The sequence below is a fragment of the Gobius niger genome (assembly GCF_951799975.1).
Source record: "Gobius niger genome assembly, chromosome: 1".
In the NCBI taxonomy this organism is placed as follows: Eukaryota; Metazoa; Chordata; class Actinopteri; order Gobiiformes; family Gobiidae; genus Gobius; species Gobius niger.
The window spans coordinates 18,110-90,000 of NC_136852.1; the positions used below are offsets into that span (position 1 = coordinate 18,110).

At 46.3% G+C, this 71,891-nt stretch overlaps 2 protein-coding genes across 4 annotated transcripts in view; both read right to left on the bottom strand.

The window, feature by feature from the left end:
• Window positions 1–13,467: 13,467 nt before the first annotated feature.
• Window positions 13,468–60,528, bottom strand: rffl (ring finger and FYVE-like domain containing E3 ubiquitin protein ligase). 2 transcript variants are annotated; one of them, XM_079574926.1, is made up of 5 exons: window positions 60,292–60,528; window positions 51,350–51,725; window positions 35,399–35,701; window positions 34,382–34,577; window positions 13,468–13,793 (listed from the first exon to the last, which is right to left on the bottom strand). In XM_079574926.1, the coding sequence occupies exons 2-5, from the start codon at window positions 51,722–51,724 to the stop codon at window positions 13,621–13,623; spliced, it is 1,047 nt and encodes a 348-aa protein (XP_079431052.1). In that variant the 5' UTR covers window position 51,725; window positions 60,292–60,528; the 3' UTR covers window positions 13,468–13,620. The 2 variants fall into 2 exon arrangements, with proteins under 2 accessions (XP_079431052.1, XP_079431051.1); XM_079574925.1 differs by having other exon boundaries at window positions 13,468–13,796.
• A 6,241-nt stretch (window positions 60,529–66,769) lies between these two features.
• eif4h (eukaryotic translation initiation factor 4h) overlaps window positions 66,770–71,891 on the bottom strand; it is a 22,671-nt gene continuing 17,549 nt past the window's right edge. The window contains exons 5-7 of one of the 2 annotated variants that reach the window (XM_079579631.1): window positions 69,741–69,818; window positions 69,488–69,649; window positions 66,770–67,307 (exon numbers count right to left, since the gene is read on the bottom strand). In XM_079579631.1, the coding sequence (XP_079435757.1) occupies window positions 67,168–67,307; window positions 69,488–69,649; window positions 69,741–69,818 (380 nt within the window). In that variant the 3' untranslated portion in view covers window positions 66,770–67,167. The remainder of the gene's footprint in view (window positions 67,308–69,487; window positions 69,650–69,740; window positions 69,819–71,891) is intronic. The other variant, XM_079579632.1, reaches the window with a different exon arrangement.

The window sequence follows — 71,891 nt, forward strand, 5'->3', positions numbered from 1 at the left end:
AAACTGAAGAAACAAATGGCAATAAACTAAAGAAACACTGGTAATAAACTAAAGAAACACTGGTAATAAACTAAAGAAACACTGGTAATAAACTGAAGAAACAATGGCAATAAACTGAAGAAACAAATGGCAATAAACTAAAGAAACACTGGTAATAAACTAAAGAAACACTGGTAATAAACTAAAGAAACAGTGGTAATAAACTAAAGAAACACTGGTAATAAACTAAAGAAACACTGGTAATAAACTATAGAAACACTGGTAATAAACTAAAGAAACACTGGTAATAAACTGAAGAAACAATGGCAATAAACTGAAGAAACAAATGGCAATAAACTAAAGAAACACTGGTAATAAACTAAAGAAACACTGGTAATAAACTAAAGAAACACTGGTAATAAACTAAAGAAACACTGGTAATAAACTAAAGAAACACTGGTAATAAACTAAAGAAACACTGGTAATAAACTAAAGAAACACTGGTAATAAACTAAAGAAACACTGGTAATAAACTAAAGAAACACTGGTAATAAACTAAAGAAAAACTGGTAATAAACTAAGATAAGATAAACCTTTATTGATCTCACAAAGGAGAAATTCACTTGTTACAGTCGGCGTTCCTTCACAGTCTTATTGCACAGTCTGACAGCAGTGGGGATGAAGGACCTGCTCCGTCCTGCACTGAGAGAGCTGCTCAGCTCTTCTACAGTCCCGTGCAGTGGGTGGGAGGTGTTGTCCATGATGGAGGTGAGCTTGGCTAACACCCTCCTGTCCTCCAGGGGGCAGCCCAGGACGGAGCTGGCCCTCCTGACCAGCTTGTTCAGACTGTTCTTGTCCCGCTCTGTGCGGCCCGGGGCCCAGCACACGGCAGCGTAGTGGAGAGCAGAGGCCACCACAGAGTCATGAAAAGTCCTGAGCAGAGGCCTGCTCACTCTGAAGGACCTCAGTCTCCTCAGAAGGACCTCAGTCTCCTCAGAAGGACCTCAGTCTCCTCTGAAGGACCTCAGTCTCCTCAGAACGACCTCAGTCTCCTCAGAAGGTGGAGGCGACTTTGGCCCTTCTTGTACAGTGTAAGGATTATAACAAAATCTGAACAAACCTCTGACTCATGCTTTGCTCACACGCTACACAACAAGAAGACCATGTCACTGAGATGAGCTGATAGACAAATGGTCCACACCATAATCATTCTGAACATAACGCAAAGTAACAGATAATATACAAACACATAGACACAAACAACTGACTCACTGATAGGCCTCACCCTCTCTGCGTAGAGAAGTGCAAGACTAGGATAAAAGGGGACGGTCAACGGAGTTCTGGACTTCACTTCTTCTCTTTCTCTGAAGTCACCAGCTGGTTTTACAACTTTGTAACTAGGAACAACGGCAATAAAAGCCTTATCTTTGAGACGACTTCTATCTCCAGTGTCTGCTTTGGCTATATCCAAAACTGTTCTCTCGTGATACAAAAGAACCAGATCCTAACAATTGGTGCCGTGACCCGGATATCTTCGCGAGTATTTTATTTTTTAAATATTTATTGTACTTGTTGGGAGCCGCAGCCTGAGCACGTGACCACTCAAAGGGGAAAGGCGCCATAGAACAAGGTAAGCATAAAACCTTTTCTAAATTTCTGCCACGCTCTAGCGTGTTATTTCCCTATATTTGAGTGGCCTCGCTCTTAAGGTTTGGTACTTCCCTATTTAAATTTTGACATACACTGATGAAAGGCAAAAGAAAAATGACTTTTTTTCTCGCGTGATACAAAAGAACCAGATCCTAACAACAGGGAGTTGGTGTTGTGGGACCAGTCCAGTTTATTGTTGAGGTGAACACCCAGGTACTTGAAACTGTCCACCTCCTCCATGTCCTCCCCCTGGATGTTCAGCGGTGTGTGCGGTAGTGGCTTCCTCGTGAAGTCCATCACCATCTCCTTCGTCTTCCTGATGTTCAAGCACAGGTGGTTGCGCTCACACCAGTCCACAAAGTCTAGGATGACTGACCGGTTCTCCAGGTCGTTCCCCTTAGACACACAGCCCACGATGGCGGAGTCGTGGGAGAACTTCTGGAGATACAACTGTCCGTGTTGTATGTGAAGTCCGATGTGTAGATGGTGAAGAGAAACGGTGAGAGGACGGTGCCCTGAGGGGCCCCGGTGCTGCAGACGACCACCTCAGACTCACAGCTGCGCAGCCGCACATACTGTTTATTACCAGTAGAAACACTGGTAATAAACTAAAGAAACACTGGTAATAAACTAAAGAAACACTGGTAATAAACTAAAGAAACACTGGTAATAAACTAAAGAAACACTGGTAATAAACTAAAGAAACACTGGTAATAAACTAAAGAAACACTGGTAATAAACTAAAGAAACATTGGTAATAAACTATAGAAACAGTGGTAATAATGACAGAGTCTCACTCAGGGCCTTCAGTACTAACCCTAACCCTGGTTCATTCGCTCACACGTTTATAAACTGATCTCCAAAGATGCATCAACAAAGCAAACCAACACAACAGTGCCTCCGCCCCCAAACAAAAGCAGAAACCTTTGGGAACACTCGTACACGCCACACGTGACACGCCACACATGACACGTGACAAATGACACGTGACACGTGACCGAGCGAGAGATCATGGGATCAAAAGGACTTACAGACTTAAAGTCTGGCCTTTTGGGTGCTCGTACCTGTTCCCTTCCCAAATCCCAGGCAGCTGGCACGGGGACCCTTCTCCTGTCAAGACCCTTCAGTCCAGACCCTTCTGTCCAGACCCTTCAGTTCAAACCCTTCTGTCCAGACCCTTCTGTCCAGACCCTTCTGTCCAGACCCTTCTGTCCAGACCCTTCTGTCCAGACCCTTCTGTCCAGACCCTTCAGTCCAGACCCTTCTGTCCAGACCCTTCAGTTCAAACCCTTCTGTCCAGACCCTTCTGTCCAGACCCTTCAGTTCAAACCCTTCTGTCCAGACCCTTCAGTCCAGACCCTTCAGTTCAGACCCTTCAGTCCAGACCCTTCAGTTCAGACCCTTTAGTCCAGACCCTTTAGTCCAGACCCTTCAGTTCAGACCCTTCTGTTCAAACCCTTCTGTTCAAACCCTTCTGTCCAGACCCTTCTGTCCAGACCCTTCAGTTCAAACCCTTCTGTTCAAACCCTTCTGTTCAAACCCTTCTGTCCAGACCCTTCTGTCCAGACCCTTCAGTTCAGACCCTTCTGTCCAGACCCTTCTGTTCAAACCCTTCAGTCCAGACCCTTCAGTTCAGACCCTTCAGTCCAGACCCTTTAGTCCAGACCCTTCTGTCCAGACCCTTCAGTTCAGACCCTTCAGTCCAGACCCTTCTTTCCAGACCCTTCAGTTCAGACCTTTCTGTTCAAACCCTTCTCTCCAGACCCTTCAGTTCAGACCCTTCAGTCCAGACCCTTCTGTCCAGACCCTTCAGTTCAGACCCTTCAGTCCAGACCCTTCTTTCCAGACCCTTCAGTTCAGACCCTTCAGTCCAGACCCTTCTGTCCAGACCTTTCTGTTCAAACCCTTCTGTCCAGACCCTTCAGTTCAAACCCTTCAGTTCAAACCCTTCAGTTCAGACCCTTTAGTCCAGACCTTTCTGTTCAAACCCTTCTGTCCAGACCCTTCAGTTCAAACCCTTCTGTCAAGACCTTTCAGTCCAGACCCTTTAGTCCAGACCCTTCTGTCCAGACCCTTCAGTTCAAACCCTTCTGTCCAGACCCTTCTGTCCAGACCCTTCTGTCCAGACCTTTCTGTTCAAAGCCTTCTGTCCAGACCCTTCTGTCCAGACCCTTCTGTCCAGACCCTTCTGTCCAGACCCTTCTGTCCAGACCCTTCTGTCCAGACCTTTCAGTCCAGACCCTTCTGTTCAAACCCTTCTGTCCAGACCCTTCTGTCCAGACCTTTCAGTCCAGACCCTTCTGTTCAAACCCTTCTGTCCAGACCCTTCTGTCCAGACCTTTCAGTCCAGACCCTTCAGTTCAGACCCTTCTGTCCAGACCCTTCAGTTCAAACCCTTCTGTTCAAACCCTTCTGTTCAAACCCTTCTGTTCAAACCCTTCAGTTCAAACCCTTCTGTCCAGACCCTTCTTTCCAGACCCTTCAGTTCAAACCCTTCAGTTCAGACCCTTCTGTCCAGACCCTTCTGTCCAGACCTTTCAGTCCAGACCCTTCAGTTCAGACCCTTCTGTTCAGACCCTTCAGTTCAAACCCTTCTGTTCAAACCCTTCTGTTCAAACCCTTCAGTTCAAACCCTTCTGTCCAGACCCTTCTTTCCAGACCCTTCTGTTCAAACCCTTCTGTTCAAACCCTTCTGTTCAAACCCTTCTGTTCAAACCCTTCTGTCCAGACCCTTCTGTTCAAACCCTTCTGTCCAGACCCTTCTTTCCAGACCCTTCTGTCCAGACCCTTCTGTCCAGACCCTTCTGTCCAGACCCTTCAGTTCAGACCTTTCTGTTCAAACCCTTCAGTTCAAACCCTTCCCTACCATTGTTGACGCAGAGAAGCGCCGGGAAACAGAGGACGATTAAATTAACGACGGTTATACTTAGACGAGCAGCGTGACCCTGAGTCCTGCAGCTGCTGCTTGGGGCCCGAGGCGGGTCTCAGGAGCCCGAGCTGCTGCTTGGGGCCCGAGGCGGGTCTCAGGAGCCCGAGCCGCTGCTTGGGGCCCGAGGCGGGTCTCAGGAGCCCGAGCTGCTGCTTGGGGCCCGAGGCGGGTCTCAGGAGCCCGAGCCGTGAACAGGAGACAAACTTAGAAACGCGGCTCGTTATTGAGTCCGACGCAGTGTTGTGGTGTGTTGTGTTTGTTTGGAGGACGTGTGTGTGGATTTTTTAGAGGTGGGCATAGATTAATTTTTAATCTAGATTAAAATGTCTCACTTGAATTCTGCCGAAGCCATTCAGAATATGTTGCTGCCCAAATAATGACTAAAAGTAAGTCTTTGAGAACGAGTTTCTCAGGTCAGGTGGTGCGTTAGACCAGGGGCTCATCTCCTGTTTCCAAAATGCATCACAACCAATGAGAACTTTCTACTATGATAATTGGAGATGAAAATAATTCATGTTCAAGAAGATGCACTTGTGTTAATAACTGTTTATTCAGTTAAACATTAATGTGGAACTGTCGGCCGACATTAGAGGTCCTGATGAACTGTTTACAGTCAGTAACTTTGTGACAAACTAAATCTCCTCTTCTGCAACTATGACCTGCTAAAGAACATGGGACAGCTGTGAGTCCCTAAGTATTTATTTACGGGTAATGTGGGCCATTTTTCCAGATCAGAACATACAGGCCTCTGTTTGTGAGCGCGGGAAACATGTGCGCGTCTCCTGATTGGTCAACAGTGTCACGTGATCACTGTCACTATCACAGTTGTCTGTTACTTGTGTGTGAACGTTCAGTAAAAAAATCTAAATAAAATCTTTATGTTTAGGGCTGTAAACATGACAAAATGTGCAAAAGTTCAAGGTGTGTGAATACTTTCGAGAGGCGCTGTATATATATATTTACAGTATTAACAGGTGTTTTTTGTATTCTATATTCAGTTTTTTATTCAATATATAAAATACAGAACCTTTGTGTTCTTTAATGTTTACAAAAGGTCAATAAGAAACAAACCGTCGTATTCATGTTTGCTCAAATCAAATATCCCACATTATTCATGTCCAAGTACTTCATACTTTTTTAACATTGTGGCTTTTATGTGTTTTTTAAACTCCAGGAGAGTTTCTGACTGTTTCACTTCTTTCTGGAGTTTATTCCATAAACTGGTTCCTGTCACTGTAACAGTTCGTTCCATCGCTTTAGAATCGAACCTGGGTTTGTTAAAGACGTTCCTTTCAGATTATACTGACTTTCTCTTTTCTCAAACATTTCAAACATGTTCACTGGCAATATTTTTCTATTTGCTTCAGACAAAACCTGTAGGATATTATAGTCGACAATATCCTCAAATGTTAGTAAATTACATTTAATAAAGAGTGGATTCGATGGATCTCTATATCTAACATTATGTATTGTTTTCAGAGCCTGTTTTTGTAGAATGAACAGCGGCTGTTTATAAGTTTATATATATAGGTTTTACAGGTTGAGCCCCAAATTTCCACACAGTAAGTTAAATATGGTATAATCATTGTGTATAAAGTGAGTAAAGCAGATTGATTTAGAGAGTATTTGACTTTATGTAACACCGCAATGGATTTGGCTATTCTTCCTCTTGTGTAGTTTATATGTGACGTCCACTTGAGGTCTTCATCAATGACGACTCCTAAAAATGTTGTTTCTTAAACCCTTTGAATTTCCACACCTTCAATTTCTATTGATACATCAACTGTCTTTCTTTTGTCATTGAATATTATAAAGTTTGTTTTTTTTAACATTGAGAGACACTTTATTTAGATCAAACCAATATTTTATTTTTTTGAGTTCTTCACTTACTACTTCTGCTATCTCCTGTATATCTTTCCCTGAGTAAAATAATGTATCATCGGCAAATAAAATACTGCAGTTTGTCCGATGCTTTTACAAAGTCATTCATGTATAATATGAACAGTAATGGCCCAAGTATCGAGCCTTGGGGAACCCGCAGGTCTGATGCTGTATCATTTATCTGTACATATTGCTTTCTATTTTCTAAGTAACTTGTGATCCATTTATGAGCGATTCCTCTGATTCCATATTCCTTTTGTAAGTCAAAGAAAATACACAATAGTTTTTGCTGTTTATTTCTCTTGCTATTCTTTCAGTTAATTCCATTATAGCCGTTGCTGTGGAGTGATTTTTCCTGAATCCATACTGACCATTGATTAGAATATTCTCTGTTTTTATGAATTTGTGCATTCTTGCTGCAAACACTTTTTCTAAAATTTTTGAAAATTGTGGCAATAAAGACACTGGTCTGTAGTTTGAAAAGTCACGCTTGTCTCCGCTTTTGTATAGGTACAATTTTTCATTTTCTCAGGAAAAGTTCCTGTGGTTAAAGACAGATATAAGTGAACGGCTCAATAATAGATTCAATCATGTTTTTATGATCATCATGTCTAAACCTTCACAGTCAGTTGATTTCTTGTTTCCACAGTTTTTTACAATTTTTCTTATTTCATCTATTTCCACATGGTCAATAAATATACTGTTTACTTTATCTATGATTGTATTTTCTGTTTTGTGTATTATTTGGGGTATTTTTTCTGCAATTGTAGATCCTACATTTGCAAAATATTTACAGAACTCGTTTGTCATTTTTTTCTCCTCGGATATTAAGTAATTTGTGTATGCTGTTAAATATACCCCATGTAGCCTTGATGTTATTTTTGTTCTCCTTTAGTTTTTCACTGTAGTTTCCCTTTTTCCTTTTCCTGATGATCCACAGTCATTTATTTTTGTACTTCTTGTATCGGTTTTCTGCTTCTTTTGTTCGAGATGGTTCTTCTTTTTACAAGCATTTTTAATCCCTCTTGTGATCCATGGTTTATCTTCCTTTTTTTGTTGTAATATTTGATTTTACATTTTTTGTTACACAACTTTATTACAATTTCTGTGAAAGAATTCTATGCTTCGTTGACATCATTTACATAAACTGTTTCCCACTTCTGCTTTTGAAGGTCATCATTTAGTGCCTGTAGGGCTTTTAATGATCTATTTCTACTGCCTTTGTAGTAATATTTTGCTTTATTTTTTGATTGTATCTAAATACTGAGAAAATGGGTAGATGATCATTAATGTCTGTCATCAATATCCCTCTCATAACAGTTTCAGAGGCACTTTGAGATGTGATTCTGGTTGGTTTTGTTCATTGAGTTTAAGAATTCAGTTGTTTTCTGTTCATTTACAGTTTCTAAATAGACAATAAAATCTCCACATATTATTTGCTTCTCATCATTTGCCTTCTCAAATATTTCGGTTATTGTTTCAGTGAAAAATTCCACACAAGACTCCGGTGGTGTTTTGTTTTGGCCATGGATGCATGTTTTTGTCTCCCTCTTGTGGCTCTTTTGTTTTTAGGCTTGGTCCTGGTGGGGCGTGGACTCCGAGCGGGCACAAAGACCTCAGACTCGCCTCCACTCGTCCTGGGATTGTTCCGTCTATGTTGCGGTTCTTCAGCTCAGTGATGGCTTGAATTTCTATGATCGTTTTTCAGGTTCTATTTTTGATTCTGTTTTTTGATCTCTTTTAGTTCTCGAGCCCAAACCCCCCAGGACCGAGCCAAGCCACTGGGACAATTGTTGTTAATACATTTAGTTCGAACTACGCTTTGGGTTGTTGTGTGTGTTTATGGGTCCAATTTAGCAAAGGTGGTTTATAAAAACAACTAACCAATATATTCTTTGTTGTTGTTGCTATTATTTCCACAGTTATTATTTCAATTTCATTATTTTCTATCACAGTCATGTCATTAACCATTTTACATTTCAGATCTGAATTTATGTACAAGGCGACTCCACCTCCTCTCGTGCTTTCTGTTTAATGAATAGACGTGTCCTTCATTGTTATATTATCACAGGTTTGCTTGAAATTATCATAAATTTTGGGAATATACATTTTAAAACTGTTCAAAAAGGCAGTGCAATTTGGTTCTGAGAATTTTGAGGTGTAAAGATTGTTGTAAAATTTAAATATTTCTTTTGAGATCAAGTTTTCATCTGTAGTCTCTATATTGTCTATTAATAAAGATTTTATGGTGTTTCTTTGTTGTCTCCTTTTGTCTAAATTACAAAAGTCTGCCAGGTTTTTCCCCCCTGTTCAAGAATACGTTAGCTTCAGATGGTCTGGTCTCCAGGGCTATTTCTCCTATAGCAGAAATCTGTTTTGGTTAATAGTGTTGTATCCAAACAAATTAATTAAGATCATTTTAAAGTTGCCTATGTCGATAATCAAGATTAGCCAATGCCAATGATTAACAGCGACCCCTGCTGACCTTGAAGTGCCACGACAAAAATAAGCTCCATCTCCCCATTGTTTAGACCAGGGGTCTCAAACTCATTTGGAGCGAGGGCCAAAAATGCAAACTCAGTGTTGGTCAGATTTAGCCTTTTTTATTATCAGATCAGATCAGACTGTTGGACTTCAGTTGTTTAATCTCCTCGGCCGTCTCTTTATCTTCTCCTTCAGACCAGCCCTAACAAGGTTAGCGATGGCGAGTGTGTTTCGCTTCTGACGCTTTTGAGCTCTTCAAATGAATTCCTCAGACTTTCAACCGCAGCTAGCGTGGCGCACGTCTCGGCGCTAGCGTGGCGCTCGTCTCGGCGCTAGCATGGCGCTCGTCTCGGCGCTAGCATGGCTGACCTTGAAGTGCCATGACAAAAATAAGCTCCATCCCTCCATTGTTCAGACCAAAGAGTCCTGTCCTCAGGCTTGGAGTGAGTTTCCTGTAATAGTTTTATATTTGCATTTGTCCCTTTACAGAACGAGAAACAACTCTTCCTGTTCGTTATGTCTCTCAACCCTCGTGCACTGATCGAGATTACGGATAAATTACAATAACAAATAACAAGGAAGGACAAGCAGAAAACGGGTGTTACCAGAACCCTGAGTGCGATTTAAACTGTGAAACAGGGATCAGTGAAGGAGTCACGTCCTCTGTGGACCACCTTCTGACCACCTTCTGCCCGGCCTTTTGTGCCGCTGTACAATGGAAACAGACGCTTGTCGAGCTGCACGACTTCTCGTTGCTGCGCATGTGCAGAACTATCGAGTCCTTTCACATTCAGCCGTCGAGTTCCGCTTTTTCAGCAAATAACATGATTTCATACATTTTACTGTGGAATTAGGCAGTTTATTCTACATGTAGTTAGTAAATGACGAAGCTGCTAAAACAATTTGCCTTTAAAAATCTGTCTGTTGAAAATACAGGCTTTAAGAACAAAAAAAGTACAAGTTTTGTCAATAATCAGAGGCATGAGCGTTTAAATGTAATAAAAGTGTCTGAGGAAAGAGTCTCTGCTCTTTAGTTACGTAATATTATGAAAGACAAAGTTTAGCAGCTGTGAATAACTGTTTTTTAATGAGAGACAAAGACATGAGCACATGCGCTGATCCTGTCAGTGCAGCTCGACAGAGAAGTGCATCTCCACGTTACAGCGGCTCCACTTTTGGCCACACAGCCAGCCGTGCTTCTCTCTCCTCCTCTGTGAGGTCCTACGCGAATATGATGCCGATGTCTCTGCAGATGGGGTGGCCCTTGGTGCCAGAGTTCCTCCTTGTAGGTTCACAGTGAAAACTGCATAATGATCTGTCGGGGACGGCCAAGGCGGTGCACGGAGTCCAAGATCAGATCCATCTTCTCACACCAGTGTGTCTTCCTCCTTTTCTTCTTTCAGCCCGTTAAGGCGCAGCTTCCATCAGATCAGATCAGACTGTTGGACTTCAGTTGTTTCATCTCCTCGGCCGTCTCTTCATTCTTCTCCTTCAGACCAGCCCTAACAAGGTTAGCGATGGCGAGTGTGTTTTGCTTCAGACGCTTCTGAGCTCTTCAAATGAATTCCTCAGACTTTCAACCGCAGCTAGCATGGCGCTCGTCTCGACGCTCGTCTCGGCGCTAGCATGGCGCTCGTCTCGGCGCTAGCGTGGCGCTCGTCTCGGTGCTAGCATGGCGCTCGTCTCGACGCTCGTCTCGGCGCTAGCGTGGCGCTCGTCTCGGTGCTAGCATGGCGCTCGTCTCGGCGCTAGCATGGCGCTCGTCTCGGTGCTAGCATGGCGCTCGTCTCGGCGCTAGCGTGGCGCTCGTCTCGGCGCTAGCATGGCGCTCGTCTCGGCGCTAACGGCGGGCTCATTTCCTCTTTGCTTTTTGGGAGGCACGGGAACTTTACCTGGCGACACATTCTTGGTCTCCAGAGGTTCTTGACCGGCAGAGTCGTGAACGAGCAGCAGTTTAACTTCGCCGTCAGCCATTCTTCTATTCAGTGGTTTTACTTCCAAGGCTGAGTCGAGTTTTATTGTTCTCTTGGATAGTTCTTGACTTTAGATGTTAGATTCAAGTAGTTTTGCGAGTCATTTATTCTTAAATCAAACTTTTTCAGGGTCGCTCCTCACTGCTCCTCACTGCTCCACCGCCCGCTCCGCCATCTTGCCGCTCGCTCCAACGGAAGGTTCACTTTGGGATTGTGTATTTAGGCCCGAGTCTGCCTCTGCATCAGCCACAACATACTAACCTGCTCATGTAGTTTTGGGTCCTGTGAAACTGGGACAGGTTTACATGATCTTTCATACTAAGTGTGAAACTGTTAAACTGTTACATTAAAGCTGATGTTTTATCAAACCAGTGTTTTTTTATAAATACTTATTATTATCAAAGGTTTATCAAGTATGGGATATTTAACATCTATTTAGATTTACATTATAAGTTAAATGCAAAGATATTATGAATATACTTAAAGTTACATTGAAAAGTATTATTCAATCATAAATTAAATAAGTGGTCAAACCGCCTTTGCTCTGCCCAGTCCCGTCAGACCTGAAGCCTGAAGGGCCTGGGCGGGGCTTGGATGGGAGACCGTTTAGTAACACCAGGAAGCGAATGTAGTGAGTGAGTGAGTGGTGGTCGGAGGGGCCGATGGCGCAGACTGGTTGCCTCGCTTCTGTCAGTCTACCCCCGGGCAGCTGTGGCTACAATAGTAGTTTACCACCACCAAGTATGGAGTGAATGAATAATGCAATGTGAAGCGTCTTTGAGTGTCCAGAAAAGCGCTATATAAAACCAATGCATTATTATTATTATTATTATTATTATATTATTATAAATACAAACAGTAAAATATCATGTAAGTATAATAAGTGTATGTAAAGTTTTAGCTCACAAAAGTATATCAAGTACACGTTCAATATACTTGTAATTCTATTTAAATTAATCTTAAATTGACTAAGCACAAACTAAGTTGTTTCAAAAGAGCACAGTTTATTTTACCATCATTTCTATAATGTTTTGAATTTTAGCATATTAAGTCCATCCATTTTCTTCCACTTTTCTGTTTCCGGGTCGTGGGGGCGGCTGCTGGAGCTGCACCAGCCCCTATAGCGCCCCCTGCAGGTGGTGGGTCCACAGAAGGACGGCCTCATGGTTCTACCCGGGCCTGTTGTCTCTCATAAGAGGCTTCTGACCCGTCACCTATAGGACCCTAACCCTGGGAGACCCTACAGGGGCACGAAGCCCCGACACCAGAGCTCCAGGACCATCCAGGAGCTCAAACCCTCCACCACGTGAAGGTGGCGGCTCCAGGAGGGTTAGTAAACTAAGTATATTTTAGTTTTCACCTGAGAACGTAAGACAAGGGTTAAGAGTCCAGACGCTGCAGGTGAAGAGAAAAATAATACATGTAAAGATGTCAAATTGAAACTTCATGTTTTCGTATAAAAACAAGTCGTTTTGGATAAAACGGCCAAAACATTTTCAGGGAGAAATCTAAAAACTGTAGAGGTTTAAATGTTTATTTTGTGACATTGGTAACAAAGATTTTGGATATTGTTTAGTTTTGAATAAACTAATCATAAGTGAAAAAACTAATTTATTCTTGTTTTTTTGGTTCAAAGCAGAATAAATTAGGCTGAGAATTACAAAAAAAACATCTTGATTAGTCTTAAGTCCCTTGTAAAGTAGAGGTGATGGGTCTAGAACATGTTTGTCATCTTTTTGTCAAGTCAAGTCACTTTTTTGTTGCTTCTTTATGTCACTTTTTTGTTGATTTTTAGTCGCGTTTTTGTTGCTTCTTTTTGTCACTTTTTTGTTGCTTTTCTGGCACGTTTTTGTTGATTTTTAGTCGCGTTTTCAACAGTATTTTGATGCTTAGTTTCATAAAGCTTTTAGATTTGGGTAAAGCCAAACTTGAGAACATTCGCTCGGTTCAGGTTTAAGAAATTAAGTTGGTTTCAAGTCCATAATAATCTCTCACTTTATCAAAGACAAACTGTGCCATCGTGACCCACCACTAGATGGCAGCGTTACATCACAGACAGGAAATAAAAAGGGCAAGACTCATTTCTGAATCATGTTTATTATAAAAATTATCGATTTGAATCTCAGAAAAACTAGAACTCTTTAGTCGTTGGAAAAATTCTGTTCAGTTTCACCACAAAAACATGTACAACGAGGCATCGACGGCCGGAACATGAGCTAAAGTCTAAACCACAGTAAAAGGCACCGCATTCCCACAAAAACAGATTTACACAAAGTTAGTGCCAAGAACAAGACTCTGACCCACAGAGGGCGCTGTGGCCCCGACGGTCCATTGTTCCGTTTTTTATCATTCACAGATTTATCGCTTCATTTTCTGCTTCAGAGACAGGAACTGGAGTAAAAGCTCTGCACCGGAAAGGTAAAATAAAAATAGAAACATTTACAAAAGATACAACTTTATTAAAAAAAGAAAATTTAATGAAAGAAAAAAGGTAAAGTAAAAATTTAAAATGAAAATAATACAAAAAAAAAAACCTGTGTTTGCAGCGCCCCCTGTTGTCCCGGACCCAGAGGCCTGCTACAGTTTTGTATACTCTTCCACTAACTCCAGTTCCTGTCTCTTCTAAAAGGTTGGACACTAAGGGGGGAATGCAGATGATGTCACAGACACGTGTCGCTGCCCTGTTTATTCCTTTATTGTCCGTGAGGGAGGTGGGAGTGGAACTCAGGACCGGAACACGTGCACGGCGCGGACCACGTACTGACGGCACACGGGGCACTCGCTCATGCGCTTGCCACAGTTGGTGCAGGTGATCATGTGACCGCACTCCAGCAACACGCAGTCGATGGGCGCGTCCATGCAGATCCGACACAGCAGCTCCTCCGCCGCGGCGCCCTCTTCTGGAAGACAAGGGGAGGGACGTTAGTGCAGGTGACGAAAGAGAACGACCAGAGAACGACCCCGGAACAACCAGAGAACGACCAGAGAACGACCCGAAAACGACCCAAGAACGACCAGAGAACGACCAGAGAACGACCCAAGAACGACCCGAGAACGACCCAAGAACGACCAGAGAACGACCCAAGAACGACCAGAGAACAACCCGAAAACGACCCAAGAACGACCAGAGAACGACCAGAGAACAACCCGAAAACGACCCAAGAACGACCAGAGAACGACCAGAGAACGACCAGAGAACGACCAGAGAACGACCCAAGAACGACCAGAGAACGACCCGAAAACGACCCGAGAACGACCCAAGAACGACCCAAGAACGACCAGAGAACGACCAGAGAACGACCAGAGAACGACCCCGGAACAAACCGAGAACAAACCGAGAACGACCAGAGAACGACCAGAGAGCAAACCGAAAAACAACCAGAGAACGACCAGAGAACGACCAGAGAACGACCAGAGAACGACCAGAGAACGACCAGAGAACGACCAGAGAACGACCAGAGAACGACCAGAGAACGACCAGAGAACGACCCGAGAACGACCCGAGAACGACCCGAGAACGACCCGAGAACGACCAGAGAACGACCAGAGAACAACCCGAGAACGACCAGAGAACGACCCGAGAACGACCCGAGAACAAACCGAAAACAACCAGAGAACGACCAAAGAACGACCAGAGAACAAACCGGAAACGACCCGAGAACGACCAGAGAACAAACTGGAGAACGACAAGAGAACGACCAGAGAACGACCCGAGAACGACAAGAGAACGACCAGAGAACAAACCGGAGAACGACAAGAGAACGACCAGAGAACGACCCGAGAACGACAAGAGAACGACCAGAGAAAAACCAGCGAACAAAAAGAAAACGACCAGAGAACGACCCGAGAACGACCAGAGAACGACCAGAGAACGACCCGAGAACGACCCGAGAACGACCCAAGAACAAACCGAGAACAACCAGAGAACAAACCGAAAAAACGACCCGAGAACGACCAGAGAACGACCAGAGAACGACCAGAGAACAAACCGAAAACGACCAGAGAACGACCAAAGAACGACCAGAGAACGACCAGAGAACGACCCGAGAACGACCCGAGAACGACCCAAGAACAACCCGAGAACGACCAGAGAACGACCCGAGAACAAACCGAGAACAACCAGAGAACAAACCGAAAAAACGACCCGAGAACGACCCGAGAACGACCAGAGAACAAACCGAAAACGACCAGAGAACGACCAAAGAACGACCAGAGAACGACCAGAGAACGACCCGAGAACGACCCAAGAACAACCCGAGAACGACCAGAGAACGACCCGAGAACAAACCGAAAACAACCAGAGAACGACCAGAGAAAGACCCGAGAACAACCAGAGAACAAACCGAAAAACGACCAGAGAACAAAAAGAAAACGACCAGAGAACGACCAAAGAACAACCAGAGAACAACCCGAGAACAAACCGAAAACGACCGGAGAGCAAACCGAAAAACAACCCAAGAACGACCAGAGAACGACCAAAGAATGACCAGAGAACGACCCGAGAACAAACCGAGAACGACCGGAGAACGACCAGAGAACGACCAGAGAACAAACCGGAAACGACCGGAGAGCAAACCGAAAAACAACCAGAGAACGACCAGAGAACGACCCGAGAACAAACCGAGAACGACCCGAAAAAGACCCGAGAACAACCAGAGAACGACCCGAGAACGACCCGAGAACGACCCGAGAACAACCCGAGAACGACCAGAGAACGACCAGAGAACGACCAGAGAACGACCCGAGAACAAACCGAAAACGACCCGAGAACGACCAGAGAACGACCAGAGAACAACCCGAGAACAACCAGAGAAAAACCAGAGAACGACCAGAGAACGACCCAAGAAAAACCCGGAAACGACCCGAGAACGACCCGAGAACAACCAGAGAAAAACCCGAGAACGACCAGAGAACGACCCAAGAATGACCAGAGAACGACCCGAGAACAACCCGAGAACGACCAGAGAACGACCAGAGAACAACCAGAGAACGACCCGAGAACGACCAGAGAACAACCAGAGAACGACCCAAGAACGACCAGAGAACGACCCGAGAACGACCCGAGAACGACCCGAGAACGACCAGAGAACAACCCGAGAACGACCAGAGAACGACCCGAGAACGACCAGAGAACGACCCGAGAACGACCAGAGAACAACCAGAGAACGACCAGAGAACAACCAGAGAACGACCAGAGAACAACCAGAGAACGACCAGAGAACGACCAGAGAACGACCAGAGAACAACCCGAGAACGACCAGAGAACGACCAGAGAACGACCCAAGGACAACCAGAGAACGACCAGAGAACGACCAGAGAACGACCAGAGAACGACCAGAGAACGACCAGAGAACGACCCAAGGACAACCAGAGAACGACCAGAGAACGACCCGAGAACAACCCGAGAACGACCAGAGAACGACCAGAGAACGACCCGAGAACGACCAGAGAACGACCCGAGAACGACCCGAGAACGACCCGAGAACGACCAGAGAACGACCAGAGAACGACCCAAGAAACACCAGAGAACGACCCGAGAACGACCAGAGAACGACCCGAGAGCGACCCGAGAACGACCAGAGAACGACCCAAGAACAACCAGAGAACGACCAGAGAACGACCAGAGAACGACCAGAGAACGACCCGAGAACGACCAGAGAACAAACCGAAAACGACCCAAGAACGACCCGAGAACGACCAGAGAACGACCCGAGAACGACCAGAGAACGACCAGAGAACGACCAGAGAACGACCCAAGAACAACCAGAGAACGACCCGAGAACGACCAGAGAACGACCAGAGAACGACCCAAGAACAACCAGAGAACGACCAGAGAACGACCAGAGAACGACCCGAGAACGACCCGAGAACGACCAGAGAACAAACCGAAAACGACCCAAGAACGACCCGAGAACGACCCGAGAACGACCAGAGAACAAACCGAAAACGACCCAAGAACGACCCGAGAACGACCAGAGAACGACCAGAGAACGACCAGAGAACGACCAGAGAACGACCCGAGAACGACCCGAGAACGACCAGAGAACGACCAGAGAACGACCAGAGAACGACCAAAGAACAACCAGAGAACGACCAGAGAACGACCAAAGAACAACCAGAGAACGACCAGAGAACGACCAGAGAACGACCAGAGAACGACCAGAGAACAACCAGAGAACGACCAGAGAACGACCAGAGAACGACCCGAGAACGACCCGAGAACGACCAGAGAACAAACCGAAAACGACCCAAGAACGACCCGAGAACGACCCGAGAACGACCCGAGAACGACCAGAGAACGACCAGAGAACGACCAGAGAACGACCCAAGAACAACCAGAGAACGACCCGAGAACGACCAGAGAACGACCAGAGAACGACCCAAGAACAACCAGAGAACGACCAGAGAACGACCAGAGAACGACCCGAGAACGACCCGAGAACGACCAGAGAACGACCCGAGAACGACCCGAGAACGACCCAAGAACAACCCGAGAACGACCCGAGAACGACCCGAGAACGACCAGAGAACGACCAGAGAACGACCAGAGAACGACCCAAGAACAACCAGAGAACGACCCGAGAACGACCAGAGAACGACCAGAGAACGACCCAAGAACAACCAGAGAACGACCAGAGAACGACCAGAGAACGACCCGAGAACGACCCGAGAACGACCAGAGAACGACCCGAGAACGACCCGAGAACGACCCGAGAACGACCAGAGAACGACCAGAGAACGACCAGAGAACGACCCGAGAACGACCCGAGAACGACCAGAGAACGACCAGAGAACGACCAGAGAACGACCAAAGAACAACCAGAGAACGACCAGAGAACGACCAAAGAACAACCAGAGAACGACCAGAGAACGACCAGAGAACGACCAGAGAACGACCAGAGAACAACCAGAGAACGACCAGAGAACGACCAGAGAACGACCCGAGAACGACCCGAGAACGACCAGAGAATGACCAGAGAACGACCCGAGAACGACCAGACAACGACCAGACAACGACCAGACAACGACCAGAGAACGACCCGAGAACGACCAGAGAACGACCAGAGAACGACCCGAGAACGACCCGAGAACGACCAGAGAACGACCCAAGAACGACCCGAGAACGACCAGAGAACGACCAGAGAACGACCCGAGAACGACCCGAGAACGACCAGAGAACGACCAGAGAACGACCAGAGAACGACCCGAGAACGACCAGAGAACGACCCGAGAACGACCAGAGAACGACCCGAGAACGACCAGACAACGACCAGACAACGACCGGACAACGACCAGAGAACGACCCGAGAACGACCAGAGAACGACCAGAGAACGACCCGAGAACGACCAGAGAACGACCAGAGAACGACCAGAGAACGACCAGAGAACGACCAGAGAACGACCCGAGAACGACCAGAGAACGACCAGAGAACGACCAGAGAACGACCCGAGAACGACCAGAGAACGACCAGAGAACGACCCGAGAACGACCAGAGAACGACCAGAGAACGACCCGAGAACGACCAGAGAACGACCCGAGAACGACCCAAGAACAACCAGAGAACGACCCGAGAACGACCAGAGAACGACCAGAGAACGACCAGAGAACGACCCGAGAACGACCAGAGAACGACCAGAGAACGACCCGAGAACGACCAGAGAACGACCAGAGAACGACCAGAGAACGACCCGAGAACGACCAGAGAACGACCCGAGAACGACCCAAGAACAACCAGAGAACGACCCGAGAACGACCCGAGAACGACCAGAGAACGACCAGAGAACGACCAGAGAACGACCCGAGAACGACCCGAGAACGACCAGAGAACGACCCGAGAACGACCAGAGAACGACCAGAGAACGACCCAAGAACAACCAGAGAACGACCAGAGAACGACCCAAGAACAACCAGAGAACGACCCGAGAACGACCAGAGAACGACCAGAGAACGACCCAAGAACAACCAGAGAACGACCAGAGAACGACCAGAGAACGACCCGAGAACGACCCGAGAACGACCAGAGAACAAACCGAAAACGACCCAAGAACGACCCGAGAACGACCCGAGAACGACCAGAGAACGACCCGAGAACGACCCGAGAACGACCAGAGAACGACCAGAGAACGACCAGAGAACGACCAGAGAACGACCAGAGAACGACCAGAGAACGACCCGAGAACGACCAGAGAACGACCCGAGAACGACCCGAGAACGACCCGAGAACGACCCGAGAACGACCAGATAACGACCAGAGAACGACCAGAGAACGACCCGAGAACGACCAGAGAACGACCCGAGAACGACCAGAGAACGACCAGAGAACGACCAGAGAACGACCAGAGAACGACCAGAGAACGACCAGAGAACGACCAGAGAACGACCAGAGAACGACCCGAGAACGACCAGAGAACGACCAGAGAACGACCAGAGAACGACCAGAGAACGACCCGAGAACGACCCGAGAACGACCCGAGAACGACCCGAGAACGACCCGAGAACGACCCGAGAACGACCCGAGAACGACCCGAGAACGACCCGAGAACGACCCGAGAACGACCCGAGAACGACCAGATAACGACCAGAGAACGACCAGAGAACGACCCGAGAACGACCCGAGAACGACCAGAGAACGACCCGAGAACGACCCGAGAACAAAAGAAACGACCAGAGAACAACCAGAGAACAACCAGAGAACGACCAGAGAACAACCCGAGAACGACCAGAGAACGACCCAAGAACGACCAGAGAACAACCCGAGAACGACCAGAGAACGACCCAAGAACGACCAGAGAACGACCAGAGAACAAAAGAAACGACCAGAGAACAACCAGAGAACAACCAGAGAACGACCAGAGAACAACCAGAGAACGACCAGAGAACAACCCGAGAACGACCAGAGAACGACCCAAGAACGACCAGAGAACGACCAGAGAACGACCAGAGAACAAAAGAAACGACCAGAGAACAACCAGAGAACAACCAGAGAACGACCAGAGAACGACCCAAGAACGACCAGAGAACAACCCGAGAACGACCAGAGAACGACCCAAGAACGACCAGAGAACGACCAGAGAACGACCCGAGAACAAAAGAAACGACCAGAGAACAACCAGAGAACAACCAGAGAACGACCAGAGAACAACCAGAGAACGACCAGAGAACGACCCAAGAACGACCAGAGAACAACCCGAGAACGACCAGAGAACGACCCAAGAACGACCAGAGAACGACCAGAGAACGACCAGAGAACGACCAGAGAACGACCAGAGAACGACCAGAGAACAAAAGAAACGACCAGAGAACAACCAGAGAACAACCAGAGAACGACCAGAGAACAACCCGAGAACGACCAGAGAACGACCCAAGAACGACCAGAGAACAACCCGAGAACGACCAGAGAACGACCCAAGAACGACCTGAGAAAACGACCAGAGAACGACCCGAGAACGACCAGAGAACGACCCAAGAACGACCAGAGAACAACCAGAGAACGACCTGAGAAAACGACCAGAGAACAACCAGAGAACAACCAGAGAACGACCCAAGAACGACCAGAAAAAAATCCCGAGAACAAACCGAGAAAACGACCAGAGAACGACCAGAGAACAACCCGAGAACGACCCGAGAACGACCAGAGAACGACCAGAGAACGACCCAAGAACGACCAGAGAACGACCCGAGAACAACCAGAGAACGACCAGAGAACGACCAGAGAACGACCAGAGAACGACCAGAGAACGACCCGAGAACGACCAGAGAACGACCTGAGAACGACCAGAGAACGACCAGAGAACGACCAGAGAACAAACCGAGAACGACCAGAGAACGACCAGAGAACGACCAGAGAACGACCCGAGAACGACAAGAGAACGACCAGAGAACGACCCGAGAACGACCCGAGAACAACCCGAGAACGACCAGAGAACGACCAGAGAACGACCAGAGAACGACCAGAGAACAAAAAGAAAACGACCAGAGAACAAAAGAAACGACCAGAGAACAAAAGAAACGACCAGAGAACGACCAGAGAACGACCAGAGAACGACCAGAGAACGACCCGAGAACGACCAGAGAACGACCAGAGAAGGACCAGAGAACGACCAGAGAACGACCAGAGAACGACCAGAGAACAAAAAGAAAACGACCAGAGAACAAAAGAAACGACCCGAGAACGACCAGAGAACGACCAGAGAACGACCAGAGAACGACCAGAGAACGACCCGAGAACGACCCGAGAACAAACCGAAAACGACCAGAGAAAAACCCGAGAACAAACCGAAAACGACCCGAGAACAACCCGAGAACGACCCGAGAACGACCCGAGAACGACCCGAGAACGACCCGAGAACGACCCGAGAACGACCCGAGAACAACCCAAGAACAAACCGAAAACGACCAGAGAAAAACCCGAGAACAAACCGAAAACGACCAGAGAACAACCCGAGAACAAACCGAAAACGACCCGAGAACAACCAGAGAAAAACCCGAGAACAAACCGAGAACGACCCGAGAACGACCCAAGAACAACCCAAGAACAAACCGAAAACGACCCGAGAACAACCCGAGAACGACCCGAGAACAACCAGAGAACGACCCGAGAACGACCCGAGAACGACCCGAGAACGACCCGAGAACGACCCGAGAACGACCAGAGAACGACCCGAGAACGACCCGAGAACGACCCGAGAACGACCCGAGAACGACCGAGAACGACCCGAGAACGACCCGAGAACGACCCGAGAACAAACCGAGAACGACCAGAGAACGACCAGAAAACGACCAGAGAACGACCCGAGAACAAACCGAGAAAACGACCAGAGAACGACCAGAGAACGACCCGAGAACAACCCGAGAACGACCCGAGAACAACCAGAGAACGACCAGAGAACAACCCGAGAACGACCAGAGAACGACCCAAGAACGACCCGAGAACGACCCGAGAACGACCAGAGAACGACCCGAGAACGACCAGAGAACGACCCGAGAACGACCCGAGAACGACCAGAGAACGACCCGAGAACGACCAGAGAACGACCCGAGAACGACCAGAGAACGACCAGAGAACGACCAGAGAACGACCAGAGAACGACCCGAGAACGACCCGAGAACGACCCGAGAACAACCAGAGAACGACCAGAGAACGACCAGAGAACGACCAGAGAACGACCCGAGAACAACCCGAGAACGACCAGAGAACGACCCGAGAACGACCAGAGAACGACCAGAGAACGACCAGAGAACGACCAGAGAACGACCCCAGAACAACCCGAGAACGACCAGAGAACGACCAGAGAACGACCAGAGAACGACCAGAGAACGACCAGAGAACGACCAGAGAACGACCCGAGAACGACCAGAGAACGACCCGAGAACGACCAGAGAACGACCAGAGAACGACCAGAGAACGACCAGAGAACGACCAGAGAACGACCAGAGAACGGCCAGAGAACGACCAGAGAACGACCCGAGAACGACCCGAGAACGACCAGAGAACGACCCGAGAACGACCCGAGAACAACCAGATAACGACCAGAGAACGACCCGAGAACAAAAGAAACGACCAGAGAACAACCAGAGAACAACCAGAGAACGACCAGAGAACAACCCGAGAACGACCAGAGAACGACCCAAGAACGACCAGAGAACAACCCGAGAACGACCAGAGAACGACCCAAGAACGACCAGAGAACGACCAGAGAACGACCAGAGAACAAAAGAAACGACCAGAGAACAACCAGAGAACAACCAGAGAACGACCAGAGAACAACCAGAGAACGACCAGAGAACAACCCGAGAACGACCAGAGAACGACCCAAGAACGACCAGAGAACGACCAGAGAACGACCAGAGAACGACCAGAGAACGACCAGAGAACAAAAGAAACGACCAGAGAACAACCAGAGAACAACCAGAGAACGACCAGAGAACGACCCAAGAACGACCAGAGAACAACCCGAGAACGACCAGAGAACGACCCAAGAACGACCAGAGAACGACCAGAGAACGACCCGAGAACAAAAGAAACGACCAGAGAACAACCAGAGAACAACCAGAGAACGACCAGAGAACAACCAGAGAACGACCAGAGAACGACCCAAGAACGACCAGAGAACAACCCGAGAACGACCAGAGAACGACCCAAGAACGACCAGAGAACGACCAGAGAACGACCAGAGAACGACCAGAGAACGACCAGAGAACGACCAGAGAACAAAAGAAACGACCAGAGAACAACCAGAGAATGACCAGAGAACAACCCGAGAACGACCAGAGAACGACCCAAGAACGACCAGAGAACAACCCGAGAACGACCAGAGAACGACCCAAGAACGACCTGAGAAAACGACCAGAGAACGACCCGAGAACGACCAGAGAACGACCCAAGAACGACCAGAGAACAACCAGAGAACGACCTGAGAAAACGACCAGAGAACAACCAGAGAACAACCAGAGAACGACCCAAGAACGACCAGAAAAAAATCCCGAGAACAAACCGAGAAAACGACCAGAGAACGACCAGAGAACAACCCGAGAACGACCCGAGAACGACCAGAGAACGACCAGAGAACGACCCAAGAACGACCAGAGAACGACCCGAGAACGACCCAAGAACAACCAGAGAACGACCCGAGAACGACCAGAGAACGACCAGAGAACGACCAGAGAACGACCCGAGAACGACCAGAGAACGACCAGAGAACGACCCGAGAACGACCAGAGAACGACCCGAGAACGACCAGAGAACGACCAGAGAACGACCAGAGAACGACCCGAGAACGACCAGAGAACGACCAGAGAACGACCCGAGAACGACCAGAGAACGACCAGAGAAGGACCAGAGAACGACCAGAGAACGACCAGAGAACGACCAGAGAACAAAAAGAAAACGACCAGAGAACAAAAGAAACGACCCGAGAACGACCAGAGAACGACCAGAGAACGACCAGAGAACGACCAGAGAACGACCAGAGAACGACCCGAGAACGACCCGAGAACAAACCGAAAACGACCAGAGAAAAACCCGAGAACAAACCGAAAACGACCCGAGAACAACCCGAGAACGACCCGAGAACGACCCGAGAACGACCCGAGAACGACCAGAGAACGACCAGAGAACGACCCGAGAACGACCAGAGAACGACCAGAGAACGACCAGAGAACGACCCGAGAACGACCAGAGAACGACCCGAGAACGACCAGAGAACGACCCGAGAACGACCAGAGAACGACCAGAGAACGACCCGAGAACGACCAGAGAACGACCCGAGAACGACCAGAGAACGACCCGAGAACGACCAGAGAACGACCCGAGAACGACCAGAGAACGACCAGAGAACGACCCGAGAACGACCCGAGAACAAACCGAAAACGACCAGAGAAAAACCCGAGAACAAACCGAAAACGACCCGAGAACAACCCGAGAACGACCCGAGAACGACCAGAGAACGACCAGAGAACGACCCGAGAACGACCAGAGAACGACCCGAGAACGACCAGAGAACGACCCGAGAACGACCAGAGAACGACCCGAGAACGACCAGAGAACGACCCGAGAACGACCAGAGAACGACCCGAGAACGACCAGACAACGACCGGACAACGACCAGAGAACGACCCGAGAACGACCAGAGAACGACCAGAGAACGACCCGAGAACGACCAGAGAACGACCCGAGAACGACCAGAGAACGACCAGAGAACGACCAGAGAACGACCCGAGAACGACCAGAGAACGACCAGAGAACGACCAGAGAACGACCCGAGAACGACCAGAGAACGACCAGAGAACGACCCGAGAACGACCAGAGAACGACCAGAGAACGACCCGAGAACGACCAGAGAACGACCCGAGAACGACCCAAGAACAACCAGAGAACGACCCGAGAACGACCAGAGAACGACCAGAGAACGACCAGAGAACGACCCGAGAACGACCAGAGAACGACCAGAGAACGACCCGAGAACGACCAGAGAACGACCCGAGAACGACCCAAGAACAACCAGAGAACGACCCGAGAACGACCCGAGAACGACCAGAGAACGACCAGAGAACGACCAGAGAACGACCCAAGAACAACCAGAGAACGACCCGAGAACGACCAGAGAACGACCAGAGAACGACCAGAGAACGACCCGAGAACAACCAGAGAACGACCAGAGAACGACCAGAGAACGACCCGAGAACGACCCGAGAACGACCAGAGAACAAACCGAAAACGACCCAAGAACGACCCGAGAACGACCCGAGAACGACCCGAGAACGACCAGAGAACGACCAGAGAACGACCAGAGAACGACCCGAGAACGACCCGAGAACGACCAGAGAACGACCAGAGAACGACCAGAGAACGACCAGAGAACGACCAGAGAACGACCAGAGAACGACCCGAGAACGACCAGAGAACGACCCGAGAACGACCCGAGAACGACCCGAGAACGACCCGAGAACGACCAGATAACGACCAGAGAACGACCAGAGAACGACCCGAGAACGACCAGAGAACGACCCGAGAACGACCAGAGAACGACCAGAGAACGACCAGAGAACGACCAGAGAACGACCAGAGAACGACCAGAGAACGACCAGAGAACGACCAGAGAACGACCCGAGAACGACCAGAGAACGACCAGAGAACGACCAGAGAACGACCAGAGAACGACCAGAGAACGACCCGAGAACGACCCGAGAACGACCCGAGAACGACCCGAGAACGACCCGAGAACGACCCGAGAACGACCCGAGAACGACCCGAGAACGACCCGAGAACGACCCGAGAACGACCAGATAACGACCAGAGAACGACCAGAGAACGACCCGAGAACGACCAGAGAACGACCCGAGAACGACCAGAGAACGACCAGAGAACGACCAGAGAACGACCAGAGAACGACCAGAGAACGACCAGAGAACGACCAGAGAACGACCAGAGAACGGCCAGAGAACGACCAGAGAACGACCCGAGAACGACCAGAGAACGACCCGAGAACGACCCGAGAACGACCAGAGAACGACCCGAGAACGACCCGAGAACAAAAGAAACGACCAGAGAACAACCAGAGAACAACCAGAGAACGACCAGAGAACAACCCGAGAACGACCAGAGAACGACCCAAGAACGACCAGAGAACAACCCGAGAACGACCAGAGAACGACCCAAGAACGACCAGAGAACGACCCGAGAACAAACCGAGAACGACCAGAGAACGACCAGAAAACGACCAGAGAACGACCCGAGAACAAACCGAGAAAACGACCAGAGAACGACCAGAGAACGACCCGAGAACAACCCGAGAACGACCCGAGAACAACCAGAGAACGACCAGAGAACAACCCGAGAACGACCAGAGAACGACCCAAGAACGACCCGAGAACGACCCGAGAACGACCAGAGAACGACCCGAGAACGACCAGAGAACGACCCGAGAACGACCCGAGAACGACCAGAGAACGACCCGAGAACGACCAGAGAACGACCCGAGAACGACCAGAGAACGACCAGAGAACGACCAGAGAACGACCCGAGAACGACCCGAGAACGACCCGAGAACGACCCGAGAACAACCAGAGAACGACCAGAGAACGACCAGAGAACGACCAGAGAACGACCCGAGAACAACCCGAGAACGACCAGAGAACGACCCGAGAACGACCAGAGAACGACCAGAGAACGACCAGAGAACGACCAGAGAACGACCCCAGAACAACCCGAGAACGACCAGAGAACGACCAGAGAACGACCAGAGAACGACCAGAGAACGACCAGAGAACGACCAGAGAACGACCCGAGAACGACCAGAGAACGACCCGAGAACGACCAGAGAACGACCAGAGAACGACCAGAGAACGACCAGAGAACGACCAGAGAACGACCAGAGAACGACCAGAGAACGGCCAGAGAACGACCAGAGAACGACCCGAGAACGACCCGAGAACGACCAGAGAACGACCCGAGAACGACCCGAGAACAACCAGATAACGACCAGAGAACGACCCGAGAACAAAAGAAACGACCAGAGAACAACCAGAGAACAACCAGAGAACGACCAGAGAACAACCCGAGAACGACCAGAGAACGACCCAAGAACGACCAGAGAACAACCCGAGAACGACCAGAGAACGACCCAAGAACGACCAGAGAACGACCAGAGAACGACCAGAGAACAAAAGAAACGACCAGAGAACAACCAGAGAACAACCAGAGAACGACCAGAGAACAACCAGAGAACGACCAGAGAACAACCCGAGAACGACCAGAGAACGACCAAAGAACGACCAGAGAACGACCAGAGAACGACCAGAGAACGACCAGAGAACGACCAGAGAACAAAAGAAACGACCAGAGAACGACCCGAGAAACGACCAGAGAACGACCCGAGAACAACCCGAGAACAACCCGAGAACAACCAGAGAACGACCCGAGAACGACCAGAGAACAACCCGAGAACGACCCGAGAACGACCAGAGAACGACCAGAGAACGACCCGAGAACGACCAGAGAACGACCAGAGAATGACCAGAGAACGACCAGAGAACGACCCGAGAACGACCAGAGAACGACCAGAGAATGACCAGAGAACGACCAGAGAAAGACCAGAGAACGACCAGAGAACGACCAGAGAACGACCAGAGAACGACCCGAGAACGACCAGAGAACAACCCGAGAACGACCCGAGAACGACCAGAGAACGACCAGAGAACGACCAGAGAACGACCAGAGAACGACCCGAGAACGACCCGAGAACGACCAGAGAACGACCAGAGAACGACCAGAGAACGACCAGAGAACGACCAGAGAACGACCCGAGAACGACCCGAGAACGACCAGAGAACGACCAGAGAACGACAAGAGAACGACCCGAGAACGACCAGAGAACGACAAGAGAACGACCCGAGAACGACCAGAGAACGACCAGAGAACGACCAGAGAACGACCAGAGAACGACCCGAGAACGACCAGAGAACGACCAGAGAACGACCAGAGAACGACAAGAGAACGACCCGAGAACGACCAGAGAACGACCAGAGAACGACCAGAGAACGACAAGAGAACGACCAGAGAACGACCAGAGAACGACCAGAGAACGACCAGAGAACGACCCGAGAACGACCAGAGAACGACCAGAGAACGACCAGAGAACGACCAGAGAACGACCAGAGAACGACCCGAGAACGACCCGAGAACGACCAGAGAACGACCAGAGAACGACAAGAGAACGACCCGAGAACGACCAGAGAACGACCCGAGAACGACCCGAGAACGACCCGAGAACGACCCGAGAACGACCCGAGAACGACCAGAGAACGACCAGAGAACGACCAGAGAACGACCAGAGAACGACCAGAGAACGACCAGAGAACGACCAGAGAACGACCAGAGAACGACCAGAGAACAACCAGAGAACGACCAGAGAACGACCCGAGAACGACCCGAGAACGACCCGAGAACGACCCGAGAGAGACCAGAGAACAACCCGAGAACAACCAGAGAACGACCAGAGAACGACCAGAGAACGACCCAAGAACGACCCAAGAACGACCCGAGAACGACCCGAGAACGACCCGAGAACGACCCGAGAACGACCCAAGAACGACCAGAGAACGACCCAAGAACGACCAGAGAAAACGACCAGAGAACAACCAGAGAACGACCCGAGAACGACCAAAGAACGACCAGAGAACAACCAGAGAAAACGACCAGAGAACAACCAGAGAACGACCAGAGAACGACCAGAGAACGACCAGAGAACGACCAGAGAACGACCAGAGAACGACCAGAGAACGACCCGAGAACGACCAGAGAACGACCCGAGAACGACCAAAGAACGACCAAAGAACGACCCGAGAACAACCAGAGAACGACCCGAGAACAACCAGAGAACAACCAGAGAAAACGACCAGAGAACAACCAGCGAACGACCAGCGAACGACCAGAGAACGACCAGAGAACGACCAGAGAACGACCCGAGAACGACCAGAGAACGACCAGAGAACGACCAGAGAACGACCAGAGAACGACCAGAGAACGACCAGAGAACGACCCGAGAACAACCAGAGAACGACCCGAGAACGACCAAAGAACGACCAAAGAACGACCCGAGAACAACCAGAGAACGACCCGAGAACAACCAGAGAACAACCAGAGAAAACGACCAGAGAACAACCAGCGAACGACCAGAGAACGACCAGAGAACGACCAGAGAACGACCCAAGAACGACCCGAGAACGACCAGAGAACGACCAGAGAACGACCCGACAACGACCCGACAACGACCCGAGAACGACCAGAGAACGACCAGAGAACGACCCGAGAACGACCCGAGAACGACCAGAGAACGACCAGAGAACGACCCAAGAACGACCAGAGAACAACCCGAGAACGACCCGAGAACGACCAGAGAACGACCAGAGAACGACCAGAGAACGACCCGAGAACGACCCAAGAACGACCAGAGAACGACCAGAGAACGACCCGACAACGACCCGAGAACGACCAGAGAACGACCAGAGAACGACCTGAGAACGACCCGAGAACGACCAGAGAACAAACCGAAAACGACCCAAGAACGACCAGAGAACGACCCGAGAACGACCCAAGAACGACCCAAGAACGACCAGAGAACGACCAGAGAAAAACCCGAGAACGACCCGAGAACGATCCGAGAACGACCAGAGAACGACCCGAGAACGACCAGAGAACGACCAGAGAAAAACCCGAGAACGACCCGAGAACGACCCGAGAACGACCCGAGAACGACCCGAGAACGACCCGAGAACGACCCGAGAACGACCCGAGAACGACCAGAGAACGACCCGAGAACGACCAGAGAACGACCAGAGAACGACCCGAGAACAACCCGAGAACGACCAGAGAACGACCAGAGAACGACCAGAGAACGACCCGAGAACGACCAGAGAACGACCAGAGAACGACCAGAGAACGACCAGAGAACGACCAGAGAACGACCAGAGAACGACCCGAGAACGACCCGAGAACGACCAGAGAACGACCAGAGAACGACAAGAGAACGACCCGAGAACGACCAGAGAACGACCCGAGAACGACCCGAGAACGACCCGAGAACGACCCGAGAACGACCCGAGAACGACCAGAGAACGACCAGAGAACGACCAGAGAACGACCAGAGAACGACCAGAGAACGACCAGAGAACGACCAGAGAACAACCAGAGAACGACCAGAGAACGACCCGAGAACGACCCGAGAACGACCCGAGAACGACCCGAGAACGACCCGAGAGAGACCAGAGAACAACCCGAGAACAACCAGAGAACGACCAGAGAACGACCAGAGAACGACCCAAGAACGACCCAAGAACGACCCGAGAACGACCCGAGAACGACCCGAGAACGACCCGAGAACGACCCAAGAACGACCAGAGAACGACCCAAGAACGACCAGAGAAAACGACCAGAGAACAACCAGAGAACGACCCAAGAACGACCAGAGAAAAACCAGAGAACGACCCGAGAACGACCAAAGAACGACCAGAGAACAACCAGAGAAAACGACCAGAGAACAACCCGAGAACGACCAGAGAACGACCAGAGAACGACCAGAGAACGACCAGAGAACGACCCGAGAACGACCAGATAACGACCAGAGAACGACCAGAGAACGACCAGAGAGAGTGACGTTACAGGGGTATCAGAGTGACGTTACAGGGGTATCAGAGTGACGTTACAGGGGTGTGAGAGTGACGTTACAGGGGTATCAGAGTGACGTTACAGGGGTGTGACAGTGACGTTACAGGGGTGTGACAGTGACGTTACAGGGGTATCAGAGTGACGTTACAGGGGTGTGACAGTGACGTTACAGGGGTATCAGAGGGACGTTACAGGGGTGTGACAGTGACGTTACAGGGGTATCAGAGTGACGTTACAGGGGTATGACAGTGACGTTACAGGGGTATCAGAGGGACGTTACAGGGGTATCAGAGTGACGTTACAGGGGTGTGACAGTGACGTTACAGGGGTATCAGAGTGACGTTACAGGGGTGTGACAGTGACGTTACAGGGGTATTAGAGTGACGTTACAGGGGTGTGACAGTGACGTTACAGGGGTATCAGAGTGACGTTACAGGGGTATTAGAGTGACGTTACAGGGGTGTGACAGTGACGTTACAGGGGTATCAGAGTGACGTTACAGGGGTGTGACAGTGACGTTACAGGGGTATCAGAGTGACGTTACAGGGGTGTGACAGTGACGTTACAGGGGTATCAGAGGGACGTTACAGGGGTGTGACAGTGACGTTACAGGGGTATCAGAGGGACGTTACAGGGGTATGACAGTGACGTTACAGGGATATGACAGTGACGTTACAGGGGTATCAGAGTGACGTTACAGGGGTATTAGAGTGACGTTACAGGGGTATTAGAGTGACGTTACAGGGGTATTAGAGTGACGTTACAGGGGTGTGAGAGTGACGTTACAGGGGTGTGACAGTGACGTTACAGAGGTATTAGAGTGACGTTACAGGGGTGTGAGAGTGACGTTACAGAGGTATTAGAGTGACGTTACAGGGGTGTGAGAGTGACGTTACAGGGGTGTGACAGTGACGTTACAGAGGTATTAGAGTGACGTTACAGGGGTATCAGAGTGACGTTACAGGGGTATTAGAGTGACGTTACAGGGGTGTGAGAGTGACGTTACAGGGGTATTAGAGTGACGTTACAGGGGTATCAGAGTGACGTTACAGGGGTATCAGAGTGACGTTACAGGGGTATGACAGTGACGTTACGGGGTATTAGAGTGACGTTACAGAGGTATTAGAGTGACGTTACAGGGGTATTAGAGTGACGTTACAGGGGTGTGAGAGTGACGTTACAGAGGTATTAGAGTGACGTTACAGAGGTATTAGAGTGACGTTACAGAGGTATTAGAGTGACGTTACAGAGGTATTAGAGTGACGTTACAGGGGTGTGAGAGTGACGTTACAGAGGTATTAGAGTGACGTTACAGGGGTGTGAGAGTGACGTTACAGGGGTATTAGAGTGACGTTACAGAGGTATTAGAGTGACGTTACAGAGGTATTAGAGTGACGTTACAGGGGTATTAGAGTGACGTTACAGGGGTGTGAGAGTGACGTTACAGAGGTATTAGAGTGACGTTACAGGGGTGTGAGAGTGACGTTACAGAGGTATTAGAGTGACGTTACAGAGGTATTAGAGTGACGTTACAGGGGTATTAGAGTGACGTTACAGGGGTGTGACAGTGACGTTACAGAGGTATCAGAGTGACGTTACAGGGGTATGACAGTGACGTTACAGGGGTATGACAGTGACGTTACAGGGGTATTACAGTGACGTTACAGAGGTATTAGAGTGACGTTACAGGGGTGTGACAGTGACGTTACAGGGGTATGACAGTGACGTTACAGGGGTGTGACAGTGACGTTACAGGGGTATCAGAGTGACGTTACAGGGGTGTGACAGTGACGTTACAGGGGTATTACAGTGACGTTACAGGGGTATTACAGTGACGTTACAGGGGTGTGACAGTGACGTTACAGGGGTATTACAGTGACGTTACAGAGGTATTAGAGTGACGTTACAGGGGTATCAGAGTGACGTTACAGAGGTATTAGAGTGACGTTACAGGGGTGTGACAGTGACGTTACAGGGGTATGACAGTGACGTTACAGGGGTGTGACAGTGACGTTACAGGGGTATCAGAGTGACGTTACAGGGGTGTGACAGTGACGTTACAGGGGTATTACAGTGACGTTACAGGGGTATTACAGTGACGTTACAGGGGTGTGACAGTGACGTTACAGGGGTATTACAGTGACGTTACAGAGGTATTAGAGTGACGTTACAGGGGTATCAGAGTGACGTTACAGAGGTATTAGAGTGACGTTACAGGGGTGTGAGAGTGACGTTACAGGGGTGTGACAGTGACGTTACAGAGGTATTAGAGTGACGTTACAGGGGTATCAGAGTGACGTTACAGGGGTGTGACAGTGACGTTACAGGGGTATTAGAGTGACGTTACAGGGGTATTACAGTGACGTTACAGAGGTATTAGAGTGACGTTACAGGGGTATTAGAGTGACGTTACAGGGGTATCAGAGTGACGTTACAGAGGTATTAGAGTGACGTTACAGGGGTATCAGAGTGACGTTACAGGGGTGTGACAGTGACGTTACAGGGGTATTAGAGTGACGTTACAGGGGTATCAGAGTGACGTTACAGGGGTGTGACAGTGACGTTACAGGGGTGTGACAGTGACGTTACAGGGGTGTGACAGTGACGTTACAGGGGTATTAGAGTGACGTTACAGGAGTGTGACAGTGACGTTACAGGGGTGTGACAGTGACGTTACAGGGGTGTGACAGAGACGTTACAGGGGTATCAGAGTGACGTTACAGGGGTGTGAGAGTGACGTTACAGGGGTATCAGAGTGACGTTACAGGGGTGTGACAGTGACGTTACAGGGGTGTGACAGTGACGTTACAGGGGTGTGACAGAGACGTTACAGGGGTATTAGAGTGATGTTACAGGGGTATCAGAGTGACGTTACAGGGGTGTGAGAGTGACGTTACAGGGGTATGACAGTGACGTTACAGGGGTGTGACAGTGACGTTACAGGGGTATGACAGTGACGTTACAGGGGTGTGAGAGTGACGTTACAGGGGTATTACAGTGACGTTACAGGGGTATGACAGTGACGTTACAGGGGTATCAGAGTGACGTTACAGGGGTGTGAGAGTGACGTTACAGGGGTATGACAGTGACGTTACAGGGGTATGACAGTGATGTTACAGGGGTATCAGAGTGACGTTACAGGGGTGTGAGAGTGACGTTACAGGGGTATGACAGTGACGTTACAGGGGTATGACAGTGACGTTACAGGGGTATGACAGTGACGTTACAGGGGTGTGAGAGTGACGTTACAGGGGTATTACAGTGACGTTACAGGGGTATGACAGTGACGTTACAGGGGTATGACAGTGACGTTACAGGGGTATGACAGTGACGTTACAGGGGTGTGAGAGTGACGTTACAGGGGTATGACAGTGACGTTACAGGGGTATGACAGTGACGTTACAGGGGTATGACAGTGACGTTACAGGGGTGTGACAGTGACGTTACAGGGGTATTAGAGTGACGTTACAGGAGTGTGACAGTGACGTTACAGGGGTATTAGAGTGACGTTACAGGGGTGTGACAGTGACGTTACAGGGGTGTGAGAGTGACGTTACAGGGGTATTAGAGTGACGTTACAGGGGTGTGACAGTGACGTTACAGGGGTGTGACAGTGACGTTACAGGGGTGTGACAGAGACGTTACAGGGGTATCAGAGTGACGTTACAGGGGTATCAGAGTGACGTTACAGGGGTGTGACAGTGACGTTACAGGGGTATCAGAGTGACGTTACAGGGGTATCAGAGTGACGTTACAGGGGTGTGACAGTGACGTTACAGGGGTATGACAGTGACGTTACAGGGGTATGACAGTGACGTTACCCTGCTGCAGCAGCTGTTTGTCCCTGTACAGCCGCCTGACTCGCTCCTGTAGCTCCCAGCGCTCGCAGCAGCCTTTGTAATCCACGAAGTTTCGGGCGAGGATCTCCTTCAGGCGCCGCACGCTGAGGCCCTCGATGTCTTCCTCACTCTGCAGGTCTGAGAGAGACGCTCTGCGCCGCGGGACGCCCCCTGTGGACTGGAGGAGTTACACCGTTATTATTGAAGATAAAGAGGCTGATGCAGGTCCCAGGTAACGAGACAGAAGAGAAAACAAAGGGCTGACTCTCCCACAAACACACACCCATGAGGAATGTGGCGACGCTGGTCGAAAAATGGATTCCTCGACACGACATCAACACTAAAAGTATCACAGGTGGACATTAATGCGAGCAGGTGTCGATACTTTGTGTGTTTCCTGCTTCCTTCAGGCAGAATCAGACCGGCTTCAAGTATTTATGTCTTATTATGTTTCTGTCTGTCATGTCTTTAAAGTTAAACATTTCTTACAGTGTTTTTCACTGGTTAAATGTGTGTTGTGTTAAATGTGTGTTGTGTTAAATGTGTGTCGTGTTAAATGTTGTTGTGTTAAATGTGTGTTGTGTTAAATGTGTGTTGTGTTAAATGTGTGTTGTGCTAAATGTGTGTTGTGTTGAATGTTGTTGGTTGAATGTTCTTGGTTAAATGTTTTTGGTTAAATGTTGTTGGTTAAATGTTTTTGGTTAAATGTTGTTGGTTAAATGTTTTTGGTTAAATGTTGTTGGTTAAATGTTTTTGGTTAAATGTTGTTGGTTAAATGTTTTTGGTTAAATGTTGTTGGTTAAATGTTTTTCGTTAAATGTTGTTGGTTAAATGTTTTTGGTTAAATGTTTTTGGTTAAATGTTGTTGGTTAAATGTTTTTGGTTAAATGTGTGTTGTGTTAAATGTGTGTTGTGTTATTTGTTGGTTAAATGTGTGTTGTGTTATTTGTTGTGTTAAATGTGTGTTGTTGTGTATGTGTTTTTAAATGTCGTTCCCACCTGCTCCTCTTCCTCCTCCTCCTCGTCATTCGGACTCTCTGGTTGGACCGTGGGCTCGGGGGGCGGAACCTGTGCTTCTGTGGGCGGGGTCTGCGTCTCTGTGGGTGTGTCCTCTGTGGCTTGGTAAGCCGTGGGCGGAGTCTGTATTACGGTGGGCGGAGTCAGTATCACAGAGGGCGGAGTCTGAACGGAGGTGGGCGTGGCCTGGCTCGATGTGGGCGGGGCCAGTGGAGGCGGAGCAAACTCTGGGGTTGATGCTTCCGACGACGACTGGTGCCCCAACACCAGCTCCACCAGCTCCTCCTGCAACATCACGATATTTATACTAATGATATATCACGATATTTATATCAAACTAATGATATATCACGATATTTATACTAATGATATATCACGATATACCACAGCCCGACACCAGCTCCTCCTGCAACATCATGATATTTATATAATAATAATAATAATTAAAGCCGCGCGCGGCGATAAAGGCCCTCGCCCCTGGCGCACTCCCCGCTCGCTCTCGTCCCTTGCGACCACTCTTCATCACACTAGGTCCTTGCGAGCCCCATGATTGAACTTGCTCATTTTGACGTGAAAATCCCTATTAAGTTGCATTATTCTGCTTTATATGCGAAAGTCCCTTTGAGTTGCATTATTCTGCTTTATATGCGAAAATCCCTTTAAGTTTCATTAAAGTGCATTTTATGCGAAAGTCCCTTTAAGTTGCATTACAGAACATTATATGCGAAAGTCCCTTTAAGTTGCATTACAGTGCATTATATGCGAAAGTCCCTTTAAGTTGCATTACAGTTTATTATATGCGAAAGTCCCTTTAAGTTGCATTACAGTGTATTATATGTGAAAGTCCCATTAAGTTGCATTACAGTGTATTATATGTGAAAGTCCCATTAAGTTGCATTACAGTTTATTATATGCGAAAGTCCCATTAAGTTGCATTACAGTGCATTTTATGCGAAAGTCCCTTTAACTTGCATTACAGTTTATTATATGCGAAAGTCCCTTTAAATTGCATTACAGTTTATTATATGCGAAAGTCCCTTTAAATTGCATTACAGAACATTATATGCGAAAGTGCCTTGAAGTTGCATTACAGTTTATTATATGCGAAAGTCCCATTAAGTTGCATTACAGTGCATTTTATGCGAAAGTCCCTTTAACTTGCATTACAGTTTATTATATGCGAAAGTCCCTTTAAATTGCATTACAGTTTATTATATGCGAAAGTCCCTTTAAATTGCATTACAGAACATTATATGCGAAAGTCCCTTTAAGTTGCATTACAGTGCATTTTATGCGAAAGTCCCTTTAACTTGCATTACAGAGCATTATATGCGAAAGTCCCTTTAACTTGCATTACAGTTTATTATATGCGAAAGTCCCTTTAAATTGCATTACAGTTTATTATATGTGAAAGTCCCTTTAAGTTGCATTACAGTGCATTATATGCGAAAGTCCCTTTAAGTTGCATTACAGTGCATTATATGCGAAAGTCCCTTTAAGTTGCATTACAGTGCATTTTATGCGAAAGTCCCTTTAAGTTGCATTACAGTTTATTATATGCGAAAGTCCCATTAAGTTGCATTACAGTACATTTTATGCGAAAGTCCCTTTAACTTGCATTACAGTGCATTATATGCGAAAGTCCCTTTAAGTTGCATTACAGTGCATTTTATGCGAAAGTCCCTTTAAGTTGCATTACAGTGCATTATATGCGAAAGTCCCTTTAAGTTGCATTACAGTTTATTATATGCGAAAGTCCCTTTAAGTTGCATTACAGTGCATTTTATGCGAAAGTCCCTTTAACTTGCATTACAGTGCATTTTATGCGAAAGTCCCTTTAACTTGCATTACAGTGCATTTTATGCGAAAGTCCCTTTAACTTGCATTACAGTGCATTTTATGCGAAAGTCCCTTTAAGTTGCATTACAGTGCATTTTATGCGAAAGTCCCTTTAAGTTGCATTACAGTGCATTATATGTGAAAGTCCCTTTAAGTTGCATTACAGTACATTATATGTGAAAGTCCCTTTAAGTTGCATTACAGTACATTATATGCGAAAGTGCCTTGAAGTTGCATTACAGTTTATTATATGCGAAAGTCCCTTTAAATTGCATTACAGTTTATTATATGCGAAAGTCCCTTTAAATTGCATTACAGTGCATTATATGCGAAAGTCCCTTTAAATTGCATTACAGTACATTATATGCGAAAGTCCCTTTAAGTTGCATTACAGTGCATTATATGTGAAAGTCCCTTTAAGTTGCATTACAGTACATTATATGCGAAAGTCCCTTTAAGTTGCATTACAGTACATTATATGCGAAAGTCCCTTTAAGTTGCATTACAGTGCATTATATGCGAAAGTCCCATTAAGTTGCATTACAGTACATTATATGCGAAAGTCCCTTTAAGTTGCATTACAGAGCATTATATGCGAAAGTCCCTTTAAGTTGCATTACAGTGCATTATATGCGAAAGTCCCTTTAAGTTGCATTACAGTTCATTATATGCGAAAGTCCCTTTAACTTGCATTACAGTTTATTATATGCGAAAGTCCCTTTAAGTTGCATTACAGTTCATTATATGCGAAAGTCCCTTTAAGTTGCATTACAGTGTATTATATGTGAAAGTCCCTTTAAGTTGCATTACAGTGCATTTTATGCGAAAGTCCCTTTAAGTTGCATTACAGTGCATTATATGCGAAAGTCCCTTTAAGTTGCATTACAGTGTATTATATGTGAAAGTCCCTTTAAGTTGCATTACAGTTTATTATATGCGAAAGTCCCATTAAGTTGCATTACAGTGCATTTTATGCGAAAGTCCCTTTAAGTTGCATTACAGTTTATTATATGCGAAAGTCCCATTAAGTTGCATTACAGTGCATTATATGCGAAAGTCCCTTTAAGTTGCATTACAGTTTATTATATGCGAAAGTCCCTTTAAGTTGCATTACAGTGCATTATATGCGAAAGTCCCTTTAAGTTGCATTACAGTGCATTTTATGCGAAAGTCCCTTTAACTTGCATTACAGTGCATTTTATGCGAAAGTCCCTTTAAGTTGCATTACAGTGCATTTTATGCGAAAGTCCCTTTAAGTTGCATTACAGTTTATTATATGCGAAAGTCCCATTAAGTTGCATTACAGTGTATTATATGCGAAAGTCCCTTTAAGTTGCATTACAGTTTATTATATGCGAAAGTCCCATTAAGTTGCATTACAGTGTATTATATGCGAAAGTCCCATTAAGTTGCATTACAGTTTATTATATGCGAAAGTCCCTTTAAGTTGCATTACAGTGCATTATATGCGAAAGTCCCTTTAAGTTGCATCACAGTTTATTATATGCGAAAGTCCCTTTAAGTTGCATTACAGTACATTATATGCGAAAGTCCCTTTAAGTTGCATTACAGTGCATTATATGCGAAAGTCCCTTTAAGTTGCATCACAGTTTATTATATGCGAAAGTCCCTTTAAGTTGCATTACAGTTTATTATATGCGAAAGTCCCATTAAGTTGCATTACAGTTCATTATATGTGAAAGTCCCATTAAGTTGCATTACAGTGTATTATATGCGAAAGTCCCATTAAGTTGCATTACAGTGTATTATATGCGAAAGTCCCATTAAGTTGCATTACAGTGTATTATATGCGAAAGTCCCTTTAATTGCATTACAGTACATTTTATGCGAAAGTCCCTTTAAGTTGCATTACAGTACATTATATGCGAAAGTCCCTTTAAGTTGCATTACAGTACATTATATGCGAAAGTCCCTTTAAGTTGCATTACAGTACATTTTATGCGAAAGTCCCTTTAAGTTGCATTACAGTACATTATATGCGAAAGTCCCATTAAGTTGCATTATAGTGTATTATATGTGAAAGTCCCTTTAAGTTGCATTACAGTGCATTATATGCGAAAGTCCCTTTAAGTTGCATTACAGTTTATTATATGCGAAAGTCCCTTTAATTGCATTATAGTGTATTATATGTGAAAGTCCCTTTAAGTTGCATTACAGTACATTATATGCGAAAGTCCCTTTAATTGCATTATAGTGTATTATATGTGAAAGTCCCTTTAAGTTGCATTACAGTACATTATATGCGAAAGTCCCTTTAACTTGCATTACAGTTTATTATATGTGAAAGTCCCTTTAAGTTGCATTACAGTTTATTATATGTGAAAGTCCCTTTAAGTTGCATTACAGTGTATTATATGCGAAAGTCCCTTTAAATTGCATTACAGTGCATTATATGCGAAAGTGCCTTGAAGTTGCATTACAGTGCATTATATGCGAAAGTCCCTTTAAATTGCATTACAGAACATTATATGCGAAAGTGCCTTGAAGTTGCATTACAGTGCATTATATGCGAAAGTCCCATTAAGTTGCATTACAGTGCATTTTATGCGAAAGTCCCTTTAACTTGCATTACAGTGCATTTTATGCGAAAGTCCCTTTAAGTTGCATTACAGTGCATTATATGCGAAAGTCCCTTTAAGTTGCATTACAGTTTATTATATGCGAAAGTCCCATTAAGTTGCATTACAGTTCATTATATGCGAAAGTCCCATTAAGTTGCATTACAGTTCATTATATGTGAAAGTCCCATTAAGTTGCATTACAGTGTATTATATGCGAAAGTCCCATTAAGTTGCATTACAGTTTATTATATGTGAAAGTCCCATTAAGTTGCATTACAGTTTATTATATGTGAAAGTCTCTTTAAGTTGCATTACAGTGCATTATATGCGAAAGTCCCTTTAATTGCATTACAGTACATTTTATGCGAAAGTCCCTTTAAGTTGCATTACAGTGCATTATATGCGAAAGTCCCTTTAAGTTGCATTACAGTTTATTATATGCGAAAGTCCCATTAAGTTGCATTACAGTGCATTATATGCGAAAGTCCCTTTAAGTTGCATTACAGTTCATTATATGTGAAAGTCCCATTAAGTTGCATTACAGTGCATTATATGCGAAAGTCCCTTTAATTGCATTACAGTACATTTTATGCGAAAGTCCCTTTAAGTTGCATTACAGTACATTATATGCGAAAGTCCCTTTAATTGCATTATAGTGTATTATATGTGAAAGTCCCTTTAAGTTGCATTACAGTGCATTATATGCGAAAGTCCCTTTAAGTTGCATTACAGTACATTATATGCGAAAGTCCCTTTAACTTGCATTACAGTTTATTATATGTGAAAGTCCCTTTAAGTTGCATTACAGTTTATTATATGTGAAAGTCCCTTTAAATTGCATTACAGTTTATTATATGCGAAAGTCCCTTTAAATTGCATTACAGAACATTATATGCGAAAGTGCCTTGAAGTTGCATTACAGTGCATTTTATGCGAAAGTCCCTTTAACTTGCATTACAGTTTATTATATGCGAAAGTCCCTTTAAATTGCATTACAGTACATTATATGCGAAAGTCCCTTTAAATTGCATTACAGTACATTATATGCGAAAGTCCCTTTAAGTTGCATTACAGTGCATTATATGCGAAAGTCCCTTTAAGTTGCATTACAGTACATTATATGCGAAAGTCCCTTTAAGTTGCATTACTGTGCATTATATGCGAAAGTCCCTTTAAGTTGCATTACAGTTTATTATATGCGAAAGTCCCTTTAAGTTGCATTACAGTTCATTATATGCGAAAGTCCCTTTAAGTTGCATTACAGTTTATTATATGCGAAAGTCCCTTTAAATTGCATTACAGTACATTATATGCGAAAGTCCCTTTAAATTGCATTACAGTACATTATATGCGAAAGTCCCTTTAAGTTGCATTACAGTGCATTATATGCGAAAGTCCCTTTAAGTTGCATTACAGTACATTATATGCGAAAGTCCCTTTAAGTTGCATTACTGTGCATTATATGCGAAAGTCCCTTTAAGTTGCATTACAGAGCATTATATGCGAAAGTCCCTTTAACTTGCATTACAGTTTATTATATGCGAAAGTCCCTTTAAGTTGCATTACAGTTCATTATATGCGAAAGTCCCTTTAAGTTGCATTACAGTGTATTATATGTGAAAGTCCCTTTAAGTTGCATTACAGTTTATTATATGCGAAAGTCCCATTAAGTTGCATTACAGTTCATTATATGCGAAAGTCCCTTTAAGTTGCATTACAGTGTATTATATGTGAAAGTCCCTTTAAGTTGCATTACAGTGTATTATATGTGAAAGTCCCTTTAAGTTGCATTACAGTGCATTATATGCGAAAGTCCCTTTAAGTTGCATTACAGTGCATTATATGCGAAAGTCCCATTAAGTTGCATTACAGTGCATTTTATGCGAAAGTCCCTTTAAGTTGCATTACAGTTTATTATATGCGAAAGTCCCTTTAAGTTGCATTACAGTGCATTATATGTGAAAGTCCCTTTAAGTTGCATTACAGTTTATTATATGCGAAAGTCCCATTAAGTTGCATTACAGTGCATTATATGTGAAAGTCCCTTTAAGTTGCATTACAGTGCATTATATGCGAAAGTCCCTTTAAGTTGCATTACAGTTTATTATATGCGAAAGTCCCTTTAAGTTGCATTACAGTGCATTATATGCGAAAGTCCCTTTAAGTTGCATTACAGTTTATTATATGCGAAAGTCCCTTTAAGTTGCATTACAGTTTATTATATGCGAAAGTCCCTTTAAGTTGCATTACAGTGCATTTTATGCGAAAGTCCCTTTAAGTTGCATTACAGTGCATTATATGCGAAAGTCCCTTTAAGTTGCATTACAGTGCATTATATGCGAAAGTCCCTTTAAGTTGCATTACAGTGCATTTTATGCGAAAGTCCCTTTAAGTTGCATTACAGTGCATTATATGCGAAAGTCCCTTTAAGTTGCATTACAGTGCATTTTATGCGAAAGTCCCTTTAAGTTGCATTACAGTTCATTTTATGCGAAAGTCCCTTTAAGTTGCATTACAGTGCATTATATGCGAAAGTCCCTTTAAGTTGCATTACAGTGCATTATATGCGAAAGTCCCTTTAAGTTGCATTACAGTGCATTATATGCGAAAGTCCCTTTAAGTTGCATTACAGTGCATTTTATGCGAAAGTCCCATTAAGTTGCATTACAGTGCATTATATGCGAAAGTCCCTTTAAGTTGCATTACAGTTTATTATATGCGAAAGTCCCTTTAAGTTGCATTACAGTGCATTATATGCGAAAGTCCCTTTAAGTTGCATTACAGTGCATTATATGCGAAAGTCCCTTTAAGTTGCATTACAGTGCATTATATGCGAAAGTCCCTTTAAGTTGCATTACAGTGCATTTTATGCGAAAGTCCCATTAAGTTGCATTACAGTGCATTTTATGCGAAAGTCCCTTTAAGTTGCATTACAGTGCATTTGATGCGAAAGTCCCTTTAAGTTGCATTACAGTGCATTATAGGCGAAAGTCCCTTTAACTTGCATTACAGTGCATTTTATGCGAAAGTCCCTTTAAGTTGCATTACAGTACATTATATGTGAAAGTCCCTTTAAGTTGCATTACAGTGCATTATATGCGAAAGTCCCTTTAAGTTGCATTACAGTGTATTTGATGCGAAAGTCCCTTTAATTGCATTATAGTGTATTATATGTGAAAGTCCCTTTAAGTTGCATTACAGTGCATTATAGGCGAAAGTCCCTTTAACTTGCATTACAGTGCATTTTATGCGAAAGTCCCTTTAAGTTGCATTACAGTACATTATATGTGAAAGTCCCTTTAAGTTGCATTACAGTGCATTATATGCGAAAGTCCCTTTAAGTTGCATTACAGTGCATTATATGCGAAAGTCCCTTTAAGTTGCATTACAGTGCATTATATGCGAAAGTCCCTTTAAGTTGCATTACAGTGCATTTTATGCGAAAGTCCCTTTAAGTTGCATTACAGTGCATTTTATGCGAAAGTCCCATTAAGTTGCATTACAGTGCATTATATGTGAAAGTCCCTTTAAGTTGCATTACAGTGCATTTTATGCGAAAGTCCCTTTAACTTGCATTACAGTTTATTATATGCGAAAGTCCCTTTAAGTTGCATTACAGTGCATTATATGCGAAAGTCCCTTTAACTTGCATTACAGTTTATTATATGCGAAAGTCCCTTTAAGTTGCATTACAGTGCATTTTATGCGAAAGTCCCTTTAAGTTGCATTACAGTGCATTATATGCGAAAGTCCCTTTAAGTTGCATTACAGTGCATTATATGCGAAAGTCCCTTTAAGTTGCATTACAGTTTATTATATGCGAAAGTGCCTTTAAGTTGCATTACAGTGCATTTGATGCGAAAGTCCCTTTAAGTTGCATTACAGTGCATTATATGCAAAAGTCCCTTTAAGTTGCATTACAGTACATTATATGCGAAAGTCCCTTTAAGTTGCATTACAGTGCATTTTATGCGAAAGTCCCTTTAAGTTGCATTACAGTGCATTATATGTGAAAGTCCCTTTAACTTGCATTACAGTGCATTTTATGCGAAAGTCCCTTTAAGTTGCATTACAGTGCATTATATGCAAAAGTCCCTTTAAGTTGCATTACAGTACATTATATGCGAAAGTCCCTTTAAGTTGCATTACAGTGCATTTTATGCGAAAGTCCCTTTAAGTTGCATTACAGTGCATTATATGCGAAAGTCCCTTTAAGTTGCATTACAGTGCATTATATGCAAAAGTCCCTTTAAGTTGCATTACAGTTTATTATATGCGAAAGTCCCTTTAACTTGCATTACAGTGCATTTTATGCGAAAGTCCCTTTAAGTTGCATTACAGTTTATTATATGCGAAAGTCCCTTTAAGTTGCATTACAGTGCATTTTATGCGAAAGTCCCTTTAAGTTGCATTACAGTGCATTATATGCGAAAGTCCCTTTAAGTTGCATTACAGTTTATTATATGCGAAAGTCCCTTTAAGTTGCATTACAGTTTATTATATGCGAAAGTCCCTTTAACTTGCATTACAGTGCATTTTATGCGAAAGTCCCTTTAAGTTGCATTACAGTTTATTATATGCGAAAGTCCCTTTAAGTTGCATTACAGTGCATTTTATGCGAAAGTCCCTTTAAGTTGCATTACAGTGCATTATATGCGAAAGTCCCTTTAAGTTGCATTACAGTTTATTATATGCGAAAGTCCCTTTAAGTTGCATTACAGTTTATTATATGCGAAAGTCCCATTAAGTTGCATTACAGTGCATTTTATGCGAAAGTCCCTTTAAGTTGCATTACAGTGCATTATATGTGAAAGTCCCATTAAGTTGCATTACAGTGCATTTTATGCGAAAGTCCCTTTAAGTTGCATTACAGTGCATTATATGCGAAAGTCCCATTAAGTTGCATTACAGTGCATTATATGTGAAAGTCCCTTTAATTGCATTACAGTGCATTATATGCGAAAGTCCCTTTAAGTTGCATTACAGTACATTATATGCGAAAGTCCCTTTAATTGCATTATAGTGTATTATATGTGAAAGTCCCTTTAAGTTGCATTACAGTGCATTTTATGCGAAAGTCCCATTAAGTTGCATTACAGTGCATTATATGCGAAAGTCCCTTTAAGTTGCATTACAGTTTATTATATGCGAAAGTGCCTTTAAGTTGCATTACAGTGCATTTGATGCGAAAGTCCCTTTAAGTTGCATTACAGTGCATTATATGCAAAAGTCCCTTTAAGTTGCATTACAGTACATTATATGCGAAAGTCCCTTTAAGTTGCATTACAGTGCATTTTATGCGAAAGTCCCTTTAAGTTGCATTACAGTGCATTATATGTGAAAGTCCCTTTAACTTGCATTACAGTGCATTTTATGCGAAAGTCCCTTTAAGTTGCATTACAGTGCATTATATGCAAAAGTCCCTTTAAGTTGCATTACAGTACATTATATGCGAAAGTCCCTTTAAGTTGCATTACAGTGCATTTTATGCGAAAGTCCCTTTAAGTTGCATTACAGTGCATTATATGCAAAAGTCCCTTTAAGTTGCATTACAGTTTATTATATGCGAAAGTCCCTTTAACTTGCATTACAGTGCATTTTATGCGAAAGTCCCTTTAAGTTGCATTACAGTTTATTATATGCGAAAGTCCCTTTAAGTTGCATTACAGTGCATTTTATGCGAAAGTCCCTTTAAGTTGCATTACAGTGCATTATATGCGAAAGTCCCTTTAAGTTGCATTACAGTTTATTATATGCGAAAGTCCCTTTAAGTTGCATTACAGTTTATTATATGTGAAAGTCCCTTTAAGTTGCATTACAGTGCATTATATGTGAAAGTCCCTTTAAGTTGCATTACAGTGCATTATATGCGAAAGTCCCTTTAAGTTGCATTACAGTTTATTATATGCGAAAGTCCCTTTAAGTTGCATTACAGTTTATTATATGCGAAAGTCCCATTAAGTTGCATTACAGTGCATTTTATGCGAAAGTCCCTTTAAGTTGCATTACAGTGCATTATATGTGAAAGTCCCATTAAGTTGCATTACAGTGCATTTTATGCGAAAGTCCCTTTAAGTTGCATTACAGTGCATTATATGCGAAAGTCCCATTAAGTTGCATTACAGTGCATTATATGTGAAAGTCCCTTTAATTGCATTACAGTGCATTATATGCGAAAGTCCCTTTAAGTTGCATTACAGTACATTATATGCGAAAGTCCCTTTAATTGCATTATAGTGTATTATATGTGAAAGTCCCTTTAAGTTGCATTACAGTGCATTATATGCGAAAGTCCCTTTAATTGCATTACAGTGCATTATATGTGAAAGTCTCTTTAAGTTGCATTACAGTACATTTTATGCGAAAGTCCCTTTAAGTTGCATTACAGTACATTATATGCGAAAGTCCCTTTAAGTTGCATTACAGTACATTATATGCGAAAGTCCCTTTAAGTTGCATTACAGTACATTATATGTGAAAGTCTCTTTAAGTTGCATTACAGTGCATTATATGTGAAAGTCTCTTTAAGTTGCATTACAGTGCATTATATGCGAAAGTCCCTTTAATTGCATTACAGTGCATTATATGTGAAAGTCTCTTTAAGTTGCATTACAGTACATTTTATGCGAAAGTCCCTTTAAGTTGCATTACAGTACATTATATGTGAAAGTCCCATTAAGTTGCATTACAGTTTATTATATGCGAAAGTCCCTTTAAGTTGCATTACAGTGCATTATATGTGAAAGTCCCTTTAAGTTGCATTACAGTACATTTTATGCGAAAGTCCCTTTAAGTTGCATTACAGTGCATTATATGTGAAAGTCCCATTAAGTTGCATTACAGTACATTTTATGCGAAAGTCCCTTTAAGTTGCATTACAGTGCATTATATGTGAAAGTCCCATTAAGTTGCATTACAGTACATTTTATGCGAAAGTCCCTTTAAGTTGCATTACAGTACATTATATGTGAAAGTCCCATTAAGTTGCATTACAGTTTATTATATGCGAAAGTCCCATTAAGTTGCATTACAGTGCATTATATGTGAAAGTCCCTTTAAGTTGCATTACAGTACATTTTATGCGAAAGTCCCTTTAAGTTGCATTACAGTGCATTATATGCGAAAGTCCCTTTAAGTTGCATTACAGTTTATTATATGCGAAAGTCCCTTTAAGTTGCATTACAGTGCATTATATGCGAAAGTCCCTTTAAGTTGCATTACAGTACATTATATGCGAAAGTCCCTTTAAGTTGCATTACAGTACATTATATGTGAAAGTCTCTTTAAGTTGCATTACAGTGCATTATATGTGAAAGTCCCTTTAATTGCATTACAGTGCATTATATGCGAAAGTCCCTTTAAGTTGCATTACAGTACATTATATGCGAAAGTCCCTTTAATTGCATTATAGTGTATTATATGTGAAAGTCCCTTTAAGTTGCATTACAGTGCATTATATGCGAAAGTCCCTTTAATTGCATTACAGTGCATTATATGTGAAAGTCTCTTTAAGTTGCATTACAGTACATTTTATGCGAAAGTCCCTTTAAGTTGCATTACAGTACATTATATGCGAAAGTCCCTTTAAGTTGCATTACAGTACATTATATGCGAAAGTCCCTTTAAGTTGCATTACAGTACATTATATGTGAAAGTCTCTTTAAGTTGCATTACAGTGCATTATATGTGAAAGTCCCTTTAAGTTGCATTACAGTGCATTATATGCGAAAGTCCCTTTAATTGCATTACAGTGCATTATATGTGAAAGTCTCTTTAAGTTGCATTACAGTACATTTTATGCGAAAGTCCCTTTAAGTTGCATTACAGTACATTATATGCGAAAGTCCCTTTAAGTTGCATTACAGTACATTATATGCGAAAGTCCCTTTAAGTTGCATTACAGTACATTATATGTGAAAGTCCCTTTAAGTTGCATTACAGTGCATTATATGCGAAAGTCCCTTTAAGTTGCATTACAGTACATTATATGCGAAAGTCCCTTTAAGTTGCATTACAGTACATTATATGTGAAAGTCTCTTTAAGTTGCATTACAGTGCATTATATGTGAAAGTCCCTTTAAGTTGCATTACAGTGCATTATATGCGAAAGTCCCTTTAAGTTGCATTACAGTTTATTATATGCGAAAGTCCCTTTAAGTTGCATTACAGTTTATTATATGCGAAAGTCCCTTTAAGTTGCATTACAGTGCATTATATGCGAAAGTCCCTTTAAGTTGCATTACAGTTTATTATATGCGAAAGTCCCTTTAAGTTGCATTACAGTGCATTATATGCGAAAGTCCCTTTAATTGCATTATAGTGCTATTGTGAAAATCCCTATGTAGTGGCATAATTGTGTTGTAATTGCAAAAATCCCTATTTTGTTGCAGAAACTGTAAGAACTGTTGAAATTGCAGAAACTCTTAAAACTGTATAAACTGTTAAAATCACTGCCAGACTTCACTGTATCATAATCCTATTAAAATGCCGGCAAGAAAAGAGAAAGCATTAGAAAAGTGTCACAGCCATATTTGAACCAGCAACCTCCTACACCAGAGACAAGCTCACTATCACTGAGCTGTAGCTCCATGGTACTTGGACTGTGATGTGGGCTACTTTTGTCTAAGTTATCGAGCAGAAGTTAGTTCCCAGCATCCCACTGGAGGAGAGAGGTAGCTTCAAGTCATGCCCCCCCCCATACATTTCCTCGATTGTTTTCGACATTTTCCCTTGTGTTGCCTCAATTGTTTTCCTACGATCCCCCCATTTCTAGCTCTTTAGTGACGCATATGAAAGCATTTTTTCATGAGAATGGGACCGTAGGTGCGGTTAAAAAAAAAAAAAAAAGAGCAAAGGTCAAAATTGACCCAGCAGTCTCATGGTTGGAAACCCAATGCACAAGCAATAACGCTACACGGGCACAGCAAATCTTATGAAACGTGCTGTACTCATGTGACAATGTGTGCGGTGGCCCATGTAAAAGGTGAAAGCAATAGAAAAGTGTCAAGGCTGTGTTTGGACTAGCAACCTCCTTCACTTGAAACATGGGCCTGATGACAGCTTGGCTTATTTAAATTCCCAGGCTGCAATTTTGTACCAGCAACACACTGGAGGAGAGGTTTTTTCCCCGTTTTTAATGAGTGTGGGACCATAGGCAATGATGCATGTTCTTACCGGAAGGTGTTGAGTCCAAAAGAAAAAGGAAATAAAAAACAGTTTAGGTTGGGATTTGATCCAGCAACCTCCTGCACACTAGCTCAGCACTCTACCAATGGAGCTACTCAGGTTGAGTGAACTGCTACGAAACGTCCCGCAATCATGTGTTTTAGGCTGTGACAATGTGTGCTGCGGGCAATGGAAAAGGTGAAGGCAATATTAAAGTGTCAAGGCTGTGTTTGGACTTGCTACCTCCTTCACTTGAGACAACCATGCTATCACTGAGCTGTAATTCCATGCAAACATGGGCCTGATGACTGCTTGGGTTTTCTAAATTCACCGGCTGAAATTTGATCCCAGCAACACACTTGAGGGGTAATTTCCCTGTTTTTAATGAGTTTGGAACCATCGGCGACGATGCATGTTCTAACCAGAAAGTGCTGAGTCCAAAGAAAAAAAAAAATGAAAAAGACTCAAGGTCAGGTTTTTGATCCAGCAACCTCCTGTACACTAACCCAGCTCTCTACCAATGGAGCTACTTAGGTTGAGAAAAATATAGCAGATGTGAAATAAATGTGATGAGAGACTCCGCACTTGTGTGTTTGCAGGAAACGGATTAACAGCTTAGAAAATAATATATTGTATCATTTTGTAATTGGGGTAAATTCCTGGCTGCCCAAAGAGTCGTTGAGAGGGGGTTTCAGCCCTGCAGCACCCTCGATATTGAAGCTATTATTTGGTAAGACCCATATAGTATGAGGAACACACAGAGAGACGGACAGGAAACAGTCGAATTGAACTTCCTGTGATTGTACAGTTGAGAAAAACGTGGATTTGGAGGCAAAAACGTCCAAATTAAAGCTGATGTCTGTTACAGAGGGGTAGTATAAGTATATACGAGTCCAAAAGTGTAGCTTTTGTGAAGAAAGGGGGAAATGTGGAATACTGGCGAATTTCAGGAGAAACTCTGACAGAAGCCAACATGCTGCCAGGCTAAGACCTCTGGCGATTTTCACGGAGGATGGGCGGGCCACTTACAAGCCACTTACAAGCCACTTAAGACATTTAAAGGACTTTTTGGCGATAGCGGCTGCGTGTGCACAGCATTAGGTCCAGGTGTGGAATGTGCACGCGCGCCGGATTGGGTCCGTTCCAATCCGGCCAAGTCTGTGAAAGATATGAGGCTTTGAAATTTGCTGAAAATGGCCTCTCAGTTGCGGCCTTGTCATGACCACGCCCAATAGTTTAAAAAAAATGTAGTTGGTGATTTTGAAAGCCACATGGGTTTGGGACACGTTGGCCGAAATTGGAGGCTTTCCATCGAAAGCTCGGGGATCAGGGGCCAGAAGTTCAAGAGGTACGATTTTGAAGGTTTGAGGTTCGGGCCAAGATGGCCGACTTCCTGTAGCATTTAGGGCGGGGTCATAATATCATTTTTGACATGTCCTGACGTGGTCTATGTCCTTGGCCAATGTCACGTTTGTACGATGATTTTTTTTTCGACCCCTCCTCCATTGGGTCAATGTAAACTGCCTGTTTGAGGGGGCGCCACAGAGCCATCTTTTATTATTCTCTCTCGCGAACCCCACCCAAAATTAGAGCTTGCGGAGCACTACGTTTTGACCCCTGTTACTTGCGAATCGGTTGACGTTTGCTACGTGAAATCTTGCGTTTTCGTCCCCCGTTAACGGTTTTAATTAGTCCCTCGCGGGACACTGCGTGTCCGTTGCTCGGGCCTAATAATAATAATAATAATGCATCGGTTTTATATAGCGCTTTTCTGGACACTCAAAGACGCTTTACATTGCATTATTCATTCACTCCATACTCGGTGGTGGTAAGCTACTGTTGTAGCCACAGCTGCCCTGGGGTAGACTGACGGAAGCGAGGCAACCAGTCTGCGCCATCGGCCCCTCCGACCACCACCAACCACTCACTCACTCCATTCACTAGGCTTCCTGGTGTTACTAAATGGTCTCCCATCCAAGTACCGACCAGGCCCTTCCCTGCTGAGCTTCCAAGGTCTGACGGGATTGGGCAGAGCAAAGGCGGTTTGACCATCACACTAATGATATATCACGATATACCACAGCCCGACACCAGCTCCTCCTGCAACATCACGATATTTATACTAATGATATATCACGATATTTATATCACACTAATGATATATCACGATATACCACAGCCCGACACCAGCTCCTCCTGCAACATCACGATATTTATATCACACTAATGATATATCACGATATGTGGTCAGGTGTATTGGGACGTGTCCTGTGCGTGGGGGCGTGTCCTGTGCGTGGGGGCGTGTCCTGTGTGGGGGCGTGTCCTGTGCGTGGGGGCGTGTCCTCACCTTCTCTCTGCACAGGTGCGTCGACACCTGGTGGAGGTGCAGATAATCACGCAGCTCCTTCACCTTCAGCTTCATAAGCTCCGCCCTTTGCAGCAGGTTACCGTAGAAACGCTGGCAGGTGTGGCACAGGCGTGGGCGGGGCTCCAGGTGGGCGGAGCAGCGGCTACAGTAGTCCCGCCCACAGTCCACACACACGTGCTTCCTGTGGGCGGGGCTAAAGGCCCCGCCGCAGCCGGAGCAGCTCTGTCCGGGGCGGGGCTGACTGCGGGACGACGCCCGGTTAGATCCCGCCCTCGACCCCGCCCTCGACCCCGTCCTGGAGGGCGGATCCGGGACCGGACTGGGCTCCGAGTCCAGGCACCAGCAGCACCACATCCTGGAGGCGGAGACACAAACCAGTACAGACGAAGACTCAACAACCTTCCTCTGAGACGGACAGTTCCTGCACGACTGAGAGCTCAGACAGTTCCTGCACGACTGAGAGCTAAGACAGTTCCTGCACGACTGAGAGCTAAGACAGTTCCTGCACGACTGAGAGCTCAGACAGTTCCTGCACGACTGAGAGCTAAGACAGTTCCTGCACGACTGAGAGCTAAGACAGTTCCTGCACGACTGAGAGCTAAGACAGTTCCTACACGACTGAGAGCTCAGACAGTTCCTGCACGACTGAGAGCTAAGACAGTTCCTGCACGACTGAGAGCTAAGACAGTTCCTGCACGACTGAGAGCTAAGACAGTTCCTGCACGACTGAGAGCTAAGACAGTTCCTGCACGACTGAGAGCTCAGACAGTTCCTGCACGACTGAGAGCTAAGACAGTTCCTGCACGACTGAGAGCTAAGACAGTTCCTACACGACTGAGAGCACGGACAGTTCCTGCACGACTGAGAGCTAAGACAGTTCCTGCACGACTGAGAGCTGGGACAGTTCCTGCACGACTGAGAGCTCAGACAGTTCCTGCACGACTGAGAGCTCAGACAGTTCCTGCACGACTGAGAGCTAAGACAGTTCCTGCACGACTGAGAGCTCAGACAGTTCCTGCACGACTGAGAGCTAAGACAGTTCCTACACGACTGAGAGCTAAGACAGTTCCTGCACGACTGAGAGCTAAGACAGTTCCTACACGACTGAGAGCACGGACAGTTCCTGCACGACTGAGAGCTAAGACAGTTCCTGCACGACTGAGAGCTAAGACAGTTCCTACACGACTGAGAGCACGGACAGTTCCTGCACGACTGAGAGCTAAGACAGTTCCTGCACGACTGAGAGCTGGGACAGTTCCTACACGACTGAGAGCTCGGACAGTTCCTGCACGACTGAGAGCTCGGACAGTTCCTACACGACTGAGAGCTAAGACAGTTCCTGCACGACTGAGAGCTCGGACAGTTCCTGCACGACTGAGAGCTCAGACAGTTCCTGCACGACTGAGAGCTGAGACAGTTCCTGCACGACTGAGAGCTAAGACAGTTCCTGCACGACTGAGAGCTCGGACAGTTCCTGCACGACTGAGAGCTAAGACAGTTCCTGCACGACTGAGAGCTAAGACAGTTCCTGCACGACTGAGAGATAAGACAGTTCCTGCACGACTGAGAGCTGGGACAGTTCCTGCACGACTGAGAGATAAGACAGTTCCTGCACGACTGAGAGCTGGGACAGTTCCTGCACGACTGAGAGCTAAGACAGTTCCTGCACGACTGAGAGCTCAGACAGTTCCTGCACGACTGAGAGCTAAGACAGTTCCTGTACGACTGAGAGCTAAGACAGTTCCTACACGACTGAGAGCTAAGACAGTTCCTGCACGACTGAGAGCTCGGACAGTTCCTACACGACTGAGAGCTAAGACAGTTCCTGCACGACTGAGAGCACGGACAGTTCCTACACGACTGAGAGCTCAGACAGTTCCTACACGACTGAGAGCTCAGACAGTTCCTACACGACTGAGAGCTAAGACAGTTCCTGCACGACTGAGAGCTAAGACAGTTCCTGCACGACTGAGAGCTCGGACAGTTCCTGCACGACTGAGAGCTAAGACAGTTCCTGCACGACTGAGAGCTAAGACAGTTCCTGCACGACTGAGAGCTAAGACAGTTCCTGCACGACTGAGAGCTAAGACAGTTCCTGCACGACTGAGAGCTAAGACAGTTCCTACACGACTGAGAGCTCAGACAGTTCCTGCACGACTGAGAGCTCAGACAGTTCCTGCACGACTGAGAGCTCGGACAGTTCCTGCACGACTGAGAGCTCAGACAGTTCCTGCACGACTGAGAGCTAAGACAGTTCCTGCACGACTGAGAGCTAAGACAGTTCCTGCACGACTGAGAGCTCGGACAGTTCCTGCACGACTGAGAGCTAAGACAGTTCCTGCACGACTGAGAGCTAAGACAGTTCCTGCACGACTGAGAGCTAAGACAGTTCCTGCACGACTGAGAGCTGGGACAGTTCCTGCACGACTGAGAGCTCAGACAGTTCCTGACTGAGAGCTAAGACAGTTCCTGCACGACTGAGAGCTCAGACAGTTCCTGCACGACTGAGAGCTAAGACAGTTCCTGCACGACTGAGAGCTAAGACAGTTCCTGACTGAGAGCTAAGACAGTTCCTGCACGACTGAGAGCTCAGACAGTTCCTGCACGACTGAGAGCTCGGACAGTTCCTGCACGACTGAGAGCTGGGACAGTTCCTGCACGACTGAGAGCTAAGACAGTTCCTGCACGACTGAGAGCTAAGACAGTTCCTGCACGACTGAGAGCTAAGACAGTTCCTGCACGACTGAGAGCTAAGACAGTTCCTGCACGACTGAGAGCTAAGACAGTTCCTGCACGACTGAGAGCTAAGACAGTTCCTGCACGACTGAGAGCTAAGACAGTTCCTGCACGACTGAGAGCTAAGACAGTTCCTGCACGACTGAGAGCTAAGACAGTTCCTGCACGACTGAGAGCTAAGACAGTTCCTGCACGACTGAGAGCTAAGACAGTTCCTGCACGACTGAGAGCTAAGACAGTTCCTGCACGACTGAGAGCTAAGACAGTTCCTGCACGACTGAGAGCTAAGACAGTTCCTGCACGACTGAGAGCTAAGACAGTTCCTGCACGACTGAGAGCTAAGACAGTTCCTGCACGACTGAGAGCTCGGACAGTTCCTGAACGACTGAGAGCTCAGACAGTTCCTGCACGACTGAGAGCTAAGACAGTTCCTACACGACTGAGAGCTAAGACAGTTCCTGCACGACTGAGAGCTAAGACAGTTCCTACATGACTGAGAGCTAAGACAGTTCCTGCACGACTGAGAGCTGGGACAGTTCCTGCACGACTGAGAGCTAAGACAGTTCCTACACGACTGAGAGCTAAGACAGTTCCTGCACGACTGAGAGCTCAGACAGTTCCTACACGACTGAGAGCTAAGACAGTTCCTGACTGAGAGCTAAGACAGTTCCTGCACGACTGAGAGCTCAGACAGTTCCTGCACGACTGAGAGCTCAGACAGTTCCTGCACGACTGAGAGCTCGGACAGTTCCTGCACGACTGAGAGCTGGGACAGTTCCTGCACGACTGAGAGCTAAGACAGTTCCTGCACGACTGAGAGCTAAGACAGTTCCTACACGACTGAGAGCTCAGACAGTTCCTGCACGACTGAGAGCTCGGACAGTTCCTGCACGACTGAGAGCTAAGACAGTTCCTACACGACTGAGAGCTAAGACAGTTCCTGCACGACTGAGAGCTAAGACAGTTCCTGCACGACTGAGAGCTAAGACAGTTCCTGCACGACTGAGAGCTCGGACAGTTCCTGCACGACTGAGAGCTAAGACAGTTCCTACACGACTGAGAGCTAAGACAGTTCCTGCACGACTGAGAGCTAAGACAGTTCCTGCACGACTGAGAGCTAAGACAGTTCCTGCACGACTGAGAGCTCGGACAGTTCCTACACGACTGAGAGCTAAGACAGTTCCTGCACGACTGAGAGCTAAGACAGTTCCTGCACGACTGAGAGCTCGGACAGTTCCTGCACGACTGAGAGCTAAGACAGTTCCTACACGACTGAGAGCTAAGACAGTTCCTGCACGACTGAGAGCTAAGACAGTTCCTACACGACTGAGAGCTCAGACAGTTCCTGCACGACTGAGAGCTCGGACAGTTCCTGCACGACTGAGAGCTAAGACAGTTCCTGCACGACTGAGAGCTAAGACAGTTCCTGCACGACTGAGAGCTAAGACAGTTCCTGCACGACTGAGAGCTAAGACAGTTCCTGCACGACTGAGAGCTAAGACAGTTCCTGCACGACTGAGAGCTAAGACAGTTCCTGCACGACTGAGAGCTAAGACAGTTCCTGCACGACTGAGAGCTAAGACAGTTCCTGCACGACTGAGAGCTAAGACAGTTCCTGCACGACTGAGAGCTAAGACAGTTCCTGCACGACTGAGAGCTCGGACAGTTCCTGAACGACTGAGAGCTCAGACAGTTCCTGCACGACTGAGAGCTAAGACAGTTCCTACACGACTGAGAGCTAAGACAGTTCCTGCACGACTGAGAGCTAAGACAGTTCCTACATGACTGAGAGCTAAGACAGTTCCTACACGACTGAGAGCTAAGACAGTTCCTGCATGACTGAGAGCTAAGACAGTTCCTGCACGACTGAGAGCTGGGACAGTTCCTGCACGACTGAGAGCTAAGACAGTTCCTACACGACTGAGAGCTAAGACAGTTCCTGCACGACTGAGAGCTCAGACAGTTCCTGCACGACTGAGAGCTCAGACAGTTCCTGCACGACTGAGAGCTAAGACAGTTCCTACACGACTGAGAGCTAAGACAGTTCCTACACGACTGAGAGCTAAGACAGTTCCTACACGACTGAGAGCTCAGACAGTTCCTGCACGACTGAGAGCTAAGACAGTTCCTGCACGACTGAGAGCTCAGACAGTTCCTGCACGACTGAGAGCTAAGACAGTTCCTGCACGACTGAGAGCTCAGACAGTTCCTGCAGGACTGAGAGCTCGGACAGTTCCTGCACGACTGAGAGCTCAGACAGTTCCTGCACGACTGAGAGCTCGGACAGTTCCTGCACGACTGAGAGCTAAGACAGTTCCTGCACGACTGAGAGCTCAGACAGTTCCTGCACGACTGAGAGCTCAGACAGTTCCTGCACGACTGAGAGCTAAGACAGTTCCTGCTCGACTGAGAGCTCAGACAGTTCCTGCACGACTGAGAGCTAAGACAGTTCCTGCACGACTGAGAGCTCGGACAGTTCCTGCACGACTGAGAGCTAAGACAGTTCCTGCACGACTGAGAGCTCGGACAGTTCCTGCACGACTGAGAGCTCAGACAGTTCCTGCACGACTGAGAGCTAAGACAGTTCCTGCACGACTGAGAGCTCGGACAGTTCCTGCACGACTGAGAGCTAAGACAGTTCCTGCACGACTGAGAGCTAAGACAGTTCCTGCACGACTGAGAGCTAAGACAGTTCCTGCACGACTGAGAGCTCAGACAGTTCCTGCACGACTGAGAGCTAAGACAGTTCCTGCTCGACTGAGAGCTAAGACAGTTCCTGCACGACTGAGAGCTAAGACAGTTCCTGCACGACTGAGAGCTCGGACAGTTCCTGCACAGTACTCCAGGAAAAGTACTCCAGGAATAGTACTCCAGGAAAAGTACTCCAGGAAAAGTACTCCAGGAAAAGTACTCCAGGAAAAGTACTCCAGGAAAAGTACTCCAGGAAAAGTACTCCAGGAAAAGTACTCCAAGAAAAGTACTCCAGGAAAAGTACTCCAGGAAAAGTACTCCAGGAAAAGTACTCCAGGAAAAGTACTCCAGGAAAAGTACTCCAGGAATAGTACTCCAGGAAAAGTACTCCAGGAAAAGTACTCCAGGAAAAGTACTCCAGGAAAAGTACTCCAGGAAAAGTACTCCAGGAAAAGTACTCCAGGAAAAGTACTCCAGGAAAAGTACTCCAAGAAAAGTACTCCAAGAAAAGTACTCCAAGAAAAGTACTCCAAGAAAAGTACTCCAGGAAAAGTACTCCAGGAAAAGTACTCCAGGAAAAGTACTCCAAGAAAAGTACTCCAGGAAAAGTACCCCAGGAAAAGTACTCCAGGAAAAGTACTCCAGGAATAGTACTCCAGGAAAAGTACTCCAGGAAAAGTACTCCAGGAAAAGTACTCCAGGAAAAGTACTCCAGGAAAAGTACTCCAGGAAAAGTACTCCAAGAAAAGTACTCCAGGAAAAGTACTCCAAGAAAAGTACTCCAGGAAAAGTACTCCAGGAAAAGTACTCCAGGAAAAGTACTCCAAGAAAAGTACTCCAGGAAAAGTACTCCAGGAAAAGTACTCCAGGAAAAGTACTCCAGGAAAAGTACTCCAGGAAAAGTACTCCAAGAAAAGTACTCCAGGAAAAGTACTCCAAGAAAAGTACTCCAGGAAAAGTACTCCAAGAAAAGTACTCCAGGAAAAGTACTCCAGGAAAAGTACTCCAAGAAAAGTACTCCAGGAAAAGTACTCCAGGAAAAGTACTCCAGGAAAAGTACTCCAGGAAAAGTACTCCAGGAATAGTACTCCAGGAATAGTACTCCAGGAAAAGTACTCCAGGAAAAGTACTCCAGGAAAAGTACTCCAGGAAAAGTACTCCAGGAAAAGTACTCACAGTCGTAGTAAAAGTAGTCTTTTGTCATTACATATTTGTTCATACATGTTTTGTTATAACAGAGCTGCAGACGTGCTTTTACTTTGAAAGAAGTAAAAGTAAGTCTGTAAAGTGGGCAGAGAAGGAACCTCTTAACCCGCGCCCGAACCCGGTTTGGCTTTACCCAAATCTAAACGCTTCTCGAACAAAGCGACAAAGAGCCACAAAAACGCGACTAAAATGTGACGAGAACATGAGGAAAAAAGCAAAGACGACGAAGAAGCAGCAAAAATGAATCAGTCTGGTTGGTCTGAGCTTTCAAATGAGGTGTGATGCTGCACTACAGGCTGTGAGCTTTTAGATTTGGGTAAAGCTGAACTAGAGAAAATGTGCTCGTTAAGGTCGGAGGTGAAGAGCTGAACGTGTGCTCCAGAATCTGAGAGTTTTTACAGGTTCAGGAAGTTGGTCTAAGAAAAACAAAAACATTTCAAAGTAAAAGTCTGTTTGTTAAACGAAGGTCCAGGCGCTGCTTCCTGTTCCTGAAAACTGTGTTATTTTATTACCTTTACAGGAGTTTAGAATTAACTGCTTTGTTTTCATCCACTAGAGGGCGCTATTTACTAACCTCTCACCAAACAACTGCAGCTTCTCCAATTCGGCTTTACCTAAATCTAAAAGCTCACACATGGATGAAAATCAACACAAAGTCGACAAAAGAGCAATGAAAACGTGTCAAAACTTACAGAAACACAACAAAAAATGCCTTAAAAATGGGACAAAAAAAGCGTTGAAAAAAACAAGATCAAGAAGGTCTTAGCTTTCAAATGAGTCATCACTCTGGCCTATACACTATAAACCGTTAGATTTTTTAGATTTGGGTAAAGCCAGCGGCGGCCATATGTCCATTCTGGAGGAGCACAGAGGGGCCACCGGTCTGACCTCTCACTTTACCCTCACCCCCGGTAAGCTTTACCCAAATCTACAAGCTTAACCTCTGAACTCCCGCCTGAACCGAGACGATCTTTTTCCTCACGTCAGCACATTTTTTTTCCATCATTTTTTTGTTGGGTATTCAACTCATTTTTGTAACTAATTTTTTGTGACATTTTTTTTTCATTTTTTTGGTCAAATTTTGGTCACTTTTTTGTCACTTTTTTTGTCACTTTTTTGTCACTTTTTTTGTCACTTTTTTGTCACTTTTTTGTCACTTTTTTGTCATTTTTGTGACATTTTTTCGTCTAATTTTGGTCATTTTTTTGGGTCAAAGTTTTATCACATTTTTATCATTTTTTTGTCACTTTTTTGTGTCATTTTTTTCTCACTTTTTGTCACTTTTTTGTCACATTTTTATCATTTTTTGTCACTTTTTTGTCACTTTTTTGTGTCATTTTTTGACACTTTTTGTCATTTTTTCGTCTAATTTTTGTTGTTGTTTTTTGGTCCAATTTTTATCACATTTTTATCATTTTTTGTCAATTTTTGGGCCTGTTTTCGTCTCAGTTCTGTTGCTATTTTCTCACCTTTTTCCCAGAAGCTTTTGGATTGGGGTAAAGCCAAACTGGAGAAAATGTGCTCGGTTCAGGTGGGAGTTAAGGGGTTAAAAGAAAAGCGTCCAAAAACAAAAATGTGCTGGAAAAGCAACAAAAAAAGTGACAAAAACACAACAAAATGTGACAAAAACGTGACGACAAAGCAATGAAAAAAAGCGATGAAAAAACAATAGCATGAAAAACAAGAGACGAAAACACAATGAAAAAGCAACAAAAAAATGGGGCGTTAGTGTTGCTCTCCAGTCAAGAAGCCTTTAGATTTGGGTAAAGCCGACCTGGAGAAAATGGACTCGGTTAAGGCGGGGGGGAAGAGGTTAAACATTTTTTTTTTTTTAAGTACACTAACTCAAATGATCGTTCAATACCGCCTTCACAATAACACGGTTTTAACGTTTCCGGTAAACGTTCCACGGGCGTCGCGTGACGGAGCTTTCACTTTTTAAACTCGCTCTGCGTTTGTCACGTCGATCATAAACGGGTTTTTACGGCAGACGAATCCGACACAACATCAGTCTGTAAATATTAATGCGCTTTATTTCGCTGAAGACAAACATACACGCCCACAGCAACAGCACGAAGCTTAAAAACGTGAAATATTTAAATGGGATCCGGAAGTGGAGTTTTATGATACTTCCGACTCCATCAGGCGAACTATTAAGTTACAAAATGAAACTGTTTTAAGCTCCTAAAGAGCCGGGACAGCCGTGAGAGCGGACACGAGCACAACGAGCACAGGAGAGCCGTGTTTTTGGTCAGAAACAATCAGAAAAGTGAATAAAGTTCAGTTACCTCTGAGCTAAGCGGCTAGCAGGAGCTAACCCCGGACTTCCAGTCAAAAACAGCCGGAAAAAAGCGTCACCAAAGCGGCATAACGAGGCGGAGAGGGGCCGGGGGGGGCGGACCGGGCCGGGCCGCGCTAAAGGGGGGGTAAAGGGGGGGTAAAGAGGGGGTAAAGTCCAGCTAAAGGCCAAAGGAACTCAGGGGGGAAAAGTTCAGAGCGAAGTAACGACAAGACTGAACCCGGAAGTCAGATCATAACAATAAACAGCGTCATCACGTCATCACCTGCGGGAGCTCACCTGAAGCACGTCACGTAAAAACACCTGGACCACGATATTAAACACGACGTAAAACTAAAACTATGATGTAAACTCAAACCAGAGGCAGTTCATTCTCAGGTACATTTACTCAAGTATTTGTTTTACTCGAGTATTTGTTTTACTCAAGTATTTGTTTTACTCAAGTACATGTATTTGTTCTATCATTACTTGTACTGAGGCTAATGAAGTATCGGTTTCTGGAGTAAAAATAATTGTTAATTTTTCCGCTTTGAGTTAATAATGAAGCGACGAAACCTTCATTTTGATCAAATATGAAACAGATTCTTTAAAATTGTTACTTTTTCTGCACATTCTTTGTTTCCACATGTTTTGTTTTGTTTCACACATTTCATGGCGTCGTTTAAAGGAGCAGATTCACTGAGATGATGAGATGTTTCACCTGAGCTTAGACCAGTTGATTCGTACCTGTCTGGTCTTACGCTCAGTCACGCACAGATGTTGTTAGCCTTTAGCCTCTCCTCCATGTCCCCCCACATGTAAGGACGAGATCGCGAATACAAGCGGCCGAAGTGAGTTTCCTCCGCAGGGTGGCTGGGGGTGAGGAGCTCAGTTACCCGGGAGGAGCTCGGAGTAGAGTCGCTGCTCCTTCACGTGGAAAGGAGCAGCTGAGGTGGCTCGGGCATCTGTTCCGGATACCTCCTGGTCGCCTCCCGCAGGAGGTGTTCCAGGCATGTCCTAGTGGGACAAGGCCTAACCCAGCCACTGGCTGTTTCCAAATGTCCAGGATCCTCGGCGTCTCGACCACTTCGGGCGTCATTCGCGTCATCACAGCACCGCCAAGTGGTTCCATTTCACCTGGAGCACTCGCCCCCTCGCAGCTCCACAGCAGTGGATCCTCCGCTGCCTCGGAGAGCTGAAATTACCCATGATGCACTGCAGCAGAGTGTCTTTTTTCTTTTCTCGCAAAACTTTATTAGTTTGAACTCACTTTAATAAAAGTTGTGTTCCACATAAACAGTTTCCTGCCTCTGTTATTCATAAAACAGTTGTTTTAATGAGCATAGATTGACACGTGACCTGACGCAGCCGCTCCGGAGGCCGTTCCATCTGAGCTCGAGGGGGCGGAGACGCTCTGGAGGAGCCGCTCTGGAGGAGCCGCCACCGAGGACGACAACCAAGGGGCCGGAGGACGGATCCTCGCAATGGAGAAACAGCCACTGTCTCCGAGCTGGCCTGGTGTGGCCTCGGGGTCAGAACAGCTGGAGGAAGTCGGGTTCCTCCAGCTGTTCTGGGGGGAACCCGACCTCCTCCAGAACAGCTGGAGGAGGTGTGGTGGATCAGTCTGGGCGTCTCTGCTGAGACGCTGAACATGTACCTCAGTGAACGAGACTCAATAAAGGCTGAATCAACACAACTGGACTTTCTAAAACTGGACATGTCCATTCTGGAAGAGCCTCTCACCCTGAGCCATAACTGAGCTTTACCCAAATCTCAAAGCTTAAAAGAAAAGTGTCAAAATAGCAACGTCAATTTAAATCAAATCACCCTTTTTTGAGTCTTGTTAAACCACCTGGACGACTGAGAAACACCAGTCTTTTAACTTAATGTTTCACTCAGTTTTGTTTCTTGTTTGGCTGAAGTTAAAATATGTTTTAATCCAATATTTAAAGTATTTTCTCGGACAGCGGCTTCAGGAAGGAGACCAGCATTAGCAAGTCCATGAACAAAAGAGAGAACAGATCTTCTCCTCGATATCGTCAGAGAGAAATCACTGGGTTAATGTTAAAGTCAGTCGCCTCGAGTCTCTCTCTCTAAAACCAAACAATCAGGTTAGAAATGTAGAAGTGATCCTGGACTCAGACCTGAACTTAAACAGCCTCATCAGAGCAACAACATCAGCAGCTTTTTACATCTGAAAGATCAGAGGAACAGAGTCAGAACCAGACTGAGAGAGACTGATCCATGTGCAGGTGAGACGACTGTACCGGCTGCTCCCAGGCTTCTCTGAACCAGCCAGAGCTGCAGAACATCCAGAACATCCAGAACCAGGAGCTGCAGAACATCCAGAACATCCAGAACCAGGAGCTGCAGAACATCCAGAACCAGGAGCTGCAGAACATCCAGAACCAGGAGCTGCAGAACATCCAGAACCAGGAGCTGCAGAACATCCAGAACCAGGAGCTGCAGAACATCCAGAACCAGGAAACACCACCATATTAGTCCAGTGCTCCGGTCTCTGCACTGGCTTCACTCAGAGAATAGACTTTTAAAAATAAAGTATTTTCATGGTTTAGCACCAAAGTCCATCTCTGACTTGTTACAGCCGTGTGAACCATCTCAGGGAGGGGAGGGGCCTCCTGGTGGTTCCAGAGTCAGGACTAAATGTAACAGGGTGATATGGTTCATGGTTGATCCTGGAGAGTTGGCGCTGGGCGTAGTTCTTGTTGGTTTGTTCGTTGGTGTTGGTCATACCCGGCAGTGTCTCTGTCTGGTTTTGACAAGTGTGTTTTATTTTGGTTGTTGCCCCTTGTGTGTCACGTCCTGTCCCAGGCCAGTCCTATATCTGTGGGCTCCTCCCGCTCCGTCTTCACTTTTCTAAGTTCCTTTATGGGCCATCTGTCCCTTATGTTTCATCTTGTTGTGAATTCCATGTGTCTTTTAAGTTGTCATATTGTTTTATTGTCATTTCTGTTCATATTAGTTGTTTATTCTGTGGAAGTCTTTTCTTTTGTATTTGGTAGATTGTACTGTGGGCTGGGGCTGACGCCATTTTCTTTTGGGTTTTGCCAGAAATGAAAGGGGTTGAAGCGGCCGTTTCCCCCAAACGTGTCCCGAGTCCCGCGAGTCCTTAAGTAAAACAACACGATGCAGAGTCCGCTACGCATCAGCCACAGAAACACGCTGAGGCTAAAGCTAAAATCTGGAACGGTTTGAACAAGGATGTAAGACAGGCCTCAAATAATAATAATACATTTAACGCACTTTTCATTCAGAGAATCTCCGAGCGCTAGAAGAAAACACACATTAAAAACATCGACTCTGACCATGTTCAGGCTGAAAACAGTTCTTTTGCCATGACTGAGTGTGTTTCATCTGCACTCTCGCCTTTCACTGTAACTGATTTGATGTTTTATAGATTTTGTTTTCTTGAAGCACTTTGAATGACCTCGTGTATGACTTGTGCTCTACTACGTATTAGCTACAGATACAAAAACACAAAGTAAAAGTTCAATAATAAACAACACCTCCATGTTTCCTTCATTCAGCCACAACTGTTGGTCTGAATTCCTTAAAGCAGCACTAAGTAACGTGTTTACCTTAATAACTCCCCCCGTCGTCCCTGTGGGGGTGATACAAGTGTTTATGGGATGATTGGAGGGTCTTTCATCGCCCCCTGGTGTCTCTGGACAGAAAACCATGTTTGCAACTTCACTGCCACCGGTGCGGAGAAAGCAATACACACTAATGTAATCACGAATTAGAAGCTAACATGCTAACGGGAAAAGCTAACTGCGGGCTAACGTCACTTTAAACCAGGGGTGCCCAAAGTGGGGCCCGCGGGCCAAATTTGGCCCGCCAGAGGGTGACCTACTTTTGCGCCGCATCTGGTTAATAACTCTCTCTCCCGTTCATTCTCAATGGCAAATATGGATGCAGTTCACTTTTTGTCCACCAGCGTCAAATTGGGGGCGCTGCTTCACTCCTTTCACAAAGTTAAGGAAACACTGTTGTGGTGTCTTGGTGTTTATCAATCACAGCGTCGTAGCATCAACTTTCCCATTTTTCCAACTTTTTTTTTTGGAAAAATCGTTGACATCTATGACTTATAAAAGAATTTATGCTGAACTGACACTTTCAAAATGATATAATATGGCATTTTCTTTGACTTAAAGAAATGAATGATTTTGCTCTATATTGCTACAATAATTGATTGATAATTGTTCTACTAAAACTAGGCTTTTGTAGCATGTTTAACCCCTTAACTCCCACCTGAACCGAGCACATTTTCTCCAGTTTGGCTTTACCCCAATCCAAAAGCTTCTGGAAGAAAGCTGTGAAAAAAGCAACAAAACTAAGACAAAAACAATGATGGAAATGTGACAAAAAAGTGAGAAATCATTGACAAAAAAGTGACGAAAAATTTATGAAAAAGTGGCAAAAATGCGACAAAAATGACAAAATAATGACATAAAAGTTACAAAAATGAGTTGAATACCCAGCAAAAAAATGATGGAAAAAGATCCTCTCGGTTCAGACGGGAGTTAAGAGGTTAATTGCATAGATTGAATTAAATGCAAAGGTAAACCAAACAAGAAAATAAAGTAACTGTTATTATTTGCAGTTATATGTTTCACGCTTGACATCGCCGTGTTTGGCCCGCGACCCACAGGCACTTTTTCATTTTGGCCCTCGGAGACAAAAAGTTTGGGCCCCCCTGCTTTAAACAGTATTTACAGCCAAGTTTGAGTGAAAAAAAAATATTTCCGTTGTATAATTGGATGCTCAGTAACTCTCTCTCCCTTCACCTTTCCTGTCAGCGTAGTATTTACTCTCCAAGACAATAAGTTAAAAAATCTTAACTTGCTACGACACCTGCAGTTGCGCTTATGGCCTGTAGGGGGAAGAGTTACTTATTACTGCTTTAACTTCACTGAAACAAATGTGGCATCAGTAAAGTCAAACAGGAAGATGTTCCAGGTCAGATTCATGGATCGACAGAAGCCTCAAAGTTCATGAATTAATCTTTCAAATGATTTGGTTCCTCGTCTGGTGGCAGTGGATCATAATGGAGCGGAGTCTGGTTCCAGCAGGGGGCGCACTCTGGATCTGCACGTGTATATATGAAATATCTAACACTAGGTCTAGTCTGTTCCTCTCAGTTCTGTAAAGTACTCACCTGCTTTACTCCAACAGAACCTCAGCATGTGCTACTTTACCTTTAGTGTACTCTGGTCAAGGCAGTACTTGTTCCGTTGCTGCGTATACTGCAGTATTATCTGAAGGTACTGCAGTATTATCTGAAGGTACTGCAGTATCATCTGAAGTAGAAGTACTTGTACACACACCAGCCTTTCATATTAGTCTTTATTCACATCCCAAAATAAAAATGGACAGATGATTCAAATGGTACAGTCCAGAACAGTCCAGGTGCAGTGAGGGGCGGGGCTCGCCATCCGCCTCCGCTGACTCCGCCCCCGCACGCAGACTCCGCCCCCCACCGGGAACAGCGTGGTTAAACTCACGGCGAATCTCGTTTTACTCGACGACTCGCACGACGGTCAGATCAGAGACGTGTCGGAACTAAAATCAATACAACGGTTTGTCTTCAGTGGAAGGAGCCGCGGTGACGAGGGAGAGGAGGAGGAGGGAGAGGAGGAGGGAGAGGAGGGAGAGGAGGAGGAGGGAGAGGAGGAGGGAGAGGAGGGAGAGGATGGAGAGGAGGAGGGAGAGGGAGAGGAGGGAGAGGGAGAGGAGGGAGAGGGAGAGGAGGAGGGAGAGGAGGAGGGAGAGGAGGAGGAGGGAGAGGAGGAGGAGGGAGAGGAGGGAGAGGAGGAGGAGGAGGAGGAGGGAGAGGAGGGAGAGGAGGGGGAGAGGAGGGAGAGGAGGAGGAGGAGGAGGAGGGAGAGGAGGGAGAGGAGGGGGAGAGGAGGGGGAGAGGAGGAGGAGGAGGAGGAGGAGGAGGATGAGGAGGAGGAGGAGGAGGGAGAGGAGGAGGAGGAGGAGGGAGAGGAGGGAGAGGAGGAAGAGGAAGAGAGCCCTAGTCTGAGGCCCGTCACGATAATCGTTCAGTAAATGACAAACATTTTCTCAGGCTTCATGTTTAGCAGATGTTAATAGTTACATTTTTCACTCATCTTTTATCCTAGTTTTGTAAAACTTTTTAGCTTAAACTAAATAATGTTTCACTGTTTCCTGTTGATTGAAGACGTTAAAACGAACTTTAAAACAAGACGTTACCTTTATTAGTTTGGGCATGAAAATAAATCAATACATCGAACGGAGAGTGTTATCGTGACAGGCCTGATCTGAAGGTTCGAAGGGTCGAAGGTCTGAAGGGTCTGAGGGTCTGAAGAGTCTGAAGAGTCTGAAGGTTCAAAGGGTCAAAGGTCTGAGAGTTCGAAAGTCTAAAAGGTCCGAAGGTCTGAAGTTTCCAAAGTCTGAAGTTTCCAAAGTCTGAAAGTCCCAAAGTCTGAAAGTCCCAAAGTCTGAAAGTCCTAAAGTCTGAAGGTCCCAAAGTCTGAAAGTCCTAAAGTCTGAAGGTCCGAGGGTCTGAAGGTCCGAGGGTCTGAAGTGTTGAAAGTCCGATAGTCCGTGTGGCCCAGGCTCTTGTGGAGGTGCGTCTCTACAGAACTAAAACTTCCACGAACGGCGTGCTGGAGCCGGCGCCGCGCGGCCCGACTCGCGGATTAACTCAAACGTGTAAAAAGGTGGCTCCTCCGAAGCGCGTTGCCGTGGAGACGAGGGGTTTGTTTTGGCGAGCGCCGCTGGAGAATAAATATCGGAGAGTCTGTGGAGGAATGCTTTCTGCCCGTGCTGCTGCTGGATGTCCCGCCCCTTTCCTTCGCCCGCCGCCGCCGCCGCCGCGTCCCGCTGCCGCGTCCTCCTACGGCTTCTCTTTGGGGATGACCTCCTCGCGGGGCTTGGCTCCTCCGAAAATGGCCGAGTTGGGGTTGGCGACTTGGTTCAGCGGCGCCGCCACCGTCCGCGGCTTCAGCTGCAGCCGGGGCCGCTGTGCACGCTCCTCTGCAGCAGGGGGCGACAGACACAACACAGTTAGTGACAGCTACAAGGACTTATTAAAGAGAACAAGAGCAAGGTCCAGAGGTCACTGTACGATTCCTTTCTGATAACGTGCCTTTGGACAGGAAGTGTTCTCCGACCACGCCTTCAAACCTGGAACACCAGCGAGCGTAAACGCCGACCATCAGCCGGGTCACCAAACACGGCACGACCTCTGCCCACGCCAAGGCCAGGATGTGAGTGTATGTGAAGCAGAAGTGACCTTTGATTATTAGAATCATTGTGTTGACTGGGTTGGCTGGAGGGTGTGTGTGGGTGGAAAGTTTAGTTTTAGTCTTTTAACTAAAATGTAGTTTAATCTCGAGATTTAGTCAAAAAATAATAATTCAATTTTAGTCTAGTTTTAGTCGACTAAAATTAAGACAAAGTTAGTCGACTTTGCATTGATGATTAGGGCTGCAACTGACAATTATTTTGGTAATCGACGATCTTGAGGACACGTGGATGGAGTAAACTTAAAGTAAACGTTTGTAGGAGGCTCTTTGTCTCGTCCAATCAAAGCAGAACTAGCACAAAGACAGATATTTATGAAATTTAAGATGTACAAAACACTGCAGACCCTCACTTTAAAAAACAAAGTAGGTTTTCATCCAAAATACAGAATTGTCATGTCTTTTTTGCTCTACTTTAGTCTGTGTTTGCTAGAAAACGATTAATCGATTACTGGAATAGTTGACAACTATTTTAGTAAGGGTTAGTTGTCGATTCATCGATTAGTTGTTTCAGCCCTAATGATAATATTGATTCTAATCATGTTTAATGTTGTTCCTCTGCTTCATGTTTCTGCTCCACATGAACAAAGCTCAGAGCTGATCCTTTAAACATGATCTGAGGCTCTTTCAGACGCTCAATACAAGTTTGGATGATTTCAGTCTCTCCTTTTCAGTTTTATTTAGTCTGATTTTAGTCGACTCAAATATCACTTTGACTAAAATTAAGACTAAATATTTGAGTGGACGAAATTAACAATGGAATACGGGTGTGTGCTGGTGGAAAGTGTGGGTTTAGGAATACGGGTGTGTGTGGGTGGAAAGTGTGGGTTTAGGAATACGGGTGTGTGCTGGTTTTAGAGGGTTTAGGAATACGGGTGTGTGCTGGTTTTAGAGGGTATAGGAATACGGGTGTGTGCTGGTTTTAGAGGGTATAGGAATACGGGTGTGTGGTTTTAGAGGGTATAGGAATACGGGTGTGTGGTTTTAGAGGGTATAGGAATACGGGTGTGTGGTTTTAGAGGGTATAGGAATACGGGTGTGTGGTTTTAGAGGGTATAGGGATACGGGTGTGTGCTGGTTTTAGAGGGTATAGGGCTGTGTGAGTGAGTGCATGGGTGAATGGGCAGATGTTGAGGACTGGTCTGTGGTGGAGCCGGGCCTGGTCCGGTTGGGGACAGGATGGAAATTATCGTGAGCTTTAATCCTGCATTTAAAGTATATTGTACTTTTTGTAAATGCATTGTCGCTTTTAAAGAAATAAATACAAAATGACAGCAGAAAACCACATCCCCTTTAAAGGGGGGGTATTCTGCAAAATGGACTTTTTCAAGCTTTCCATCCTGTTATTCTGTCACTCCCTCATTAAAAACATGGCTGAAGTGTTGCCTTGGCACATTCACGTATTTCTGAGTCATCTGTAAACACTCTGATGGCGGCCATTTTGAGTAATCTGTAAAAACTCTGATGGCGGCCATTTTAGGGATAGGTTTGCCAGAGTCCTCCTAGGAACGCCCCCACCTCCTGGAGACGCCTCCGAGCTTTGGTCACCAGCCGAGTAACCAACCACTGCTCCTCAGCAGAACCCCCTCCCCACTGATGCCACAGACAGCGTGTGGAGGGGGCGTGTCTAAAGGCTCAGAGGTTCTTAAAGAGACAGAGGCCTATTTCAAGACATTCACTACAGCCATTTTGAGAGAGACATTTTATACAAGGCAGTTATTCTAATTTACTGCATTTACAGACCAACAGAAGGTTTGTCATCATTGTAGTGGGATATAGACTGGTGCTATGGGACTGACAAAAGCAGAATACACACTCTTTAAGGACTTTTTCACGGAAAAGAGAAAACCACGGGGGATTCTGTGAGTGTGTTTAGATGACGTTGTCGGGGGGATTCCGTGTGCCGCGTACCGTCCGATGGTTCTCTGAAGTCTGCGCCGCGGGGCGGGGGTCCTTCTCTGAAGCGCCCCATGCCTCCGGCCCCTGGGCCGCCGCCACCGCTGCCCCTCCTCTCGCCGGGACGACCGCCTCGACTCCGCCCTCCCATGTAGTCGTCATCGCCGCCGCGGAAACCTGCAACACACGGAGACGTTCAGCGGCAGGAAGGCGAGCTGCGAGGTGAGGGGAGGGGGACACCGCCGCGCTCTGATTGGCCGGATCCTACCTCCGCCCATGAAGTCGTCACCGTCGTCTCTCTGGCCGCCTCCTCGCTCCCGGGGGGCGGAGCCTCTGCCACCGCGTGCTGGAAACGAAATGGCGTTAAGTGAAATGAAATGGAACAAAAGGAAAACATGAATAAAATCAAAGATGGATCAAAAAACGGCAGAGTGGGATTTTACTCTAAGATTTATGATAACGTTAGCCGAGGCTAGCATTAGCCGAAGCTAGCGTCTGCCGTGGTTAGCCTAAGCCGTAGTTAGTTCGCGATGGCTAGCATTAGCCATGGTTAGCATTAGCAGTCTGATGTTCCCCGGGTCGGGGACAATACATTTATACAACTACAATAACATTTCTACTACTTCTAGCCGTGGTTAGCAGTTAGCCGTGGTTAGCAGCTAGCCGTGGTTAGCAGTTGGCTGTGGTTAGCAGCTGGCCGTGGTTAGCAGTTGGCCGTGGTTAGCAGTTGGCCGTGGTTAGCAGTTGGCCGTGGTTAGCAGTTGGCCGTGGTTAGCAGTTGGCCGTGGTTAGCAGTTAGCCGTGGTTAGCAGTTGGCCGTGGTTAGCAGTTAGCCGTGGTTAGCAGTTAGCCGTGGTTAGTAGTTGGCCGTGGTTAGCAGTTGGCCGTGGTTAGCAGTTAGCCGTGGTTAGCAGTTGGCCGTGGTTAGCAGTTGGCCGTGGTTAGCAGTTGGCCGTGGTTAGCAGCTGGCCGTGGTTAGCAGTTGGCTGTGGTTAGCAGTTGGCCGTGGTTAGCAGTTGGCCGTGGTTAGCAGTTGGCCGTGGTTAGCAGCTAGCCGTGGTTAGCAGTTAGCCGTGGTTAGCAGTTGGCCGTGGTTAGCAGTTGGCCGTGGTTAGCAGCTGGCCGTGGTTAGCAGTTAGCCGTGGTTAGCAGTTGGCCGTGGTTAGCAGTTGGCCGTGGTTAGCAGTTGGCCGTGGTTAGCAGTTGGCCGTGGTTAGCAGTTAGCCGTGGTTAGCAGTTGGCCGTGGTTAGCAGTTAGCCGTGGTTAGCAGTTGGCCGTGGTTAGCAGTTGGCCGTGGTTAGCAGTTGGCCGTGGTTAGCAGTTGGCCGTGGTTAGCAGCTGGCCGTGGTTAGCAGCTAGCCGTGGTTAGCAGCTAGCCGTGGTTAGCAGTTGGCCGTGGTTAGCAGCTAGCCGTGGTTAGCAGTTAGCCGTGGTTAGCAGTTGGCCGTGGTTAATAGTTAGCCGTGGTTAATAGTTAGCCGTGGTTAGCAGTTGGCCGTGGTTAGCAGTTGGCCGTGGTTAGCAGTTAGCCGTGGTTAGCAGTTGGCCGTGGTTAATAGTTAGCCGTGGTTAGCAGCTGGCCGTGGTTAGCAGCTAGCCGTGGTTAGCAGCTAGCCGTGGTTAGCAGTTGGCCGTGGTTAGCAGCTGGCCGTGGTTAATAGTTAGCCGTGGTTAGCAGCTGGCCGTGGTTAATAGTTAGCCGTGGTTAGCAGCTGGCCGTGGTTAGCAGTTGGAAGTGGTTAATAGTTAGCCGTGGTTAGCAGTTGGCCGTGGTTAGCAGTTGGCCGTGGTTAGCAGTTGGCCGTGGTTAGCAGTTGGCCGTGGTTAGCAGCTGGCCGTGGTTAATAGTTAGCCGTGGTTAGCAGCTGGCCGTGGTTAATAGTTAGCCGTGGTTAGCAGCTGGCCGTGGTTAGCAGTTGGAAGTGGTTAATAGTTAGCCGTGGTTAGCAGCTAGCCGTGGTTAATAGTTAGCCGTGGTTAGCAGCTGGCCGTGGTTAATAGTTAGCCGTGGTTAGCAGCTGGCCGTGGTTAGCAGTTGGAAGTGGTTAATAGTTAGCCGTGGTTAGCAGTTGGCCGTGGTTAGCAGTTGGCCGTGGTTAGCAGTTGGCCGTGGTTAGCAGTTGGCCGTGGTTAGCAGCTGGCCGTGGTTAATAGTTAGCCGTGGTTAGCAGTTGGCCGTGGTTAGCAGTTAGCCGTGGTTAGCAGTTGGCCGTGGTTAGCAGTTGGCCGTGGTTAGCAGTTGGCCGTGGTTAGCAGCTGGCCGTGGTTAGCAGTTAGCCGTGGTTAGCAGCTGGCCGTGGTTAGTAGTTAGCCGTGGTTAGCAGTTGGCCGTGGTTAGCAGTTGGCCGTGGTTAGCAGTTGGAAGTGGTTAGCAGTTAGCCGTGGTTAGCAGTTAGCCGTGGTTAGTAGTTAGCCGTG

Coding starts and splice junctions, on each gene's coding strand:
- rffl (XM_079574925.1), bottom strand. CDS start 51,724: ATGTGGTGCTGCTGGTGCCTGGACTCGGAGCCCAGTCCGGTCCCGGAT. Junction 35,702..51,349: donor CGCACCTGTGCAGAGAGAAG/GTGAGGACACGC, acceptor GTGATGTTGCAG/GAGGAGCTGGTGGAGCTGGT. Junction 34,578..35,398: donor AGGAGGAGGAAGAGGAGCAG/GTGGGAACGACA, acceptor TAACTCCTCCAG/TCCACAGGGGGCGTCCCGCG.